Source organism: Telopea speciosissima, chromosome 6 (genome assembly GCF_018873765.1).
Source record: "Telopea speciosissima isolate NSW1024214 ecotype Mountain lineage chromosome 6, Tspe_v1, whole genome shotgun sequence".
NCBI lineage: Eukaryota > Viridiplantae > Streptophyta > Magnoliopsida > Proteales > Proteaceae > Telopea > Telopea speciosissima.
In genome coordinates this window covers 45649979-45710209 of record NC_057921.1, presented here as the reverse complement: position 1 = coordinate 45710209, position 60231 = coordinate 45649979, and the positions used below count along the sequence as shown (strand labels likewise).

The 60231-nt window shown below is 38.4% G+C and overlaps 2 protein-coding genes and 1 long non-coding RNA gene across 3 annotated transcripts; all 3 read left to right on the top strand.

Annotated features, from left to right (window-relative positions):
• Positions 1-20888: 20888 nt before the first annotated feature.
• LOC122664596 lies at positions 20889-23843 on the top strand. The gene is made up of 2 exons (XM_043860487.1): positions 20889-21053; positions 21174-23843. The coding sequence occupies exons 1-2, from the start codon at positions 21001-21003 to the stop codon at positions 23839-23841; spliced, it is 2721 nt and encodes a 906-aa protein (XP_043716422.1). The 5' UTR covers positions 20889-21000; the 3' UTR covers positions 23842-23843.
• A 1170-nt stretch (positions 23844-25013) lies between these two features.
• LOC122664598 lies at positions 25014-33783 on the top strand. Its single transcript, XR_006333359.1, has 4 exons — positions 25014-25090; positions 25577-25646; positions 32715-32800; positions 33731-33783. It is a non-coding gene; the product is annotated as an uncharacterized LOC122664598 (long non-coding RNA).
• Positions 33784-51307: 17524 nt separating this feature from the next.
• On the top strand, positions 51308-52575 carry LOC122665819 (protein argonaute 10-like). The gene is made up of 5 exons (XM_043861954.1): positions 51308-51504; positions 51739-51888; positions 51974-52107; positions 52230-52339; positions 52439-52575. Exons 1-5 carry the CDS (start codon positions 51308-51310, stop codon positions 52460-52462), a joined length of 615 nt encoding a protein of 204 aa, XP_043717889.1. The 3' UTR covers positions 52463-52575.
• The last annotated feature ends 7656 nt before the right edge of the window (positions 52576-60231 follow it).

Sequence of the window (60231 nt, the reverse complement as noted above, 5' to 3'; positions counted from 1 at the left end):
ACCGTGATCATGCATGCCGTGTATAAATTTTCATATTTGGATTCCATTAATGTAAGGAAATCAAGGAATAAAAGCCACACACCAGTGGGACGCCCACTGTCTATTGAGTAATTGCAGTGGCATTTGGTAATATATTCAAATTTCATGGGTATTTTCATTAATTCAAGAATGACAAGAGGTTTCATTAATTTTTAAGAAACCCATTACAAATATAAAACAGAAGAACAGGGGAAGCAAAAAAAAAATCGAACCGTTTTCGTCTTTGACAATAGCATTTCGTCTTCGGTCCTCAATCAGTGAGAATTCGGGTGCAGATGAAGCAATGGTTGAGGAACACTCTAAGCATATGAGACAGAGAGCCAATGTCAGTAGCAATAATCCATCAAATCCTAGAACACGTACCGATGAAGGAAGAGAAAGAGGAAACATTGTAAGAATCGAAACTCCTTTACTACTGTTTATCCACTGATTGACCCATTAAATTGATTACTTATTTAGTTGTGACATATATTCAAGAGTCAAACTGGCAATAAAAGGCAAAAGCTAAGGATAATGGAAATTCCGGGGAATGATAAGAAAGGAAATTGCTTTATCATGTATGAATTTTTATCACCTCCAATTCGCTGTCTCCTACAATTCCTTCCAATTTCTCACATAGGAGCAAAAATAATCACCCTACACCACCTTGGGTAGTGTGTTCGGGTAGTGGGTAAGGTGATCATTTTCGCTCCTATGTGAGGGATTGGAGGGAATTGGAGGTGATAACGATTCGGAATTGCATGGTCGGAGGGATTTTTTTTGTTTTTGGTGAAATGGTCATATGAAATGAGGGATTACATACACATTCTTTTTTTTTCTTAAATAACTGTGATACTTAAGGGAGCCTTTATTTATTTATTTATTTTTTGGGTAAATTACATGTCACCTTGGTTTTCAAACGAAACTCAAATCATCCCATGATTTTTTAAAATACTCATCCGTCCCACTCTATAGTAATGATGTTAGTCTGCTTTTAGTTATTGGTGTGAAAGGACTATTTTACCTATGTATTAACACATTAGATTTAAATTTACAATACTACCCTTCAAAGTCTATGCTTGGATGTCAAGGGTAATTTAGGGATTTAAATTTATTTAATTGGATAACATCATCACTTAATAGCATAAAACTAACGGTAGAGACTAATTTGTCATATTGAGCAAGGGTGATTTGAGTTTCGTTTGAAAACCAAGGGGTGACGTGTAATTTACCCTTCTATTTTTTTTAAGCTAGATTCAAGTTGTCTCTGGGATAAAGAATGATTTTTTATTTATTTTTGGCAAAAAGTTTTTCTAGAATGGCAAATCCAGAAGATATTTATCTCTGGATTGACACCTAATTTTGCCACATAGAATAGTGGCACTACGATTTCGATCGTTTGGATATCTAGTGCATGGTATTGATTGGTTATGTGTTATATTTTTGAGTCGAACTCAATCATATATTATCATAAATTTGTTAACTATCACATGTAATGCACATCCCTTAAATTATCGACAACCATTCGTTTCTAGTTTCTAAAAAGAAATGCTTATTCTTCTTGCAATCAGACATACTTACAAAATTTGTAATCATCATTTTATGCCCTGGTGATCTGGCGCAGACCAAATATAATGGGGCCTATTATGTAATGTGATCGTTTAGCATGACAAAAGAGGAATTTTCAATTATGATTCATAATAACATTTCTACCCTTATTTACATATGCAAAGAAGGGAGAATTTGTTATGGAGACAATCTATTCTTCTTACAATCAGGCGTAATTAAAAAATTTGTAGTCATCCTTTTATGCCTTCGTGATCTGGCATAGACCAATTATATAATGTGATTGTATAGTATGACAAAAGAGAGATTTTCAATTATGGTTCATTATTACATTTTTATCATTTCTTACATTTGCAAATAATGAAGAATTTGTTATGGTGACAATCTCATTGTAATCAATCGTGGTTAAGCAGAGCAACATAAAAAAAAATAATAATTTGTTTATTGGATTTTCAAATCTTATTTTAACACTTGGGCAAATTGATATTGACTGAAACTTGACATGTGAGTAGGGGAGTTTGGGTTAAATATGTTCAATAAGTTTTAGGCTTTTAGCTTTATGCCTTGTGGCAAATATTTGCACCGGGTTAGAGATACTATTTAGACCTGCTAGACTATAAATTTCATGTGAAACATTATAATTTGCACTTATTTTGATAATTACTAACCTTGACATGTGAGTAGGGAAGCTTGGGGTATACTTGTTCACAAAGTTTCAACTCTATGCCATGTGACAAATATTTGCATAAAGTAGATGAAACTATGCAGACCTGCTAAACAAAAAATCTCATGTCAAACATTCTAATTTGCACATGTTTTTTATAATTACTAGACTATGTTTATTGAGTAAAAAGACTTATTTCAAAATGAAATTGGTATTCTCTCAAACATCAAGAAGTTGCATAAAGGAAATCCCTAGAAAGTGGATGATTGTCGTTAAGCAAGCTTCATAAGTTGGAAAATCAATTACGGTTGGATGACAACTAGCATGAAGTTGAGAAGTCAACTTGAAAATCAAACTTACACTTAAGTAAAACCAAAGTGAAAATCGCCTCAAAGCATCAATGGCAAAAGGACGCCTACAAGAAGTGTTTTACCTTGGCATATTGACGACGTTTGGATGACAACTGGCATGAAGTTGAAAAGTTAACTTGAAGATCAAACTTCACTTAAGTAAAATCAAATTGAAAATTGTCTCAAAAAATCAATGGCAAAGGACACCTACAATAAGTGTTATACCTTGGCGTATTGAAGACTAGATTTAAATTCAAACTTATATAAATGATAAGAGAGTGTTGGGCATGCCACCACCACCAACTTTCGGTAAGCTAACATCACGTACCAATCACATGGTTGGACGCAAGAGAAAAATGAGATCTTTTCCAAAAGGGGAGGAGAAACCATAACACATGTTGGGCACCCTGCAACGTACACAACCTTTTTTCCTATTTTATAAATTTCTTAATTATTGTAATTTGATTCTCTTGAAAGCCCTTAAACCCATAGGAGTTAGTCAACTAAGTCCTAAAACTTGATTTAGTGGTTTAACCTTAGTTGGAAGACTTTGTGTATGATAAAAGAGAAATCTATGGAATTAAAATAATATATAAGAATAGGCTTATTGACCAACAAAAGTTGGAGTTCAAACCATCCCTAAAAAATCACAAGTTTTAACCTAAACATCAAGATTTCTTTTTAGGGACTCCAACTTTATATTTGATGGCCAGTTTGTTATTTCTTTTCTCCTGTTCGTGTTGTTATTGCCAAATTTGCTAATCCAGGTGCCTGGTCAGAAACGTTTCATCGAGTTCAGCAACTTTCATACCAGTGAGGTTTCGATATTGTTTCACTCCAATCTCTACTTTGCACTCATCTGCATCTTCTTGATTGCTAATGGAGTTCACGTTTACGGGAGATTCTGCGCATCAATTCGTCAAATAGGCAGGTGGGGTGTTATGGTCACATTCTGAATAGATATTTATGCCCATCTCATGATATTTAACGCTGACCGTGCTCATGCATGCCGTGTATAAATTTTCTATATTTGGATTCCATTAATGTAAGGAAATCAAGGAATGATAGCCGTGTACCAGTGCGACGCCCACTGTCTATTGAGTAATTACAGTGGCATTTGGTAATATATTCAAATTTCATGGGTATTTTCATTAATTCTAAAATGGAAAGAGGTTTCATTAATTTTTAAGAAATCCATTACAAATGCAAAATAGAAGAACATGAGAAGCAAAAAAAAAATCGAACCGTTTGCGACTTTGGCAATAGCATTTCGTCTTCGGTCCTCAATCAGTGAGAATTCGGTTGCAGATGAAGCAATGGTTGCGGAACACTCGCAGCATATGAGACAGAGAGCCAATGTTAGTAGCAATAATCCATCAAACCCTAGAACACTTACCGATGAAGGAAGAGAAAGAGGAGACATTGTAAGAATCGAAATTCCTTTACTACTGTTTATCCACTGATTGACCCATTAAATTGATTACTTATTTAGTTGTGCAAAAGTCAAATTGGCAATAAAAGGCAAAAGCTAAGGATAATGAAAATTTCGGGGAAAGATAAGAAAGGAAATAGCTGTATCATGTATGAATTTTTATCATCTCCAATTCGCTGCCCCCTCCAATTCCTTCCAATCCCTCACATAGGAGCAGAAATAACCACCCTACCCCACCTTGGGCAGTGTGTTCGAGCAGTGGGTAAGGTGATCATTTTCGCTCCTATGTGAGGAATTGAAGGGAATTGGAGCGGGCAGGAATTGGAGGTGATAACGATTCGGAGTTGCATGACCGGAGGGATTTTTTTTGTTTTTGGTGAAATGATCATATGGAATGATGGATTACATACACATTCCTTTTTTTTCTTAAATAACTTTCATACTTAAGGGAGCCTTTATTTAACGATAGGGACTAATTTGTTATATTGGGCAAAGGTGATTTGAGTTTCGTTTGAAAACCAAGGGTGACGTGTAATTTATCCTTCTGTTTTATTTAAACTAGACTCAAGTTGTCTCTGGGATAAAGAAGGATTTTTTATTTTTTTTTGGCAAAATTTTTTTTTAGAATGATGAATCCATAAGGTATTTGTCTCTGGATTGATATCTAATTTTGCCACATGGAAGAGTGGCACTATGATTTTGATTGTTCGGATATCTAGTGCATGGTATTGATTGGTTATGTGTTATATTTTCGAGTCGAACTCAATCATATACTATCATAAGTTTGTTAACTATCACATGTAATGCACATCCCTTAAATTGTCGACAATCATCTGTTTCTAGTTTCTAAAAATAAATGCTTATTCTTCTTGCAATCAGACGTAATTACAAAGTTTGTAATCATCCTTTTATGCCCTCGTGATCTGGCGTAGACCAAATATAATGGGGCCTATTATGTAATGTGGTCGTATAGTATGACAAAAGAGGAATTTTCAATTATGGTTCATAATAACATTTCTCCATTCCTTACATGTGCAAAGAAGGCAGAATTTGTTATGGGGACAATCTATTCTTCTTACAATCAGACGTAATTAAAAAGTTGTAGTCATCCTTTTATGTCCTCGTGATGTGGTATCAACCAAATATAACAGAGCTTATTATATAATGTGATTGTATAGTATGACAAGAGAGAAATTTTCCATTATGGTTCATTATTACATTTCTATCATTTCTTACATGTGCAGAGAATGGAGAATTTGTTATGGTGACAATCACATTGTAATCAATCGTGGTTAAGCAGAGCAACATAAAAAAAAAAATCATTTGTTTATTGGACTTTCAAATCTTATTTTAACACTTGGACAAATTGGTATTGACTGAAACTTGACATGTGAGTAGGGGAGCTTGGGTTATATAATTTCACAAAGTTTTAGGCTTTTAGCTTTATATCATGTGACAAATATTTGCACCGGGTTAGAGATATTATTTAGACCTGCTAGACTAGAAACTTTATGCGAAACATTATAATTTGCACTTGTTTTGATAATTAATAACATTAACATGTGAGTAGGGAAGCTTGGGGTATACTTGTTCACAAAGTTTCAACTCTATGCCATGTGCCAAATATTTGCATCAAGTAGATGAAACTATCCAGACCTGCTAAACTAAAAATCTCATGTCAAACATTATAATTTGCACATGTTTTTGATAATTACTAGCCTATGTTTATTGAGTAAAAACACTCATTTCAAAATGGAATTGGTATTCTCTCAAACATCAAGAAGTTGCATGAAAGAAATACTAAGAAAGTGGAAGATTGTTGTTAAGCAAGCTTCATAAGTTTAAAAATCAATCACGGTTGGATGACAACAAGCATGAAGTTGAGAAGTCAAATTGAAAATCAAACTTACACTTAAGTAAGACGAAAGTGAAAATCGTCTCAAAGCATCAATGGCAAAAGGACGCCTACAAGAAGTGTTCTACCTTGGCATATTGACGACGCTTGGATGACAATTGACAAAGTCAACTTGAAGATCAAACTTCACTTAAGTAAGATCAAATTGAAAATTATCTCAAAAAATCAATGGCAAAGGACACCTATAATAAGGGTTCTACCTTGACGTATTGAAGACTAGACGTAAATTCAAACTTATATAATTGATAAGAGAGTATTGGGCATGCCACCAACTTTTGGTAAGCTAGCATCACGTACCAATCACATGATTGGACGCAAGAGAAAAATGAGATCTTTTCCAAAGGGGGAGGAGAAACCATAACACATGTTGGGTACCCTGCAACATACCCAACCTTATTTCTCATTTTATAAATTTCGTAATTATTGTAATTTTATTCTCTTGATAGCCCTTAAAACCATAGGAGTTAATCAACTAAGTCCTAAAACTTGACTTAGTGGTTTAATCTTAATTGGAAGATTTTGTGTATGACCATAGGGAAACATAAGGACTTAAAATAAAATATAAGAGTAGGTTTATTGACCAACAAAAGTTGGAGGTCAAACCATCCCTAAAAAATCACAAGTTTTAGCCTAAACATCAAGATTTCTTTTTAGAGACTCCAAGTTTATATTTGATGGCCAGTTTGTTATTTTCTTTCTCCTGTTTGTGTTGTTATTGCCAAATTTGCTAATCTAGGTGCCTGGTCAGAAACGTTTCATCGAGTTCAGCAATTTCCATACCAGTGGGGTTTCGATATCGCTTCACTCCAATCTCTACTTTTATACTCATCTGTATCTTCTTGATTGCTATTGGAGTTCACGTTTATGGGAAATTCTGTGCATCAATTCATCAAATAGGGAGATAGGGTGTTATGGTCACATTCTGAATAGATATTTATGTCCATCTCATGATATTTAACGCTGACCGTGCTCATGCATGTCGTGTATAAATTTTTCATATTTGGATTCTATTAATGTAAGGAAATGAAAGCCGTGTACCAGTGGGACGTCCACTGTCTTTTGAGTAATTACAGTGGCATTTAGTAATTTATTCAAATATCATGGGTATTTTCATAAATTCAAAAATGGAAAGAGATTTCATTAATTTTTAAGAAACCCATTACAAATGTAAAACAGAAGAACAGGGGAAGCAAAAAAAAAAATCGAACCGTTTTAGTCTTTGGCAATAGCATTTCGACTTCGGTCCTCAATCAGTGAGAATTAGGTTGCGGAACACTCGAAACATATGAGACAGAGAGCCAAGGTCAGTAGCTATAATCCATCAAACCCTAGAACACTTACCGATGAAGGAAGAGAAAGAGGAAACATTGTAAGAATCGAAACCCCTTTACTACTGTTTATCCACTGATTGACCCATTAAATTGATTACTTATTTAGTTGCGATAGATATTCAAGAGTCAAACTGGCAATAAAAGGCAAAAGCTAAGGATAATGGAAATTTCGGAGAAAGATAAGAAAGAAAATAGGTGTATCATGTATGAATTTTTATCACCTCCAATTTGCTGTCCCCTACAATTCCCTCCAATCTCTCACATTGGAGCAAAAATAATCACCCTACCCCACCTTGGGTAGTGTGTTCGACCAATGGGTAAGGTGGTCATTTTTGCTCCTATGTGAGGGATTGGAGGGAATTGGAGGTGATAACGATTCAGAGTTGCATGGTCGGAGGGATTTTTTTTGTTTTTGATGAAATGGTCATATGGAATGAGGGATTACATACACATTCCTTTTTTTTCTTAAATAACTTTCATACTTAAGGGTGCCTTTATTTATTTATTTTTTGGGTAAATTACATGTCACCCTGATTTTCAAACGAAACTCAAATCATCCCCTGATTTTTTAAAATACTCATCCGTCCCACTCTATAGTAACGGTGTTAGTCTGCTTTTAGTTATTAGTGTGAAAGGATTATTTTACCTTTGTATTAAAACATTAGATTTAAATTTACAATACTACTCTTCAAAATCTATGTTTGGATGTCAAGAATAATTTAGGGATTTAAATTTATTTAACTGGATAACATCATCACTTAACAGCATAAAACTAACGGTAGAGACTAATTTGTCATATTGGGTAAGGGTGATTTGAGTTTCGTTTGAAAACCAAGGGGTGACGTGTAATTTACCCTTCTATTTTTTTTAGCTAGATTCAAGTTATCTCTGGGATAAAGAATGATTTTTTATTTTTTTTTGGCAAAACTTATTTCTAGAATGGCAAATCCAGAAGGTATTTGTCTCTGGATTGACACCTAATTTTGCCACATGAAAGGGTGGCACTACGATTTCGATGGTTTGGATATCTAGTGCATGGTATTGATTGGCTATGTGTTATATGTTTTAGTTGAACTCAATCATATACTATCGTAAGTTTGTTAACTATCATATGTAATGCACATTCCTTAAATTGTCGACAATCATCCGTTTCTAATTTCTAAAAAGAAATGCTTATTCTTCTTGCAATCAGACGTAATTACAAAGTTTGTAATCATCCTTTTATGCCCTCGTGATCTAGCATAGACCAAATATAATGGGGCTTATTATGTAATGTGATCGTATAGTATGACAAAAGAGGAATTTTCAATTATGGTTCATAATAACATTTCTACCCTTTCTTACATGTGCAAAGAAATGAGAATTTGTTATGGGGACAAAAACTATTCTTCTTACAATCAGACGTAATTAAAAAGTTTGCAGTCATCCTTTTATGCTCTTGTGATCTGACATAGACCAAATATAACATGGCCTATTATATAATGTGATTGTATAGTATGACAAAAGAGAAATTTTCAATTATGGTTCATTATTACATTTCTATCATTTCTTACATGTGCAAAGAATGGAGCATTTGCTATGGTGACAATCTCATTGTAATCAATCGTGGTTAAGCAGAGCAATATAAAAAAAAATCATTTATTTATTGGACTTTCAAATCTTATTTTAACATTTGGGCAAATTGGTATTGACTGAAACTTGACATGTGAGTAGGGGAGCTTGGGTTATATATGTTCACAAAGTTTTAGGCTTTTAGCTCTGTGCCATGTGGCAAATATGTGCACCGGGTTAGAAATACTATTAAGACCTGGTAGACTAAAAACTTCATGTGAAACATTATAATTTGCACTTGTTTTGATAATTACTAACCTTGACATGTGAGTAGGGAAGCTTGGGGTATACTTGTTCACAAATGTTCAACTCTATGGTAAATATTTGCATCAAGTAAATGAAACTACCCAGACCTGCTAAACCAAAAATCTCATGTCAAACATTATAATTTGCACATGTTTTTGATAATTACTAGCCTATGTTTGTTGAGTAAAAAGCCTTATTTCAAAATGGAATTGGTATTCTCTCAAGCATCAAGAGGTTGCATGAGAAAAATCCCAAGAAAGTGGAAGATTGTCATTAAGCAAGCTTCATAAGTTGAAAAATCAATCACGATTGGATGACAACTAGCACGAAGTTGAGAAGTCAACTTGAAAATCAAACTTACACTTACGTAAGACCAAAGTGAAAATCGCCTCAAAGCATCAATGGCAAAAGGACGCCTACAAGAAGTGTTCTACCTTGGCATATTGACGACGCTTTGATGACAATTGACATGAAGTTGAAAAGTCAACTTGAAGATCAAACTTCACTTAAGTAAGACCAAATTAGAAATTGTCTCAACAAATCAATGGCAAAGGACATCTACAATAAGTGTTCTACCTTGGCGTATTAAAGACTAGACTTAAATTCAAACTTATATAATTGATAAGAGTGTTGGGCATGCCACCAACTTTCGGTAAGCTAGCATCACGTACCAATCACATGGTTGGACGCAAGAGAAAAATGAGATCTTTTCCAAAGGGGGAGATGAATCCATAACACATTTTGGGCACCCTGCAACTTGTCCAACCTTTTTTTCCATTTTATAAATTTCGTAATTATTGTAATTTGATTCTGTTGATAGCCTTTAAACCCATAGGAGTTAGTCAACTAAGTCCTAAAACCTGACTTAGTGGTTTAACCTTACTTGGGAGACTTTGTGTGTCACCGTAGAGAAATGCATGGACTTAAAATAATATATAAGAGTACACTTATTGACCAACTAAAGTTGGAGGTAAAACCATCCCTAAAAAGTCACAAGTTTTAGCCTAAACATCAAGATTTCTTTTTAGGGACTCCAAGTTTATATTTGATAGCTAATTTGTTATTTCCTTTCTCCTATTCGTGTTGTTATTGCCAAATTTGCTAATCCAGGTGCCTGGTCAGAAACGTTTCATCGAGTTTAGCAACTTCTATACTAGTGGGGTTTCGATATTGCTTCACTCCAATCTCTACTTTGCACTCATCTGCATCTTCTTGATTGCTATTGGAGTTCACGTTTACAGGAGATTCTGCGCATCAATTCGTCAAATGGGGAGTTGGGGTGTTATGGTCACGTTCTGAATAGATATTTATGCTCATCTTATGATATTTAATGCTGACCGTGGTCATGCATGCTGTGTATAAAATTTTTTTACCGAAGTTAATTGCAATAGCAATGCAACAACTTTATTTTTAAATGGGGGTGATAATTTTTTATTTTTTTTTGGATTAAGAGCTTGTATAACAGAGGGGAGGGGGAATTAGGGGATGGGGATAGGCCCCAAAGTGGTTTGAACTCATGAAACTAAAAAGAGTAACATTAACAACTTATTCAAAACTTTGAACCGGCAACAAATAAACAAAGATTCTTCTCTACAAGTGCCCACCTGGCAGAACTTGTGGCTTTATGCATTTATCTGAGCCACATTGAAAGCCAGGGACCCATTGGATAGACTGGATACCCATCTAGTTGCTCATATGTCAATTTTGGTAAGCCATCTTCTCTAGCCATATTGTACACCATATATTGCACTCTTCACTCTTTATTTTTTGAGTTACATAGATAGATAGATAGATAGATACCTTCCAATGCTTTATTTTACTACTTGGCTTTAAACTCGACAAAAGTATTGAGGGTGAAACAAACCTGTTCACCGGATAAGTCCTTTCTTAACTTATGCAGGGCTAGGACAAAGGCCGATCAATGCTGAAATTAACCCCACTTTTTAAAGCCCAACTGAAGCTTAAAAAGTCTTAAAAGGGCCAGCTTGCGTGTACGTCTAACGAGTTTGAAGGTAAACTGAACCCAAAGCCAAATAATGAACTAAGTATATTTCTTGCATGGGAATGTCATAGTTTTATACAACTATAACTGTATCTACACACCGCCAACGTGCAATGAAATCTCCTCGCCTAACCAATGAGGGCACAAAAGGGGACACTACACAGTTTGTCAATATAGATCCACACGTTAAGAACGAAAAGGAGTGTCAAAAGGAGAGAGAGAGAGATGTACATCAATATGCACAACCTTTGATCATTTGTTTTCCAAAAAAATATGCAATAATATCATATATCATTCCATGACAATTAGACGGTCACTAGAGTAGGAGAGGAATGGAAGAATAACAGTAGTGGGGTTAGGAAAAAGCCAAACACTTTTGGCCAAGAAACAAACACTTCCTAGTTAAAAAAACACTAACAAATCTTCTAGAGAGAAAAACTACTATCGTTAACAACACTATAAGAATAAATGAAATGATCCTGTTGAAAGTCACAGAGGAGAAGCCTAATTATCTTCTACCAAAGTCACATTACGTTTGTAATACATGTCACCTTTCACGGGCCAACCTAAGCACAACATGAAAATAACAAACTAGCTATCAAATATAAACTTGGAGTCCCTAAAAAGAAATCTTGATGTATAGGCTAAAACTAGTGATTTTTTGGGGATGGTTTGACCTCCAACTTTTGTTGGTCAATAAGCCTACTCTTATATATTATTTTAAGTCCATATGTTTCTCTATGGTCATACACAAAGTCTCCCAACTAAGGTTAAACCATTAAGTCAAGTTTTAAGATTTAGTTAACTAACTCCTATGGGTTTAAGGGCTATCAAGAGAATCAAATTACAATAATTACGAAATTTATAAATTGAGAAAAAAGGCTGGGCACATTGCAGGGTGCCCAACATGTGTTATGGTTTATCCTCCCCCTTTGGAAAAGATCTCATTTTCCTCTTGCGTCCAACCATGTGATTGGTACGTGATGCTAGCTTACCGAAAGTTGGTGGCATGCCTAACACTCTTTTATCAATTATATAAGTTTGAATTTAAGTCTAGTAATTAATATGCCAAGGTAGAACACTTATTGTAGGTGTCCTTTGCCATTGATTTTTTGAGACAATTTTCAATTTGGTCTTACTTAAGTGAAGTTTGATCTTCAAGTTGACTTTTCAACTTCATGCTAGTTGTCATCCAAGCGTCGTCAATATGCCAAGATAGAACACTTCTTGGAGGCTTCCTTTTGCCATTGATGCTTTGAGGCGATTTTCACTTTGGTCTTACTTAAGTGTAAGTTTGATATTCAAGTTGACTTCTCAACTTCATTCTAGTTGTCATCCAACCGTGATTGATTTTTCAACTTATGAAGCTTGCTTAGTGACAATCTTCCACTTTCTTGGGATTTGCTTCATGCAACTTCTTGATGTTTGAGAGAATACTAATTTTATTTTGAAATAAGTCTTTTTACTCAATAAACATAGGCTAGTAATTATAAAAAACATGTGCAAATTATAATGTTTGACATGAGATTTTTAGTTTAACAGGTCTAAATAGTTTCATCTACTTGATGCAAATATTTGGCACATGGCATAGAGTTGAAACTTTGTGAACAAGTATACCCCAAGCTTCCCTACTCATATATCAAGGTTAATAATTATCAAAACAAGTGTAAATTATAATGTTTTACATGAAGTTTATAGTCTAGCAGGTCTAAATAGTATCTCTAACCCGGTGCAAATATTTGTTACATGGCATAGAGCTAAAAACCTAAAATTTTGTGAACATATATAACCCAAGTTCCCCTACTCACATGTCAAGTTTCAGTCAATACTAATTTGCCCAAGTGTTAAAATAAGATTTGGAAGTCCAATAAACAAATGATTTTTTTTTTTGATGTTGCTCTGCTTAACCACGATTGATTACAATGAGATTGTCACCATAACAAATTCTCCATTCTTTGCGCATGTAAGAAATGATAGAAATGTAATAATGAACCATAATTGAAAATTTCTCTTTTGTCATACTATTCAATCACAGTATATAATAGGCCCTGTTATATTTGGTCTATGCCAGATCACAAGAGCATAAAAGGATGACTGTAAACTTTTTAATTACGTCTGATTGTAAGAAGAATAGATTGTCCTCATAACAAATTCTCCCTTCTTTGCACATGTAAGACAGGTTAGAAATGTTATTATGAACCATAATTGAAAATTCCTCTTTTGACATATTATACAATTACATTACATAATAGGTCCCATTATATTTGGTCTACGCCAGATCACGAGGGCATAAAAGGATGATTACAAACTTTGGAATTACGTCTGATTGCAAGAAGAATAAACATTTTTTTTTAGAAACTAGAAACCGATGGTTTTCGACAATTTAAGGGATGTGCATTACATGTGATAGTTAACAAACTTACGATAGTATATGATTGAGTTCGATTCGAAAATATAACACATAACCAATCAATACCATGTACTAGATATCCAAACGATTGAAATCGTATTGCCACTCTTCCATGTGGCAAAATTAGGTGTCAATCCAGAGACAAATACCTTATGGATTTGCTGTAAGGGTATTTATGTAATATCCCTTTATATGTTCTAATATAATCCTACTTGTATTAATGCCCAGGCTGTGAGGGGCAATCTAGTAATTAGCCCATCTGACCTAAACCCTAGTTTTCCTATATATACTAGCTGGAGGCAGCAGTCTGGGTATTCCAAACTAGATACTCAGGGTGTAATGCTTTAAGCAACCTTGTGCTTAAACCCTAACCCTAACAATCTTAAAGCATTAAAATTTTCGTTTCTCTACGATCAAGATCGGCTTTGGATTTTTGGATTTTCGGATTCACGTTCGGCTTCGAAATTCACAAATCTGGTTTTGGAGATCGATTTTGCAATTCTAGTTTTATTGGCGTTTATCATTCACGGCAAGGTTTTCTCGGTGATCGACTTTGGTGTTTCTTCACTTGTCACGATTCTACAGTTTTCTTTTATATTGAGAGATCGACGCAGGTTTTTTCTTTGGAGATCGAGTTCTGCTTCGGACGTGGCAATTGCAGATTTTAATCAAGTTCTTCTTGATTATTTTAACCCAAAAGAAATAATCACGATCGAAACCTAAGAGGTTGCAGGTATTGCTACTGGCCGAAACCTTTTTGTTCGGAATCTTTAACCAAAGCTTCTTTGAGTGCTTTGATTTTTGAAAAAAAAAAAGGAAGTTGCCAGAGAAGTTTTCTATTAAACAATTGTTTGATTGTTTAATTTGAGAAGAAGACAAAAGCAAGTTGAAAAAGCTTTTATCAAACGATGGTTAGTTGAAAAGCTTTTGTACGTTAGCTTTTGATTTGACAGAAAGTTTTGAAAAAAAAAAAAAAAAAACAAAGGAGAAAGGGGGTTTTGTAGAATACGGATTTTGCAGAGTCCGTGATCTTTTCCTTCGTCATCTAAATTCAGGGTTCTCCATCTCAGGTGTGACTGTTCCTTGAGCATTTATTTTTTTTTTATTTGATCTTTTGTTTGGGCATATAAACAAATCACTTAATATGGAGAAACACGCTGTTCCAATTGAGATGATCAAATTGGAAAGTTTTAGTGGCTCTGAGTTCAGTTCTTGGAAAAGGAAGACTCAGTTTGGACTGAAGTACCTTAATATTTTCTACACTGTAGTAAATACTTTTTCTGATTGTACGGACCTAACTGAAGCCCAATGGATAAGTGATGAGGACTTTTGCAAAGACTACCTATTGAACTGCCTGTCAGATAGGCTGGCAGAGACCTATAGTAAATATGAGTCTGCAAAAGAGATTTGGGAAAATCTAGAAGCCCAATTCAAAAAGGAGGAGGACCTATCAAAAACTCACTTGGTTGACAAGTTTATGGACTTCAAGTTTCAAGAAGATAAGGAGATACTTCTACAAGTAACAGACTTTGAGAACTTGAGAACAAAATTGAACCAAGAAAACATCCCCGTTGTTGATGCATTCTTAGTGGGTGCAATTATCTTTAAGTTACCCTCTACCTGGCATTCCTTTAAAACTGAGATGCACAGAAAGAAAACACAAGTGGGGCTGGATGATCTCAAACGGTTCATTAGAATCGAAGATGAGAACAGAGCCAGGAATAACTTGGAGATGGTGAAACAACAACAGGCATCTGCCAATTTGGTTTCACAACCCAAGAAATATCCTAGGCAGTCCAAGCCACCTAAGAAAGAACCCCAACAGTTGGAGGCCAAAAAGCCTAATTTTAAAAAGAGGGGCAAGTGCCGCAACTGTGGAAAGTGGGGTCACTATGCATCTGAGTGTAGGGGTCCTAAGAAAGGGAACACTGACACACCACAGAAGGAAGTTCACATGCTGGTGGACAAGACTGAGCCTACTAACTTTGTTGCCATGATTGGCAAGGGTAAGGGATTGGCCAGTACATCTTCAGATTGGTGGTTAGACTCTGGAGCGACTTGTCATGTTTGCAATAGCAAGGACCCGCTCACCGATGTTGTTCAAGTAGCGTAGACACACCGTTGCAAATGGAGACGTCGTGGAAGTGGCTCAACAAGGGACAATAACCTGGTTCTCTCATCGGTAAAATATTAACTTTGAAAAATGTTAAAATCTTTCCTGGTTTTGAAAAGAATTTAATTTCCATTGGAATTTTGCTTGATGGGCATGTCTATTACTTTTAGTAGTGGTAGAGTAACATTGTCTGTTAACTCCTTTTATTTTGGATGTGCTTATAATTTGAATGGTATGTTTAGGTTGAGTTTAGCTAATGAGACAATAAACCAGGTTAACCATAATTTACTTGATCCCAAAATACTACATTGTAGGTTAGGACATGTGAACTATAGGAAAATGCTCAAACTAGCTAAAACTCATAATTTACCATTAGACACTTCAATTAGATTTAACAGATGTGAAGTGTGTGCTCAAACTAAAATAACTAGAAAACCGTTCAGACCGGTTTCTAGGAGCACTCAACTTCTTGAACTTATACATTCTGACATTTGTGACTTTAAAAGCTACACAACTAGAGGAGGTCGGAAGTATTTGATAACATTTATAGACGATTTTTCTAGATATTGTCATTTATACCTGTTAAAATCTAAAGATGAAGCTTTTGAAAATTTTAAAATTTTCAAGAATAGGGTTCAATGATAGGGGAGGAGAATACAAATTGACAGAGTTCAAGGAATTCTGTGCCTCTGCAGGCATAATCCTTGAAACTACTGCTCCTTACTCACCTCAATCAAATGGCATAGCTGAAAGAAAGAACAGGACATTAACAGAGATGTTAAACTCCATGTTATTGATAGTTGGTATGCCCTCTTGCTATTGGGGAGAAGCAGTGTTGACTGCAAATCACATTCTAAATAGACTACCACATTCAAAACTGACTTCTACACCTTATGAACTATGGCATAATCATCCCTGTAGATATGACACTCTTAAGGTTTGGGGCTGTGTAGCTTATGTTAGGATACAAGACCCTAGGAGACCTAAGGTGGGAACTAGAACAAACACTTGTGTATATCTTGGTTGTGCAGAAGACAGTGCTGCAGACCGGTTTTTGGATCTATCGACCAATGTAGTGATAGAATCTAGGGATGCTATATTCTTTGAGGATAAATTCCTTAGAGATAAAGGCCTGACCTTGCCTGGTTTAACTGAAGTGGTTACAGAATCACCTTTGGAATCTGAACCAATTGTTTCTGACACTACTCCCACAATGCTCCTTGAATCAGAATCTAGAAGAGTATCTACTAGAGATCGAGTACCCAAGAATTTTAGTGAGGATTTTGTGACCTACCATTTAGAGGCTGATCCATCAACCTATAAGGAAGCGATGAGATCTAGGGACTCCCTGTTATGGAAAGAAGCCATTGATGAGAGAAATGAGCTCTTTAATGCGAATGAGACCTGGCACCTTGTTGATCTGCCTAGAGGGGCCAAGACAATAGGGTGTAAGTGGGTATCAAGAAGAAACTTAATCCGGATGGGTCTATAGCCAGGTATAAAGCACGATTAGTAGCTAAGGGCTATAAACAGGTGAGAGGGATAGATTATTTTGACATCTACTCTCCGGTCTGCCATTTGGCAACAATAAGGATTCTTCTTGCCATAGCATCTATTGAGCACTATGTTGTGCATCAAATGGATGTAAAAACGGCTTTCCTTAATGGAGACCTAACAGAAGAAATCTCCATGAACCAACCTGAAGGGTTTGTCATGGAAGGTTCCAAAAAAGAGTTTGTAAATTAAACAAATCTCTCTATGGTCTTAAACAAGCACCTAAATTGTGGCATGAGAAGTTTGACAAGACAGTAAAGAGCTTTGGTTTTCAAACCAGCAACTCGGATAAGTGCCTTTATTTTTTGTCTGAGTCAAACAAGGTCGCGATTATTTGCTTGTATGTAGACGACATGTTGATTCTAGGTTCTGATCTCTCTGTAGTGAGTGACATTAAAGAAACCTTGTCCAAAGAATTCAACATGAAAGATCTTGGTGTGGTAGACACCATTCTTGGAATGAGAGTAAGCTTCAGTGAGCAAGGGATCACCCTTAATCAGACTCATTACATTGAGAAGCTACTTTCTAGTTGGAGATACAGTGATTGTAAACCGATTGAGACACCCTATGACTACAACAAACGGTTGAAACCTAACACAAGTGACACCGTGAATCAGTTAGATTATTCTAAACTGATTGGTAGTCTCATGTATGCAATGAGTTGCACTAGGCCAGACATAGCCTTTACGGTAGGCATGCTGAGTCGTTTCACTAGTAATCCTGGAAAAGAGCATTGGGATGCCCTATCGAGGCTGATGAGATACCTTAAGGGTACTCAAGGTTATGCTTTATGTTATAATGGACATCCTCCAACTTTGAAAGGATATTCTGATGCATCTTGGTGCTCAGATTTGGGAGACAGCAGATCCACTAGTGGTTATGTATTTACACTAGGAGGAGCAGTTGTAGCATGGAAATCCAAGAGATAGACTAGTATTGCTCTGTCATCTATGGAATCGAAACTTTATGCTCTAGCTTCTGCGGGAGATGAAGCAGAGTGGATAAAGGATCTGATTATGGATATTCCATTGAGGAGTTTTAGGTTAAACTCTATATCTATATTCTGTGATAATCAAGCAACAAAGACGATTGTGAATAACTCACTCTTTAATGGTAAGAGGAGACACATCAGGCTGAAACAGGCCATGCTGAATTATAGAACAGAACAAGGGATTATCACTTTGATTGATGTGAGATCGAAGGATAATACGGCAGATGCCCTTACAAAGGGATTGAACAAAGATCGAACATTCAAAACTACAGGGGAGATGGGGTTAAAGACCATTTAGTCAGGTCTTAACCTAACCCGATATTATTTTGAATTATTCGAATCTCATCTAGCCTTGGTAAGCATTCGGGACAGTTTACATGTTTCAGATAACTTAGTTAGGTTACTAAGTATGGGGGTTTGTGAAACCATTCCAAACTTGATGGGGTAGCAAATTTTCATGTGAAGTCTCCTTACTTTGTTATTCCACAAAGGAATATGAAAAATGTCTGATATGTTTCAATGATATTGTGCTAGTCTTTATGTCATTCCAAATTTGATGACATGTCTTTCATAGTATGGTGTACCATTCCAAATTTGATGATACAACATAAATCTATGATCGATATGACGAATACGATATTCCAAATGGAAACATGGTATGGTCCTTATGATAGAGACTATATAGGATCGAGTTCTTGTAAAGAAACTTGATGATGATGCTTATTGTTTTTTGATTTACCTTCAGCCATATATGAAATGTACTAAGTTCTTATTGTTGAACTAGATACTATTGTGCAAATGATTGAATTAATAATATCTTATGAAATTCATATTTGATAAATTACAGAGAATGACGAACATGGAGGAGAACGGTTGAATCTGGATCTCGATGAGGATGACTTACTTGATGAGTAAAGTCATATGGATTGCAAGGACTTTTTCTTTTGATTATTTCTTTTGGTTTAGCCACTTGCATGTGGAACTTCGGATTTATTGTTGGGTTTAGTTTTGATCTAAAACCCTAGTTTTATTTCTTGAAGTTTACTTATTTCTTATTTGATTTATTGGATTATTGATATTCAATTTATATTGATTCAATTACTGATTGAACAATGGTTCCTATACATGTGTAATGGATATATGTAGAACATAGGAGGAGATTGTAAGGGTATTTATGTAATATCCCTTTATATGTTCTAATATAATCCTACTTGTATTAATGCCCAGGCTGTGAGGGGCAATCTAGTAATTAGCCCATCTGACCTAAACCCTAGTTTTCCTATATATACTAGCTGGAGGCAGCAGTCTGGGTATTCCAAACTAGATGCTCAGGGTGTAATGCTTTAAGCAACCTTGTGCTTAAACCCTAACCCTAACATTTGCCATTCTAGAAATTTTTTTGCAAAAAAAAAATAAAAAATCCTTCTTTATCCCATAGACAACTTGAGTCTAGCTTAAAAAAAAACAGAAGGGTAAATTACACGTCACCCCTTGGTTTTCAAACGAAACTTAAATCACCTTTGCCCAATATGGCAAATTAGTCCCTACCGTTAGTTTTATGCTATTAAGTGATGATGTAATCCAGTTAAATAAATTTAAATCCCTAAATTACCGTTGACATCCAAACTTAGATTTTGAAGGGTAGTATTGTAAATTTAAATCTAATGTTTTAATACATAGGTAAAATAATCCTTTCACACCAATAACTAAAAGCAGGCTAACACCGTTACTATAGAGGGGGACGGATGAGTATTTTAAAAAATCAGGGGATGATTTGAGTTTTGTTTGAAAACCAGGGTTACACATAATTTACTCAAAAAAAAAAAAAAAAAAAAAAAGGCTTGTAACTCCGAATCGTTATCACCTCCAATTCCTATCCGCTCCAATTCCCTCCAATCCCTCACATAGGAGCGAAAATGACCACCTTACCCACTGCCCGAACACACTGCCCAAGGTGGGGTAGGGTGGTTATTTCTGCTCCTATGTAAGGAATTGGAGGGAATTGGAGGGGGCAGCGAATTGGAGGTGATAAAAATTCATACATGATACAGTTATTTCCTTTCCTATCTTTTCCCGAAATTTCCATTATCCTTAGCTTTTGCCTTTTATTGCCAGTTTGACTCTTGAATATCTATCTCAACTAAATAAGTAATCAATTTAATGGGTTAATAAGTGGATAAATAGTAGTAAAGCAGTTTCGATTCTTACAATGTTTTCTCTTTCTCTTCCTTCATCGGTACGTGTTCTAAGGTTTGATGGATTATTGCTACTGACCTTGGCTCTCTGTCTCATATGCTTCGAATGTTCCGCAACTATTGCTTTATCTTCAATCGAATTCTCACTGATTGAGGACCGAAAACAAAATGCTATTGCCAAAGATGAAAACGGTTTGATTTTTTTTTGGCTTCCCCTATTCTTTTCTTTTACATTTGTATTGGGTTTCTTAAAAATTAATGAAATCTCTTTCTATTTCTAAATTATTTAAAATACCCAAGAAATTTGAATATATTACCAAATGCCACTGTAATTACTCAATAGACAGTGGGCGTCCTACTGGTACACAGGCTTTCATTCCTTGATTTCCTTACATTAATGGTTCCTTGATTTCCTTACACGAATGGAATCCAAATAAGGAAAATAAAGCTCTCGAAATTATCGCTAGATTTTCCTATAAACCCAGAGGAGAACCAATGTCTCTTGAGTTCTATCGAATTTGATGAATACGGTTTGATGTATTACAAACAATAATTTTATTGTCTACTATTATTGAAGCTTGGAGGTTTCCACAGCTGGAGCCATGGCTAGTTCTTCTGCTGCTGTTGTTTCTTCTGGTGATTCAGACTCATGTAGGTCAGATACAAAAAACCCTTCTCCAGTTTCTGTTGAATCTTCCAGTATGGTAATCAGAAAGACTGAACATTCCAATAATCTTCCTGATATGTTTTCTCCATTAAGTTTGGATAATTGTAGAAAACAGAATTTGGGTGTTAGAATTACTGATGGCACCATATCTGCGACTGAAAACTCTGAGATAGATTCTTCTGGGTTTAGTAGGAATACTGAAAGTGAGTTGAAGTACATATCTGATAATAGTATTGAGATATCCTATACAGAATCCTCAGCTTTGCTTCCATCCTCAGCAAGGTTGCGAAGCTGTGATATTTTTATTGGATTCACAGGATGCAAACCAGCTTTGCTCAGATTTGTGAAGTGGCTCCGTGCAGAGGTAGAATTTCTGGGGGTATCTTGCTTTGCTGCTGATAGAAGCCACTGTAGGGATGCGGTGGAGCACAATATTGTTGAGACGGCAATGAATGCTGCGACTTTTGGAGTTGTTCTTGTTACAAAGAAGTCATTTTCAAACCCATATAGCATCTATGAGCTTAAGAGTTTCTTGGGCAAGAAGAATTTGGTTCCCATTTTTTTTGACTTGGGACCTGGGGACTGCTTGGTGAGTGATATTATTGAGAAACAGGGGGAGGTGTGGGAAAAACATGGCGGGGAGCTTTGGAAATTTTATGGTGGGGTAGAGAAGGAATGGAAAGAAGCTGTCAATGGGCTCTTGCATATGAATGGATTGGAAGCCCACTCCGGTAATTGGAGGGATTGTATCTTAGAGGCCATCCTTCTTATAGGGACTATGTTGGGGAGGAATAGTGTGATAGATAGGGTGAAAAGGTGGAAGGAGAGGGTTGAAAAAGAGGAGTTCCTATTCCCTCGAAATGAATTTTTTGTTGGGAGGAAGAAAGAGCTTCTTAAGCTTGAACTAATATTGTTTGGAGATGTGAAAGGTGATGGAGAAAGTGGCTGCTTTGAAATCAAAACAAGTCATCGAAGAAAGCATTCGGTAGAAGGTAGAAGTAGGAGTAAGGGCAACATAGAGCCAAGGGTAGAAAATCAGCAAGAGGAGAGAGGTAAGGGGAAAGAGCCTATGCTGCGGAAGGAGTTTGAAAAGGAGATTCAAATGGAACATTGTGAATGTCCAGAAACACTTTGTCAGATCCAAAAAGGAAAAGGTGTGGGAACGCAAACAAGTAGGAAGAAATATGCAAATTTAAAACATGGAAAGGGTGTTGCTTGTGTATCTGGTGAGCGGGGCATTGGCAAGACCGAGCTTTTGCTGGAATTTGCATATAGATTTGCTCAAAGATATAGGATGGTTTTGTGGGTGGGTGGGGAGGCCAGATATATTCGACAAAACTACTTGAATTTGTTCCGTCTTTTTGAAGTAGATGTAAGCATTGATAAACAGCTTTGTCTTGAGAGAAATAGACCTAGGAGCTTTGAGGAGCTGGAGGATGAAGCCATTCGTAGGGTGAGGAAAGAACTCATGCGGGACATTCCCTTTCTGATTTTGATTGATAACTTGGAGGATGAGAAAGACTGGTGGGATGCAAAGAATGTAATGGAGCTTCTCCCATGTTTTGGTAGAGAAAGTCATGTTATTATATCCACTTGTCTTCCTATGATATTGAACCTTAAGCCTTTGAGGCTCTCTTACTTATCAGGCATGGAGGCAGTGTCCTTGATGAAGGGAAGTTTGAAAAGTTTCTCGATGGCAGATATTGATGCTCTTCGAGACATTGGAGAAAAATTGGGTAGACATACCTTTGGCCTTGCTCTAGTAGGGGGAATCCTTTCAGAACTTCGAATTGATCCCCATGGACTCCTTGATGCAATTAATAAAATGCCTTTCAAAGATTTTACATGTACTAGTGGAGAAGATCAATTGTCGAGGTGCTATCCCTTTCTCATGCGGCTTTTAGATGTCTGTTTCTTACTTTTTGACCGTGTTGATAAGGTAGCTTTGAGAATGGCATTAGCAAGTGGTTGGTTTGCTCCTTTACCAGTCCCAGTATCACTATTGACTTTAGCATCCTCTGAAGTCTTGAAGGAGCAACCTGGGTCCAATCTTCGAGAGAAGTGCTTGAATTTCTTAAATTTTAAATTCATAATGTCGAAGTCTAAGAGGTCGGTGATGGAATCATCGAATATGTTGGTGAGAACCGGGTTTGCAAGAAGTACCACCAAGCGTGGGTTAATTTTCTTTCACGAGATTATCAAGTTCTATGCTTGCAAGAGAGATGGTAGTGGTACTGCTCATGCTATGTTTTCTGCAGTTAACTCAATGAGCTTTCATAGTGAATATACTGAACATATATGGGCTGCAAGCTTCATATTATTCAAATTTGGGACAGATCCAGCCATTATCAAGCCCAAGGTACCTGAGTTGGTCTCCTTCATAGGGCAGTTAGCTCTTCCTCTAGCTAAATACATATTCAACAATTACTCACGGTGCAATGCAGCTTTGGAGCTCTTACGCAAATGTATCGAGGCTTTGGAAGCTGTTGAGGAATCTGTAATTTCACAATTGGATAAAGAGCAGGAGAAATCTTCTTGTTGGGGAAGCACATGCCCATATCTCTATCGAGAAATATCTCTCTTGAAAGCAACCTTGCTTGAAACAAGGGCTGAGCTAATGCTTAAAGGTGGGGAATATGAAATTGCAGAACAGCTAAGTCAGGCAGCTACAAACATACGAGAGGCGTTTAATGGCTCAAGTGATCAGAAGTCAAGATCTTCTTGTGATTCCATAGATCACCTCTTAAGGCCGCAATCAAATGCCCCATACAAATGATCCATCTATCAAATGTCAGAATGGCCAGCTCATCCTTCTATCTGGCCGGAATAGCCACAATGCCCAACTATTCTAGCTCAGTTGGTGCTTGTAAACTGTTTCATATTTATATTTGGGACAATTGGTTTCGAACTTTATTCCAATTTGGTTCAATGTTACATTAATAAGTAAATTGCAATTATCCTTCTTGCAATGATCTCATATGTTGGTTATCTGTCTTTTTTAGTATTAGATCCTGATAAAAGTTGAACATTGAATGCTGTTTCCTGGTTTTAACTTTGTTTTGGCATTGCAATTTGTTACTGCGGGTTGTCATGCAGATATGTCTGTTTGGTGTTATGAATGATCTTCTAGGATGAGGTTCCTGTGGGTTCATCTTGATTCAGGACATCTGACTGGGAATCTTTCATATCTTCAGATCCAGCCCTTGGATCTTGCTGGAACTTGCAGCAAGGTTTATTTATACCTGCAACGAGGAGAACTCAACCAGGCTTATAGCCTGATCTGACTAACTGATTTTATTCTATCTGTTTTCTGCCAATTCTGGAATTTTATGCCTCTGTTTCTATTCTGTTGTTAGTGCTAGTTTATAAATTAAATTCGAACCACATTAAAGATGGACATAGAAAGCTTCATTTATGAAGCAGGCATATACATAAATTATCTATGGATGATCATAGATCTGCCACATGGCAAATCAGGTGGGGCAGAATTTTTGTGGATGTAAACCCCAAGGTCCCCTGCCCAGATGTCAAGTTTCAGCACAAATGGAATCGGCTTGTGGCAAAATAAAGTATTGAAAAAGCCAGAAGTAGCAACAGAGTGCATTCCAGTGCTTGGACTAAAAAGAGAGTGTCTGCCAATACATGGAAGGGTATATGGTTAAATTAGACTTGAAAGTTGACACATTGCTAATCACCCAATCTCGACCATAGTTGTCATGGTGTTTAGGTGACCCAAGGCATTGGAGTGAGCATGGAAGCAAGGTGACACTAACAAGGTGCCCACCTAGGTGATGCCTTGACCACTATGATCTAGAACATTCCCTATATATCCGATTATCAGAATTGCCTGTCCATGGATTCCTTATGGGTGTGCCCGTGCGTAAACCTTTTGGCAACTAATATTTATTTGTTTTGGTTTGTGTGATTCTGACTTTAGTTGCAATGTGGTCATTACAGGAACAGATTCCTGTTACACAACTTGTTAGAGAAACTGCAGCTGTTATGCAGGAGTTCACTTAATCTGGGTAATAATTTCCTTCTACCACTCATTTCCTTTGTTGCAAATGTTTCTTGGAAAAAAGAAAGGATGTCGTTAGGTTAGTGGGCCTTGAGTCAGTCAAGGGTCTCATCATCTTTTGATGTGGAACTATTACCTGGCTACTGCAAGTTTGGACTTTTATCAAAGCTATTGTTTTTTTTTTTTCTGAAAAAAAAAAAAAGAGAATGTAAAAACAAAAACTTTCATCCTTGAGGTGATTTTCTGTTAAATTTTGGTTAGTATCGAAGACGATAAGTTGATGTTCTCTAGAAACAAATACAACTTTTAATACATAAAAAATCTAATCAAGTACTCAAAAGATCAGGTGCCTGAGGGACTTCACCGAGAAGTTAGCTTGGAATTGTAGCTGTTAGTCTGAGTTGTGAGCTTTTTAAGCGTGGTTTGAACCAGAGTCACAGCTGTAGGGAGATCATATTATTGTTAGTATCATTTCATTTTTTCCTATTGGCAGTGGTGTAAGGCCTTTCGGAGTTTCACTGCTCGTTGCTGGTTTTGATGCCGATGGTCCACAATTATAGCAGGTATATAAAATTCTGCTTTTCATTTTCCATTTGTCACTTTTCTTATCTCATTTCTTCTTTTTATTGTTATTCTTCATTTCTCTTACTTTCTTTTTGTTCAAAACTAGAATTCCAGAATTGAGAATAGGTTGAATGATCTGATCGATCACCCCAGCCCTTTATTTGTAATAAAATCTAGTTACATAAGAGATACAAATCCCCCCAATCCTATTCCTACTAGGAATTCCCACTAGAACTAGGAACCCACTAGAACTAGGAATCCCCAATAGGAATCGTATAAGGGGGAAAACACAAAAATAAAAACACAAAATAGAATGCCCAAAAAGTCCAGAATACCTTGGTTACATTCTTCAACACTCCCCCTCAAGTTGGAGCAAAGATGTCGATCATGCCCAACTTGACTAAATTAGGATGAAACAACTTTCCAGGCAGTCCCTTGGTGAAGACATCAGCAAGTTGATCCGAAGAAGTCACAAAGGGAATACAAATCTGCCCACCTTCTAATTTCTCCTTGATAAAATGCCTATCCACCTCAACATGCTTGGTACGATCATGCTGTACCGGGTTGTGCGCTATACTGATTGCAGCCTTGTTATCACAGTACAACATCATAGGAAGGCGAATGGGAATACCCAGGTCTTGTAGCAGTCCTTTAAGCCAAAGTAACTCACAAATTCCCTGTGCCATAGCTCGAAATTCAGTTTCGGCACTAGAACGAGCAACTACATTTTTTTTCTTGCTACGCTAGGTGACAAGATTTCCACCTACAAAGGAACAGTATCCAGAAATAGACTTCCGATCTGCAGAACCAGCCCAACCAGCATCAGTGTATCCTTCTATCCGTAGGTGACCATGTGAAGACAAAAGAATGCCTTTTCTAGGAGCCGACTTCAAATAGCGTAGAATACGAAGAACAGCCTCCATATGAGAAGTGTAGGGATCATGCATAAATTGACTCACAGCACTCACAGCAACAGCTATGTCTGGACGAGTGTGTGAAAGGTAAATCAACTTCCCTACAAGTCTTTGGTACCGGCCTTTATCAACAGGCTCACCATCATTTTCCTTGAGCCAAACAATAGGATCCATAGGAGTATCCGCAGGGTGGCAGCCAAGCAAACCTGTTTCGGCCAACAAGTCTAGGACATACTTTCTTTGGGAGAGAATTATGCCTTTTGAAGATCTGGCCACTTCAATCCCAAGAAAGTATGGTAATTTACCTAGATCTTTAATCTCAAATTTCTGGCCAAGGAAGGTCTTCAACTGTCTGATCTCATCACTATCATTGCCAGTAACCACTATATCATCAACGTAGACTATAAGAACAGTGAGTTTTTCACCAACCCTCTTGATAAAGAGTGTGTGATCAGCATTACTCTGCTTATAGCCCACAAAAATCATGGCCTTGTGGAATCGACCAAACCAAGCCCGGGGTGACTGTTTCAGCCCATACAATGCATGCTTCAGCCTGCACACTTTTCCTTTATTTCTGTCACAAGAAAACCCTGGTGGAATGTCCATGTATACCTCCTCTTCCAGTGCCCCATTTAGGAAGGCATTTTTAACATCTAGCTGTTGCAAATCCCAACCAAGGTTGACTGCACATGACAACAATACCTGAACTGTATTCAGCTTTGCAACAGGTGCAAAGGTCTCCTGGTAGTTAATGCCGTATGTCTGAGTAAAACCCTTGGCCACGAGTCGTGCCTTATATCTATCCACGGTGCCATCCACCTTCTGTTTCACTACAAACAGCCATTTACATCCAACGGTTTTCTTCCCAGGTGGAAGAACCACAAGCTCCCATGTGTTATTTTTCTTCAAAGCTTCCATTTCTTCCATCATGGTTGCCTTCTACTTTCCATCTGATAGAGCTTCCTGCCAAGTATTAGGAACACGAACAGAAGAAAGGGAAGAAATAAAAGCACGAAATGATGGGGAAAGGGAGTCATAAGAAACAACATGAGATATAGGATGCTGAGTGCAAGTCCTGACTCCTTTGCGAAGGGCAATAGGTAACTCAGGAGAAGAAATATTACCGGGTGGAGAGGCAGGTCCTGGATCCAGGTTTGGCAATTGGATGGGTACTGGAGCAACGGTTGATTGAACCTGCTTATGTTTCCTTCCATAGGTCTTCATATTGCTAGCATCAATCCTCTTCTGAAATTCACTAATAGTCCTCTAGACAGGAGTTTGGGCTGGAGTGGGCTGCTCCCCCTGTACAGGAACCTCTCCCCCTGACTCAGGGGGAGGACTAGAAGTAGGCTGAACAATCTCTCTCCCTGACTCAAGGGGAGGACTAGAAGTGGGTTGAACAGACTCAAGATAAACAGGCTGGAGTGGAGGTGGAGAGTCTACAGTCATCACATCTTCACTTACACTCTCCCCCTGAAGATGTGGGGACACATAATAGGAGATACTCTCATGAAACACGACATCCATGTTGACAAAAGTCCGGCGGGATGGGGGGTGATAGCACTTATACCCCTTCTGTGTAGCTGAGTATCCTAAGAAAATGCACCTAAGACTACGTGGATCAAGTTTGCCTGGGGACCTGATATCCCTGGCATAGCAGACGCAGCCAAACACTTTGGGTGGAACAACAAATGAGGAAGAGTCAAGTAATTGCTCAACAGGGGGTCTAGAGTTAAGGACCCTACTGGGCAGCCTATTAATCAAATAGGTTGCAGTGAGGACAGTATCCCCCCAATAAACAGAAGGGACGTTCCGGGCAAACAAGAGTGCACGAGCGACCTCCAAGAGGTGGCGGTTCTTCCTCTCAGCCACACCATTTTGAGCTGGAGTATCAACACAGCTGGTTTGATGGAGGATCCCATGGGCAGCCAGGTATTTTTGGAATTGACCTTCCATATACTCGCGCCCATTATCACTCCGTAAAATTTGAATAGTGGTCTGAAATTGAGTTTTAACCATCTGGTGAAAGTGTTGAAAACATGAGGAAACCTCACTCTTATTGTGCATAAGATAGACTCAAGTAACCCTAGAATAGCAGTCAATAAAAGTAACATACCATCGATGCCCCGAAAGTGAAATTTTCCTACTAGGACCCCACACATCAGAATGAACAATATGAAATAAAGAAGCTGATCTTTTATTGGAAATGGGATAAGTTGAACGTGTCTGTTTGGCCAAGACACAAGGATCACAAAAGAAGTCTTCTTTATGACAAGAATTACTTAATGCTGGAAATAAAGTAGATAAAGTACCTAAAGGTGGATGTCCTAGTCTAGAGTGCCATATGTGTAATTCAGAAGAGAAAGATGCTGGGGAACAAAGCCGAGAAGGTAAAACCCGTGTTGATGCAGGGTCTCCATCAAGCAGGTACAATTCGCCATGCACTTTACCCGATCCAATCGTCTTCCCCGAGTCCAGTTCTTGAAAAACACAATGAGTAGGAAAGAAAGTCACTTTACAGTTTAAGGATTTGGTGATACTGCTAATGGAGAGAAGAGTAGTGGTGAACTTGGGTATATGTAGCACCGAAGATAAAGTCAGAGAAGGGGAACAGCCAATGGATCCTTTCCCTGATATGGAGGAGAGGGACCCATCAGCAGTTTTCACTTTGTCCTTACCAGAAGCAGGAAAATATGTGTTAAAAAGGCTGGAGGAACCTGTCATGTGATCAGTAGCTCCAGAATCTATAATCCAAGGAGTGGAAACTACTGATGCACAATGGCCACCAAAGGAAATACTTGTACGGGCAAAGCAGGAACCTGAATTGGCAGCAGATGTAGTGGGGGCAGCAGATGTGTTCAACTGACGACGGAGAGCTTGAAGTTCGTCCTGGGAGAAACCGATGTCAATAGTGGGAGCTGAAGTTACACTTTCAGTGTGATTGGCCTTGTTTTTAGATTTAGCACGACCACGTTTGCTCTCAAAATCAGCAGGCTTCCCATGAAGTTTCCAACACTGAGCCTTAGTGTGATATGGTTTGTGGCAATGATCACACTTCACAGGCTCTTTAGTAGTAGCAGTAGCAACAACATTATCAGCAGAAGTGTCAGTAGTAGTCTGTAAAGCTGATCTGGCGACCTTAGGAGTAATCATCATAGCAGCCCTCCTTGTCTTTTCACTGTGTACATATGAAAAGGTTTCCTCCAAAGTGGGGAAAGGAACTCGACCAAGAACCTGTACCCGAATAGGGTCATAATCATCATTAAGTCCAGCAAGAAAATCATATACCCGAAACTGATCCACAAAGGTATGGTAGGCAATAATATCTGCAGCAGTGGTAGGCTGGAATCGAGCATAGTGATCCAGTTGCTGCCATAGGCACTTGAGGGCAGCATAGTACTTAGTGACTGTCATCTCCTTTTGAGTAGTGTTTTGGAAAGTCTTCCTGATCTCATAAACCTTAGCACCATTCCTTGAACGACCATAAGTACCCTTGACAGCAGTCCATATCTGAGTGGCAGTGTCAAGGAGAAGGTACTGACTAGAGAGGTCAGTGGTCATGGAATTCAGAACAAAAGACATCACCATTGCATCATTGGCAGCCCATTTAGTGCGGGCAGCCCCTTCTTCAGTGGGTTGCTTGGTGGTACCAGTAAGGTGGCCAGTGAGTTCCCTGCCAGCAACAGTCAGGGATAATGATCTGGCCCAAATCAGATAATTGGTACCATCAAGTTTGATGGCAGCAGCATAGGGCAGGAAATCATTCCTGGTCTGATCTCCTCCAGAAGCAGCTGAGGTAACCTCTGAGTCACCCATAAGATATAAGGCAGCAATGCAGATTGCAAAAAAAAAAAACTGATTTTCCAAAAACTGCAGAAATCGATCTTGAATTGGGCAGAATTCTGATCTTCAAAAAACAGCAGTACTTTGGTGTGGAAACAGTGTCGATTGCAGTAATTGAATCAGGGAATAATCCCTCAAAAAAACTTCCCAAACAGCAGCCTATAATAGCCAAATCGATAAGGTGTCAGGGTTTTAAAAAACCCTGACAGTTGAGATCGATAAGAGAGGAAGTAGGCTGCAGCTTTGAGGTCTTCAACCAATTTGAATGCAGATATGATAGTTGCTGTCGATAGGCCTGCAATGATGCTCCAACAGAAAAACAATCGATCTCCCACTGTTATGAGATCAATTTCCACAAGAGTTGAAGCAGTCCCAAATCGCAGAGATGAACAATGGCAGCAGCTATCGATCTGATTTAGGGTTTTAAAATTGAGGTGGGATAGAGGGCAGCACTCGAACCATTCTTGGATCACCTCATAGGTGCTGCCTGCCCTAGAAGGGTTTAGGGGACCAAAGAAAGAGAAAGAAGAGAGAGAGAAAAGATCGAAGAAGGGAGAAGAAGAGGGAATCGATGGAAGGGGGGAAGGTTTTTTTTTTTTTTTTTTGAAAATCGAGAAAGGTTCAAAACCCTAGCTTTGATACCATGTTCAAAACTAGAATTCCAGAATTGAGAATAGCTTGAATGATCTGATCGATCACCCCAGCCCTTTATTTATAATAAAATCTAGTTACATAAGAGATACCAATCCCCCCAATCCTATTCCTACTAGGAATTCCCACTAGAACTAGGAATCCCCAATAGGAATCGTATAAGGGGGAAAACACAGAAATAAAAACACAAAATAGAATGCCCAAAAAGTCCAGAATACCCCCACGGGATTCTGGTTACATTCTTCAACACTTTTCCCTTTGTGAGGACCTCAGTTTTCCCTACTTTGTTTGGAAAGGATCCATGTAGCCGACCCCATTTAGTTGGGATAAGGCTGAGTTGTTGTTGTTGTAATATGTAAAATTCTGCTTTTCAGGCACTCACTCTTTTGTCTTGAGTAACTTTTGTGCACAATAAATTGATTATTATTATTTATTAAGCCCATGTGTTTTAAAATGCTGGACTATAGGAAATGTGAGATTATTTGTCTTAGGATATGATGGTGGAACTTGAAAACAAAAATTTTATTAGACATTTACTGATAAATTAGTAACACAGGGCAGGTGAGACTTTGATGGAGACACTAATATGATGTGGAACAAGATGTCTACTTATAAAAATGTAGCTAAATAAGTTCTAGGAGTGTCTAAAGGATTGCGATATTCATCTAGGGAAACCTGGTGGTGGGATGATGAAGTTCAAGCAGCCATCAAGGCTAAGAAATCTAGCTTTAGAACTTGGCAAAGCTTAAAGATGATGAGGATTTAAAAAAATATAAATTTGCTAGAAATGAGCTGGATCTAAACTGGCTAAAATGAGGGGAAGGATGAGTAGAGATTTCAACCATGTTAGATGCATTAAAGTGATAATGTATTATTAAGTGATGAGGATATTAAATAGAGAAATAAACCATGGAACAAGAACTCGCACCGAGATCTCAGTTTTTTGAATCCCTGCTTTGAAATATTGCCTAATCGTATTTTGTATGCTGATGCTTATTATGTTCTATCGGGCTAATTGATATTGAGAGAATGCTGTTGCTGGCCATTTCTTCCTCCCCCCCCCCCCCCCTTTCATTGGGGATGAGTCTTATCTGAGGCTATAGAGTTTAACTAGTGTAGTATTCAAGGTTAAAGCAATTTTTTCTGTAGCTGATTTTTAGGAGTCATTTTTTTTGAGATTCTTTTTACATTTTTTAAGCACGTTAGACTGGCAGAATTATGTAAATTCTGGCCATTGGGAATTTTGGTTTCTGAGTGTTTTCAGTCTGGGGGTTATTCTTGCAATGGGATTTATTTACCTATTTGATTTGTTGGACTAACAGGAGTTAATTTATTTTGAATCCACAGTGTGAATAGTAGTCCATTGGGCTGTAACTTGGTTACCTGTTATAGTTGAAGGTCTATATACATGTCTATATATATATATATATATATATATACATATATACGTCTGTAAACAAGCTATTTTATATAATCGAATTTATAATTGCCTAGAATGTTTGCAAGTTATAATAATTCGACATGTTTGAGTACTGTGAACATCATGTTTTGGGGATTGATATATTCTTTGCATAACCATAATTTGCTAATGTCTGTCTAGGTGGTATTTATTGTGCTAACCTGGACTTACAAGTGCGTATGTTTTACATTTTCCTTCAGGTGGACCCATCAGGGTCATACTTCTCTTGGAAAGCTTCTGCGATGGGGAAGAATGTCTCTAATGCAAAGTCATTTCTTGAGAAGAGGTAAATAATGATGCAAAGTTTCCAAATACCCTTGGATATGTTTTCTCATCTCCCTGGAGTGGAGGGATTTGGAATTTTCCATGTAAGAGGACCGGACCTTGTACGATCGCAGGGAAGAGATTTATTTAAATTCCTGCTTTGATATATTTAGGGTTCATCACTTCATCGACAGGGTTATTAAGGCACAAGATTAGGCACGAGGTGTGCCTGCTACTGCTTAGTAAGGCATGCTCCTTTCTGCACCTTTGTGTAGCTCCTTTTGCCATCTTTGTGGCTGGGTTGATATTTCAAGTGAACACTGCATAAGCTTTATTCTTTCAACCAATGCAATTTATAGTGGCTTGCTCTGGTTGAGCAATAGGGCTTCATCTATAATTTTGCATGTTGATTAAGCCATGGAGCTGCTACCTCTGAATATTCTAGGTTTTGAGCTTCTGACCATAATTCCTTGTTGTGACATTTTCTTATGTTGTTTTATTAATGGAAATTATTTATCTGCTCAGGGCAAGATCTGAAGCAAGATATTTTACTGATGTGTGCTTTTTTAGCTTGCATGGAGTTTTTTGTATTGGTGGAGTGCATTAGGCTCTGTCTGTTTGTGTAAAAGGAAAATTTTCAAGTAACATCCTAACATTTTATATTGATTTTACCTGCAATTTTGTTTTTACATGGTTTATACCTGGAAACAAAAAGGAGCATTAATGGAAAATTAGTAGCTTAGAGGTGGCAGGTTTTCTAGAGTGGGCAAATGGGCATCCTGCATTAGGACAGGTCTGACTGCAAATTTTCTCTAACTTTATTTGGACTTCAAATTTATTGTGTTCCCCCCCCCCCTCCCTTTCGCCCTCTGCCTTCCTTTCCCCCTCAAGTTTTTATTCTGGACTCGAGTTTTCTGTAAGAACCAAGTTGATTATTCCCTTTGTATTACAGGTACACTGATGATATGGAGCTTGATGATGCAGTGCATACAGCGATTTTGACACTAAAAGAGGGGTATCTAACTCTGATTTCCTGCTTTAAACGTTTCTTGAATGAACACTCCCAGTCAGTCTTGGAATGTGATAGCAGGAAGAGGCTGTCCCATGTGCTTGTATCGCTGAGCTAAAAAACAAAAAAAGTACTTGTATGAAACATATGTCAAACAGTTGGGGATCATGGTTCCACCTGATAGATCTAAAAGTTTGTTGAAATGGATGATCCAGAACTTCCGAATATAATTTACATTAATTTGTATTTTTTTGGGGAAAAATTTCCAGTGCATTGTTGAAACTTCTAGATTTGGCTGGCTTTTATTATCATGCAATTTGACCGATGCAAAATGATGGGTAGATACCAATGTTTGAATAACCAACTAGAGGCTGACCTTGTGTTGAGCGTAGTTAAATGGGTTTGAACAATAGGTCTTCTAATGACGTTTCACGTATTGTTAAATCTTAATAATGCAGGACCATGATCACCATCATTAGATGTGGTTTGATGATCTTTCATTTTGGGCCTGTTTTGATAGTATGTGGTTGTGGGCTTTTGCTTTTAAGTGTTTTTATTTCTAATGGACTCAATTAAGGGGGTACACAAAATTAGTGTTTTCATTAGGTAGTTAATATTAGTAGTGGGGCCCATTAGCTATTAGTTAGTTATCTTATTAGATAGCTGTCAATCATATGTGGGGCCAAATTCTGGTTGTTAGGAGTTTTATCTCTTATTTCTTAGAGTTTACTCTATCCAGGACTGTCCTTGTCGCCTTACGGTTTATGGGAGTTTCCTACTTTGGTTTGTCTTTTAGTTTCTTGACTGTTAAGGTGTTGTTCTTAATAATTGAGTGAGTCTAGGATTCTACCAAAGGTAGCCAACGACTTAGGAGGTTCCCTTTTCTATTTGTATTAGTTTTCATTATTGATCAGTCACTTTGGGACAGCCACCTCGGCCAATTGATGGGGAGGTTTAGGTGTCCTTTTTTATTACTTTTGTTTTCAGAACTATAAAGCAATGTAAGTCTTGGTGCCTTACGATTTAATGAGTGAAATTTAGATAATTTAGTTCAGAGCTTGCAGTGATCTCTCTCTTCCTACTCTCTATTTTCTGTTGTCGCAGTATCTTGGAGATCAAGCTCCTGTGCCTGATCAATATTTAGGATATAGACACAATTGATCTGGTGTGCCTCTGTATTGCAAGTTGCAACCATGTTATTTGTAGTATTTATGGTCGTGGCTGTGTGTATTCATTTTCCCTTGTTATTCTGAAATTTGAATCAAGGGAGAGATGCAGTACTTGTTCAACCTGGAGGAGTGCTGCAGATTCAAGGTTTTTCTGATCTGCTGATATCGATTACACTAGTAGGCTTTCTTCTTATGGATTCTGTGTCTTGGTGGTTCTCTTTTGAGGAGGCTATATATTTGGATTGTAAGCTGATGTAGCCCATTTTCCACATCAGCCCATTTACCTTAACAGATGAAACGGCTACAATGTGTAGCCGCTGAGTTGTAAATGTTACAGCTATTGGGTTTAACACCCATAACCCTTGGGAGTGGGAGACTAGTAACCACCCCTTCTTTTCTGGGTGATGACACATTTTAAATCAGATTTTTTGAATTTTCCAATCTGTTTCTTCTACATATCAGTTCTGTTTATTATACATATCACCTAGATTTTAAATCAGATTGAAATTGGCTACTGAATGGACTGGTAAAGCACACAAAGATCAGCAGAGTGGAGCTATAAAACAGGGTTTTGTATGTAAGCTGAGATAACCAGAAATCCGACCTGATGAACTCATATGTGAACTGGAATATAAACAACAGAAAAGAAGAAAAAAAAAAGTAGAAGTTGTAGGAATCCACCCACATATTTCCCTTGGAATCAGTGTGAACCGTTGGAATAGCTGTTGAGGGTAATTTGGGCATCGCAATATAAATTGTATATTGGGGGGATCCAGCTCCTCTACGGTGCGGGGGTGTGCCAGAAGATGTCTGGTGCACCCCAGAGCTCGACACGTGGCCAAGGTGCTGTTCGGAGGGCGAGGATGGATGCACACCATCGAGGTGGAAATCCTTCTCTCCACCGCATGTGCATCCAGCTTGGTGGTGCGCATCCATCCTTGCTCTCCGAACAACACCTCGGCCACGTTTCAAGCTCTGGGGGTGCGCCGGACATCTTCCAGCGCACCCCGTGCGGTAGAGGAGCTCGATCCATATTGGGGGGGGGGGATAATGTTACAAGGGGATAATTGTATTTTACTGTTTTAACAAATTTCTTTTTTTGGTAGTAACTGTTTTAACAAAGTTAATAGCATATAGGGGAGAGCAAGTCGATGGCTGATATCAGTCTCTTCTCTCCTCACTTTTTCTCCATTTCTCTTCTTCCTTATCTATAACCTCAGTTTGAACTTGGTACCAGAGCATACTGTACCTGGATTACAGAGCAGTTTGCCTGGTTGGAGTTGCAGGTTTTTCTCTCTCAACAATCAGTGGTTTTTAGGGCATGGAAATGAGATATTTCAGGTCTCCCTAAGGTCCTCTAATTGTGGTATAAATATCATTTTCAAAGATGACCTGGTGTGAGTGCAGCAGCTCCAACATGGTGGAACGTTTTATCGCTTGTTTCTGGTTGCTGAATCTGGTTTCACCCAAACCATAGTTTTTTAGGGCTGAAGATTGGTACCTTCCAGGATATACTAGGATGCTCTTCTTGTGGCTTTAACATAAAATTTTAAGGTCATCTATACTGTTAGTAGTAACTCAACAAGTGGAATCTGTTCTACTGTTTGCCAGGACTATTTTAGCAATGCATGGCTCCTCCAATCTACGGGCTGTGGTCAGTGAATCCTAGGTGGTAAGAATCGATATGTTAGCTTACACTCTGATTTTCTTTTGAAATGTTGTTGTTATTGACTATTTTGTGATATTTTTGTGAGATTTCTGTATTTTCCTAGCTTCTGAGAGAAGACAGTTTTACCGGGAAAGAACAATCTTGGTTGTGTATGGAGTAAGGACTCCCCTCTAGATTTTGGTATCCAATAAGACCAAGTTTCCAATTAACACTCTTAATGTCGGGTATCAGCGGGTCATTGGACTTCATGTCAGAGAACGGCAACAATACTATTCCAAATATGTTTACAATTGACACCATGTCTCTACAGTATCCATAGTCAAGTTGGATCAACATCAACTACCATAGTTGTCATGGTGTCTAGGTGACTCAAGGTGTTGGAGGGGGCCTGGATGCAAGGCGACACCAACAAGGCAACCAAGGTGTCTGGATGCCTAGGTGTTGCCTAGGAAAACTAGGATACATCAAAGGGGCCCTGTGATGTATCCTAAGAAGTTGGCAAGCCTAGTGAAACTGAATGATAGAGCAATGTGTTATAATTTTATTATATTATTGGCATTGTTTACAACTTGTACTTGGTAACCTTTGACGACACAGTAGCTGGCTACGGGGGGGAACCTCCCCCCCCCCCCCCCCCCGGGGATCGGTAAGAGCGTACCAAGCTGTCGTCCTCCTCACTATAGTCCACCTCAAACTCCCCTAGTGCTCTTCAGCTTGTTGGAGAGGATGGATAACACTTGATGATAAGTCCAAATTACATGTGGTACAATCACTTGAACATAATGAAGTTGACCATCACTTTATCAAGGAAAAACTTCAATATGGATGCCTATGCACACCTTTTATGAGAACATGAGAACAACTGGTGGATGTCTTGACCAAAAGATTTACTCCCACAAAATTTCATAATGTGTTAGACAAGCTGGGCATGTGTGATATATATGTTCTAGCTTGAGGGAGAGTGTCAGATTAGCTAAAGACCGTAATTTGGGCATAGATATGTAAATTGTATATGGGGGCTATAATCGTACTTAAAAGGATATAATTGAATTTTTACTATTTTAACAAAGTTAATAGCATATAGGGGTGAGAGAGTCGATGACTGCTAAGGCTATCACTCTCTTCTCCATTTCTCTCTCCGTTTCTCTTCTTCCCTGTCTATTCTCAGTTTGAATTTGAAAACACACACACACACACACACATACAGAAAACCTTTGGCTAGATAAAATAGAATGTAATAGTATCTACCATGCTAGACTTCTAACCAGATTATGACAAAAATTAAACTAATAATTAGTAACTAACTGAACTGTGAACAGACTAGGATTCGAAAGAAGATAATAGAAACTAAACCAAGAAACAAGAAACTTCCAAAAGAAGCCACAACTGTGCCAAGAAGGGGAAAATTGAACCTCAAGGCTAGGGTTTTAACCCTTCTTATTTCTTCCTTGGCTGCTGCAGCACTTCCATAGCACCCCTGTAAGCTGGGAGATTACTCTCCAACCATATTGACCAAAGCACAGTAGGGAGGATTAAAAGACTGCTTTCTGGCATTTGCAGTTCACTAATTTAACCCTACACTTTGAAATGAGATCACCAGCCCTTGTAATATTTTGAATATCAGATCTTGCGTGATCCAGAATAAATTGCATACTCATTGAGAATAAGTATAGTGGAGTGATATAGATGCACACAGCTCTAATGCATAAAAAGAATGTAGTAGGAATAGTCATAATTTTAGATAGTAGATGATCAATGTTTGATGTTCTTATCTAAGTGTGTCATGAAACTGCACTATTCACTCATTTATTCTGCTTTGGCATGTGCATTGTGGCAGAGGTGAATGCATCCCTTTCCCTTCAATGCCTTGAACCTGAACCTGGAAACAAGTCACTGAAGTTCACAACTTTGTGGGCCTTTGTGTCTGAATTGCTCTGTTCAAGCAAAAAAGGCAGTGCCCCTTTTTGTTTAACAATTGTACCTTGAGGGGCTTGCTCTAGCTGAGTGAATAAGGCAGGCTCTATGAATTTGGTAATTGCAGGTTAGGTATATGGTGTTTAGGATTTGTAATTTTGGATACTTGTCATGAGCTAAAGAATACAAGCTTTGTTATCTTTTGCATTGGTTAATGTGTAGTTGCTGGTTAATTACTTGTTATTTTGTACTTTGGTTGCCTCTAATTGTTTTAATATTACATACCCTTTTTTTTTTTTTAAATTGCACCTAGCTTCAACTAAGCATGTGCCTTGCCCCTCCACCACCCACCCCAAGCCCCAACTCAAGGTGGCCTGGTCGCTTCCCATGCACCTTAGTAACTCTGAACACATCTGAGTTGTGCTCCAAACTCTGCGATCATGTCCACCTGTACGTTTGCACTCCGTCCCCTACAAAATGTGGAGTAATTCAACCATTACGCAAGCCCAGATTACGTAGCTGAGGAGGTTTTACCAAAAAATAAGCTAAAAGCTAAGGAGATTTGGAGGATTTAGCCAAGTAAAGTTTTGGAATGATTATAAAAGCTAAGGAAGGAGATCTTGCCTCCTACCAAATTAATTTTTACGAAACTTTTATTTCAATAACTAGTATATTTTCCTTTTTTTTTTTTTTTTTTTTTTTTTTTTTTTTGGGGGGGGGGGGGAGGGGAAGGAGGTAGATATGCAACATCAAAAGAATTCGCCCAACCTCCCTTGGACAGCAAAATTCAGCCAAGGCAGTATTGGAACAGGAGTTGGCTTGAAACTTCAAGGCGCATTACATAGTCGCTCTCCTTAAGACAAAATTCGTCCCTACTTCCATATGCAAATAGGTTGCAGACAAATTGTCTCCCAGGATACAATGAAGCCTCAAACCGTGTTGATTATCTTGGCTGCGTATTGCACAAACGAAGCCAAGAACGATTCCAGAAAGCGTTTTCAGAAATAGGAAAGCTAGTGGCAGAGAAATCTGTTTCCTGCAGCAAAACAGATTCCCTGCAAGATCACCTTTGAGAATGAGGAGAAGAAGAGAACGTTTTTAGGATATGTTCAAATTTGAAATACCTCTAGATATTAATAAGCCGCTTGGCACCTATTCCCAACAGATGGATTCTTCCATCTTTGAATCTAATCCGTTAGATCGTAACTGTACGATCTAAACCATCCAAACATATAACAGTCATAACTGTTGATTAATTTTGAATTTGGTCCGTTAGATCGTAACTGTACGATCTAAACCATCCAAAAATATAACAGTCATAATTGTTGATCAACTGTATACATTGATCTTATTGTAGAAAACCTAGGACCTGTAACCAGTAACTTGAGAGAAGAGAAAAAAGAGAGAATGAGAGAATGAGAGAATAATAACTTGTTGTCTTTATTGATAGGAAAGCCCCTCTATTTATAATAGAGGGGAAATTACAAATAGAAAGGGGAACTCCTAATCAGATTAGGAATTCCTAATCATGATAGGATTCCAAGTTACAATAGGAAAAGAACTAGAACTAACAACTCAAACTGAAACTAAGACTAACAACTCACAGTAGAATTAGGAATTGACATAATTAGAAACTAGGACTCCAACTAGGACTAGGAAAATAGAAGATACACATATCAACCAAATCACTGTTCACGTGAACAGTGTCACGTGAACAGTACTTCTCAACACTCCCCCTCAAGCTGGATTATACAAATAAGTAAAGAAAGAAGATCCAGCTTGAACTAAAGAAAAAAGAACTCCTAATAATGCTAACACTCCCCCTCAAGTTGGTGCATACAAGGTACTAATGCCCAACTTGAACAAAATGAAAAAAACTAAGTTGTAGTAGAATCCAGCTTGACATATGAATGCAGCTCCCAAATAAACCTTCAAAAACTTGAAAAAATAGATCTTCAAAACTTGGACAGACATGATCAGCAAACCGGGACTGGAATGTCTTCCAAAAATGGCAGCTTTCAACGATCTTCAATAGCTATCCAGTGATGAATCTCAGATTGTCATAGTGACTTAGAATCTTGAAGTGAAATAACTAGAGCAGCAAGTAGCGAAAACAAACTGAATCAGGCAGAGGAAAAAAACTGTATCAACCCAATCGAAAGTCCTCAAATAGGCAACAACCAAATATCTTCAATATTTCAATACTTCAATCTCCCCCTTACGGCAGACTCAACCCAATAACAAAGTAGATACCCATTGGCAATGGTGAAAACTCTGATCGTCTATGCTTTACACCAAGTGTTCCTGCAAGTTCTGCTTCTACAATGTCTGCAGGTGTATTGTACATAATCCCCCCCTCACGTGGACATAACAGAGATAGTGTAAAAGATAGGGCAAAAACATAATATTCCAGAATTTTCTAAAAGTGCTATGGGTAATTAAAAAGGAAGGAATGGCAAAATTATAATTTACCAGAAGTTTCCAAAGGTGTTATGGGTAAATGCCAAAGGTATGTTTTGGGATATGAAGGGAATTAGAATTATTGAAAGGGAATGGTGTTGAAAAAAAAAAGATGGCATGACTGTAATTTGGTGGAAATCCACTTTTAAATACAATCCAAGCCTAAGGGCAAACTGGTAATAAACCAGAATTGTCAAGGGGCTCTTGGGTAGATAATTTAGATGAAATCTACTTACAAATACCACCCAAGGCAAAAGGGTAATGTTGGAATGAGCAGTAAAATAAGGACAAAGGTAGATAAGAAAAGATGATAAGGGCATAAAAGGGAACTTAAAGAATAAAATAAAACGCTAGGAATAAAGTAGAGTAACCAAAAAGGAAACCAACTCATAAAAGGAAACCCACTTTGAGATATTGGATGTCTTCCTCACGCAACCAGCCAAAAACAATTTAACGTTGTCTTCAACAGTTCAACCTCACGATGGGAGAAAGAACCAACCACAAGAGGAAAATGAGCCACAGAGGAAAACGAGAACCATTAGCCAACTGATTCTTCGATCAGAAACAGCAGCAGCTCATGGAGAAAATTAATGTAATCTCCAAAAACTCAAATCAGAAAGCAGGGAAAAGAGGAGGCGGAACAAAAGCTGCAACTTCAACCTCACAGTAAAACCAGAAAAGATATGATTCCAGCAAAGGAAGATTTCCACGCAACTCCAAATAGAAGGTCGAAGATTAAACAGAAAACCTGCAACTCCAACATGGCGGTAGGGGAACAGCAGCGATAAATTTTTGACTCCATGGAAGAACAGCTTCAATCAAACTAGCAGCAACAAAATACCAGCAAAGAATCGATACCACCAGAAATCAATAGCCAACATCAGAGAACAAGAGCCCATCCAACAACTAAGCCAAGCAACACTCAGCAAGACGAAACCAGAAAATCAGAGATCTTCCTCACGATAAGCAAAGAGAAACTGAGCAAAAATAGGGCAGGTCTTGAACTCCAACCCCTCGATCATCGTTAAAAAAGGGATTGCACCTTCAACGAAAGCAGGTTCTTCAGAAGCATCTACAGCCCGGAACCAGGTTCTTCATTAATCGATCAACAAATCAGTATTTAATCTGCAACTCATTTGAAGAGCAGAAATCAGATTCGAAATCTGATGTAGAGTTTTCAGAATCGAATAAATGAATTGAGTACATGAAACCCTAGTTCTTCTTTTTCTATGAACTAGGGTTTTCTTCTTCAAACCAGAAATTAAAATCGACTCTCAAAACAGCAATCTTGGAGAGAATTAGTCACTGGTTGCCTAGCTCTGATACCATGTAGAAAACCTAGGACCTGTAACCAGTAACTTGAGAGAAGAGAAAAAAGAGAGAATGAGAGAATAATAACTTGTTGTCTTTATTGATAGGAAAGCCCCTCTATTTATAATAGATGGAAAATTACAAATAGAAAGGGGAAATCCTAATCAGATTAGGAATTCCTAATCATGATAGGATTCCAAGTTACAATAGGAAAAGAACTAGAACTAACAACTCAAACTGAAACTAAGACTAACAACTCACAGTAGAATTAGGACTTGACGTAATTAGAAACTAGGACTCCAACTAGGACTAGGAAAATAGAAGATACACATATCAACCAAATCACTGTTAACGTGAATAGTACTTCTCAACACTTATCCGGATTCAAATCGGACCAGTCGATCAAAAAGAACGGTCCAAATCAAATCTTGCTCGAAGCGTGCAAAGTGCTAAGTACGTGTGCCACTAACACCTCTACAACAAACTGTCCATGCCGTGCGTGCGCGTGTGCGTGTGCGCCATAGTTATCAAGGCGTAGCCTAAGCGACGCCATGGCGTCCAGGCGGAAATCTGGGGGTATGGCGATGGGGCGCCTTATGGTATGTAAGAAAGGCGACCGCCTTGGTCACCAAGGCATCTCCTAGGCGACCAAGGCGACGCCTTAGGACGCCTTGTGAGCAATGCAGTCGCTTTTTGGTGTTTTTTTTTTTATATTTTTGTTTTTTAACTTTTTTTATATACTTTAAGTTATTCTAATTGAAAATATGTCATTGGTTGTACATTTTTGGTTCCATGATGTGAGAAGCATGGAATCATATGTTATACTTTAAAAAAAAAAACCAAAACCTAAATACCATTGCCAAACTCGATTCACCTAATCACCTTCGCGGGACATACCAAAATCAAAAAGATAAAAACGAAAGAGAAAAGAAGCAGTGCAGCGGCAACTTGCAATGACTCTGACAGACCTCAGCTCAGACCTCAGTCCTTCAAGGCTTCGACTCCTTCTCACTCCTCCTTCTCAGTCCCCATCCTCCACCGGCGTCCAGTGAGGCGGCGACTTGCAACGACTCTGTCAGAGCTCAGACCTCAGTCCTTCGACTCCTTCTCAAGTTCTCAGTCCTCCCTCTCAGTCTCCATCCTCCACCGGCGTCCGGCGAGGCTAATTGTAAGTATCGTGTTTTTTTTTCCCTTTTTCCTTCTAAAATCTAAACCTCTTTCCCCTTTTTAAGTTCTAACTTCTAACCTCTCCTCTCCACCGACACCCCCATCTCGAGCATCCACCCCCACCGGAGAGAGAAGCAACCTCCACCCCCACCGGTGACATCTCCAGCCTTGTAAATATTATGCTTTTTTTTTTCCTTCTTTTTTCCTTCTAAACCTAAACCCCTTCTAACCTCTCCACTCTCCATCGACATCTCCAGCCTTGTATGTTCTTTTGTTTGTTTCTAAAGAGGACCGTGGACTGTGGAGTAACAAACAGTTCCTTTAACTTCATTCAATCTTGTCTTTCTTTCTTTTCCTCCTTTTTTTCACAGAATTGAATGATTTCTTTATTGGACTAAAATGAAGTGATCACATGACCAGAACTTGTAAATATTTCATATTTATGAATGGTTTTGAACTTTTGATTGGGCCGCTCTCTTGGCTGCATTTGGATGGACTTAGGAGAGAGGTCTTTTCGTTTCTTTTTATCTTTCCCTCTTTTCCGTGGAGGTCTTTAAGGTGTTTGTAGATATGCCCTACCCTTAGCCGACATGTCATGATTATGCTATTTTGCAATTCCTTGATTATGTACTTCATTTCTTTCATATTTATTTAGGATACAAGTAGAATTATATAAAAATTAATATGCTATTTATGCCTAATAAAATGGTTATATAAAAAAAAGACACTAGAACGCCTTGTTCGCCAAGGCGACGCCTTGAGGCAGCCCTATTGCCAAGGCGCTTAGGAAGGCCCTCAAACGCCATGGTTGCCTTGCCGCCTTGATAACTATGGTGTGCGCTCGGACGAAAGTCCTCACACATACACTGTAGCATCCATCTTATTTATTAACTTAAACAATAGATAGAGTTTTATTAAATATACCCAAGTATTCACCTTTACATTTCCGATGTGGGACTATTCCCAACATCATTATGTTGAAAAACTCCAACAGGCAGCACATGGTATGATTTTTGGTCTCTTCTTCTATATTTTATTTCCAATATTTTGTAGGGTTTTGTGTGCCATGAAATCCTCTACCGATTAGGTTTACTTGGCTTAGTTTATTGCATTTTTTTCTTGCCATCTTTGTTTTATTTCAGCCATAAGATCTTTAGGAGTAGAGCCGTTATCCTTACCCGCAAGATCTCCTGGTGTTTACTGCAGACTTGGTGGTCAATTACTCGTTACCTTGATCCTATTCAATGAAGAATCACCCATTGTTACAGGGAAGCAAACGTGGCAGCAGATGCTTTAGCAAATCATGCGGCCAAAGGAAAAACTTCAAACATTTGGCAAGCTACTCCTAACTTCATTGCTCAAGCTGTCTCATGGGAAGTGCTTGGCCGCCCTTATTACAGATTTACATAATTTTCTCTTTTGACGCTTTGGGATTTTCCTTGTATGTGATTAGTTTCCCTGGGTTTGGCCTTTTGCTGATGGTATTACCGAAGGTAAAAGGTTGGACTTCAGAGAAAGTTTTTTGGTAGCATTCCAGTCTTTTTTGTAACATCATTTTATTTAAATTAATACATACTTTGCTGACCTTTAGCCAAAAAAAGTGTCTTGAGATGTAAGGTTTTATTTTCTATAAATATGTATCAAATTTCATTTGGTTAGGCAGATTTGAAAGAAAGAGAATTGACTCAGTAGAGTTTGAACCTAGAACAGTTCACCCCCTTGAAACATTGAAGAGTTTGGATAAGGCAATGGTCAGCTCTAGAGGCTGGATAAGGATTTGGTTACGTACAAGGAAGGTGTTAACCACCCAGTCTTGCCCGACTGATGGTTGATCTTTCTAGACAATGAAACATTCTACCGAAGAGGGATTTGCATGAGGTCAAAATGTTGGGACCACTTTTGAGAAGTCCAAGACAAGGAAATCTGAGTTGGGGGCCGAAGTTGGCTGTCGAAACACGCGTTTGTTTATTTTATCTTTTATTAGTAACAAAGTTAATTTTTGAAATTCTCTTGGGAGTTTATTTAATGTTCTAGATGGGTTTGGCCTATTGCTACATGGTTACGGAAATTTCGACAGCATAACCGTGTATTATTGGCAAAATATAAATGAGATATATACCTGCTCATATACACATAAATAATCATATTTCTAAAAGGATCAGATAAAAGTGAAAGCGACGAACGACCGACATCATAGGTGGGAATAGCCTGGGTTGACCAGTCAGATCTTTAGAACGTACAATATGCAATATGCAACCAACGCATCTTTACTATATATATATATATATACTATTATATAAGTGCATGAACTCATGCTTCATGGCTACTTTTTCACTTGACTATTTTATCCTTTATTCTTGATTTAAATACATATTTTTTTTACTAATCTTTGTCTTTTATTAGGTATTTTCATAATTTATCGGTACCCTTTTATTTATTTTCATTTTTATTTTATATCAAATAGTATTTTCCCTACTTCACACCGTCGACCCTCTCACCCCCTCTCTCTTCCTTGGTCTTTCGATTACGTTCTCTCCATCGACCAATGCCCCAAATCTCGATTCCTCCTCTTCTCCCAAACCAAGCTCGAACCCTAAATCCCTTTTGTAAATGTTTGTAACCGAAGAAACCTGTGGATTTTATCCCTTCCGGCAACGGATGCAGGCTTGCAGTGGCGAGTCTCCACTCTCCATCTAAGGGTATTGGATTGCAGCATGTCTTTTCCCTTCTCAGTGGATTGCAACGAAATATCTCTCCGACTCTTCAGTGGATTACAGCGGCCCCTCCTCTCTGTAAGTATCTCTCCCTCCTTCCCTCTTTCAACATAACTCAGTTATGTTCTTCAATGAGCTTTTATTGACAGGGGGAATGCCCTAGCAATCAAAATTACTAAGCGTAGTAAGCCATCTCCTTCACCCCTTTTTTCTGGTTTACCTTAGTCCCCTCTTTTTGGTTTTTTGGTTTCTCCCCCTCTCCCTGGGTAAACCCAGTGGGATTTTCATACTATTGCATAGGGTATTGCCGGTAATGTGGTTTCATCCAAGTGGGCGATCCAGGGGTTGTGGGTAAGTTTCTGATCCCCTCGTCAACTCTCTCACTCTCTCTCTGTCAATATTGGGTTTCAACCCCTTCTCTTTTCATAGTCATGGTAGATCTTTGAATTTTCAGCCTTTTTTTTTGATGATGTAAATGAGGGATGATGTTTGACAACTATGGCACATTGGAACTCTCTTTTCATATACATATTTTAGTTTGACATTATGTGTTCTAAGTCCTTTTTGATTGTTGTTGGGGAGACGTAATTTCTATAAATTTTGTCTTACTCGATTAGTATGGAATTATTTGCCTATTTTCTGTATTGTGGTTGATTAGCGTATAAGGTCTGAATTTTGGTGATGTTTTGTTCTTGCCAATTTTCAAGAGGGACTGAGACAAGGGGTTTCTACTGGGCGCTCAGTGAATTACTGTGCCTCTCTCTCTCTCAACTTCTTCTGATGATCTGATCTTTCTCTCTTTTTCTGGAGAGTTCATTTACATATCACTGTACATAATCAATATGACCAATCGCTGCTAATTGGTAGCCAAAATTAAGAAAAAGAAGGAATAAATAAAAGGGGGGAGCTCGGCGACTCAAACACCGCCTTCTTCCACCGCTCCCTCAAAGCCCGCTCCAACTCCAACTCCATCCTCTCTCTTACCTCCTCTGATGGATCTCTCCTCTCCTTTGTTGATGCCATCAAAGCTGAGGCCGTGAACCATTTCACCGATATCTTTTGCCCTCCCTCCCACACCCTCTCCCCCCTCCCCGATGATCTTATCAACAAATTCCTCCCCCCCCATCTCCTCAACTCCCTTAGCTCCATCCCCTCTGACTCCGAAATCTCCTCCGCTGTTCGCTCCCACAAGGCTAACAAAGCTCCAGGCCCTGATGGGTTCAGCATGGGATTCTTTTCCACTTGCTGGGACATCATTGGCGTTGAGCTTATCAGTGCCATTAAGAGCTTCTTCTTCAACCCTCACCAGATTCATTACATCAACCACACCTTCCTCTGTCTCATCCCCAAATTCCCTAGAGCTTCGTCCATTTCTGACTTCAGACCCATCTCCCTTTGTAACCTTCTCTACAAATTCATCGCTAAAATCCTTGCCAACCGGCTCAGCCTTGTCATCGACTCCCTTGTCAGCCCCAACCAGTCTGCCTTCATTGCTGGGAGAAGCATCTCGGATAATATCATCCTTTGCCAGGAAATTGTCCGCGGCTTCGACCGCAAGTCCCACTCTCCGACTGCCCTTTTGAAAATCGACATCCACAAGGCTTTTGACTCCATCCATTGGAACTTCATCTCCCAAGTCCTCCTCAAAATGTCCTTCCCCCCCATCTTTGTCAACTGGATCCACTCTTGCATCTCCTCCCCCCGTTTCTCGGTCCTCTTGAATGGCAGTCCTGCTGGGTTCTTCCCCTCCTCTGTTGGTATCCGGCAGGGTTGCCCCCTCTCCCCCTTTCTCTTTTGCCTGTCCCTCGAGGTTCTCTCCCGCAGTATCCAATCCAAAATTGATCTCCACCTCATCTCCCCTATCCCTAAATGTAAGCCCACATACCTGACTCACCTTGCCTTTGCTGATGATCTTATGATCTTCTCCAAAGCCGACTCTCTCTCCATTGAGTCCATCATGTCTTCCCTCCACCTTTTCCAAGGCCTTTCAGGGCTTCACATCAACCTGGCTAAGTCCAAAATCTTCCTTGCCGGAGTTCCTGACACCACCAAAGCTACCCTTTCCTCCCTCACAGGTTGTACCATCGGCACCCTCCCAGTCCGCTACCTTGGCCTTCCCCTTATCCCTGCCAGACTGTCTGCCCACCACTGCTCCCCCATCTTAGACCTTCTTCGCAAGAGGTTGCAGCTTTGGAAAGCCAAACTCTTATCCTACGCTGGTCGTCTCGAGCTGATCAGATCGGTGCTTCAGTCTTGCTATATTTATTGGAGTGGTCTTCCAAAGGCTACCATCAAGGCAGTGGAATCTATTATTTGTGCCTTCCTTTGGAAAGGTGTTGACTCTGCCAGGTTCCTCCACCCTATGAGCTAGGCTTCCCTTTGTGTCCTCAAATCTGAAGGAGGCCTCGGGCTCAGGAGGATAAAAGATATCAACATTGCTGGTTCCATCAAGCTCATATGGAAGATCCTCACCAACAAATCCTCCATCTGGACTTCTTGGGTGTATTCTGGACCCCTGCGCAGTGACTCTATTTGGTCCGTTAGCCCTCGGGCTGATTCTACTTGGGTTTGGCGCAGAATTCTTCAGGTGAGGCAGCTAGCCAGAGATGCCATTTCGAGCAGGATTGATGATGGTTCGACTACTTTGCTTTGGCTTGACAAGTGGCACCCTTCTGGTGTTCTCTCTTCCATTGTCAGCCCTAGAGATATTTACTCCTCCGGATTGGACAGATCTGCCTCTGTTGCCGCTATCGTCTCCAGTGGCTCGTGGTCCCCTCCCCCCCTTGCCGACCTCTGGAGCTCCCTTCCCCCCATCCCCCTTGGGCATAGAGGCAGAGGCGACACCATCTTATGGCTTCCTTCCCCTTCGGGCAGATTCAGCTCTCACTCCGCTTGGGATTTGGTTAGCCATAGAGGGACCCCTTGTGCTTGGTACAGAGTTGTTTGGTTTCGTGGCCATATTCCTCGGCATAGTCTCACTGCTTGGCGCGCCCTTGCAAGCTGTCTTCCTACCCAAGCCTTTCTTCTTCATCGGCATATTCAGGTCCCCTCCAGCTGCTGTCTCTGTTGGAACGGGACTGAAGACGTCGATCACCTATTTTTCACTTGCCCTTTTGCCTCCTCCATATGGACCCGAGTTCTTCGCCATTGCTGGCCTGGTCGGCGCACTCCTCTTCCTCTCAGCAGGGAATGGATTTGGATCGACATGACCTTCGGAGGGAAGTCAATTTGCGACTCGGCTGGCAAGATCACCTTCTGCGCCACTATCTCCCACATTTGGATGGAACGAAACCTCAGAAGATGGACATCCAACTCCCGCTCTTTAGACATGATTTGGAAGGCCATCTTTTTTGATGTTTCATCTAAAGTTAGATCCCTCCCCCTCAAGGATGTTAAGGATTCCCTAAGGAACAGGCTCATTGTTGTCTCTTGGGGCCTCCCTTCTTCCATTTTGCGCCCTAACTAGTCCCTAGTTTCGGCTTTTTTGCCCTTGGGCTTGTATATTCCTTCTTTTTTCTTCGTAATATATTTTTATTCATCCAAAAAAATAAAATAAAAGTGGGGAGGGTGTTAGATCTTTTGTATTTGGCCAATACGAAGCTTGGGTCGTGCTTAGAAATTTTGGAGATTTCAATAATAGAATTGTTGGATATGAAGTTGTTGTTACATGTCGAAATTGACAAATCGTTGCAACAGTATCTTGCTTCCGAGGGAGAGAGAGGTCTTACACTCCTACAAGCAATCTTTATAAACAGTGTCTGAGATTGATTCTGCACTTATTTTAGTTTGTATTATCCATAAACAGAAACCCAGTTCTCTCTGTTTCTGAAAACCCTCCCCCGGAATCGATCCAAAATAGGTGGAAATCTGCGTGTGGAGGTTTTGTTGGGGGGGAGGGGGGGGGGAGGCTCCGGTTTTTATTTTTCATTCTGTTAGACCAGGGGAAGACTGAAATATACGTAGGAGCAGTATGTGAAGATGAGTATGTTTATATGGATGAGTGGTAAAATTAAAGTAGGGAAAATAACAGGATTCAACACTTTTGAGTACCTCCTCTATGTTTCAGTTAACAAAAACACACAATTTTAGGTTTTGGTCTACAAAACTAACCAAAACAGTGATTATCCTTCAACAATGCACATTGTTTGAGCCCCTGACTTCATCCACCCTACCTTTTCTGATCACCATGTTCACCTTCCCTGCAACCTCCCAAACCCCACCCCTGTGAGCAACCCCAACCCTGGTACCCTCTCTGCTCCAATTTTCCTACCCCTGCAACCCCATCCAACCAACCCTCCCAATTACTCGCAGCCCTATCCTTCCTTGAAATCCCGCCTGAAACCCTTCAGCCCCCAGTCTTGCAATCGCCTCATGGGTCCTCCAAACGATTTTCCCTTTTCCAGATTACTCAAAATCCATCTTGCAAATCGTTACCAGCCGCAGCAAATCTTATGCGCAAGGGAGTGTTGGGCGGTGTTTTAGGATGCAAATCGTTCCCAGAATTACTTGACAGCCTCTCCAAACCCAATTCTCTTTCTACTGATTTTGTTTTTTTTTTGTTTCTTTTCTTGAGATTTCTTGTTGAATTTGATTCTAAATTCTGGATATATAGAGACAACACTTGGTTGAACGTTAGAACTTAAAAAGAAGGGGGTGGGGGATTCTATCTTGTGCTAGCTGTTTAGTTATTTGCCGGATAAAGTGTGAAAGCCTCTGGTTTTTGGTCTCTCCCCTCTTTGATTTCCATCTGTTTTTGGTGTGAAGAGAGGCATTGGTTTCTGCAGTTAGTATTTTTTCTTGAATCGCAGGGCTGAGATTTCATTGTAAGTTTGGGTTGATCGTTTTATGGGACTTTTCTTTGATTTGCCTTCTGGGTTTTTTTTTTTCCTTTCAACTGTAACTTTTTGACTCATGAAGTTATGGGTATCGAGTATCTTTTGTCTTGTTCTTTGGTAGTGGGTTTTGGGTTTTGCAAAGGAATGGTAATGCTTATAATTAGAATAATGGCTGGGATTTGCATTACTATTTTTTCCCTCTTTGAATAAAGAATATGATGTACTGCTGTCATAGTTTCCATACATGTTACTTGTTCAACAATTGACATAATCTTGCTGACATGTCTCTCTTTTTTCTGTATTTTGGGATTTTCAGTACAGATTTCGTTCAGCCAGTAAGAGAAAGGGAAAGTGTTGTATTTGGTGAGGGTCATTTCGTTGGCACAAGGTTTTCTTCTGCATTCAGTTTTAGCCACCATGCCCATGGGACAGATACAGAGCTCCGAGCAGCACATTGTGATCAAAACCCAAATACAGAGTACCATGAATCCAGTGAAGAAAGCTCCCAAAACTGCACAGAATGGAAAAGGCCCACCTCGTGAGGAAACCCCGAGTACCAATCTAATCCACGACACTTCACCTCCTTCGAGGAACAGAGGTAAGAGGAGAGGAAGAGGAGGTCGAAAATCCTATCAGGGTGGTTTGTTTTTTTGGCTTTCTTTTCTTTGCATCATGATGTAATTACTTCTTCTGTCCTTAAACAATTTTTCAGAAGGGAAAGAGAATATAAGGTGGTGATCAAGTTTGTTGCTCAAGCAGACTGGCACCACTTGGGCCAGTTTCTTGCTGGTAAGCGAGCGGATGCTCCACAGGAAGCTCTTCAGATTCTTGACATTGTAATGAGAGAACTCTCCTCTAAAAGGTATGATTTCATTGAATTGTGTGTCTGGTTTTACCAATCTATGGTAGCTCATTCTTATTTGTCCAACAATTTCTGTAATTTAAAGGTATTGTCCTGTTGGGAGATCTTTCTTTTCTCCTGACATAAGAACACCACAGTGGCTTGGAAAAGGTGTGGAGTCATGGTGTGGATTTTATCGGAGTATAAGGCCTACCCAGATGGTCCTGACCCTGAATATTGGTGAGTAGATCCCAATTAAATAATTTTACTGTTGATAGGAGAAAAAGATAAAGTAGTGTTCTCTTTAAATTACACTTCATTATTTGTCGTGATTTTGTTTTTCTTTTTTTCCCATTATATAGATATGTCTTCAGCCGCATTTATTGAGCCTCTCCCTGTAATTGAGTTTGTCGCTAAGCTTCTTGGCAAGGATGTATTGTCCAGGACATTGTCTGATTCAGATCGTGTCAAGGTATTATTTGTTTCTTCTGGTGTTGGAGGCCAATTATTACTTTTTTCCTTTCCCTTTGGGAATTCATTTTTGGAGTTTTGTCTCTAAAATGTGTACCAGATTAAAAAGCCCTTAGAGGAGTGAAAGTGGATGTCACTCATAGAGGAAATGTGCGGAGGAAATATCGTGTTTCAGGATTAACATCACAACCTACAAGAGAACTTGTGTAAGATGCTTTCTCTCATGATCAAATTGTGGTTTTGTAATTGACCTCACCTTTCAAGATTTTTTGATATATCCATTTCTTGACCGAAGAAATTCTTTTGACCCAAATTGTGGTTTCGTAATTACCTATTTGTTAGTAATTGACCCATTTTCTTTGTAAAGCATGGAATGAATCTATAGTTTTTGGTTTCTGTCACTCTTTCCAATGAATACAACTTCAGATCTAGATATCCATATCTTAGTGTAATTGATTTTACTTATCTCTATTTCTAGCTGAATATTCACACACTTAGAGAATCTGCCAAGTCCTCTTCCTCCTGCATATCAGTATCTTTTCCACAAGGGCACAAGGATCCAGAAATTAGTCCGTGAACGCTTACCTAACTTCTTCCCTCTTGGGGATGTCAATAACAGAGGACACAAGCAGTCTGATGCGGCAGTCATTGATTACATGTAACTGATCTGATATTTTACTTCTAATGTTGTCCGATGTTTGACAACATTTTCATATTTTTTTTTCTAACATTGTATACTGTTATCTCCTCAGGAGTCAATTTGGTCAGAGAGTCTGTCCACAGCCTGATAGAGCAGGAAACAAGGCTCTTGTAGGAAGCTCAAAAAGAGGTAAAAAGAAGATCAAAAGTTCTAATGCTAAAGAGGTCTCACAACCTTCTGAGGATTGGGTTAACCCCAATAGCCCCCAATAGCAGTGCATGCATGCCAAAAATGCTGGCAAAAGACGAGTTCATGCGGAAGGCCACTCTATTGGTCAGTGGTATACAGGCCAGGATGGGAAAAGGGTAACTAGAAATGCTATATTTTCTTTTATGTATGTAGTTCTAACACTTTATATATCAACGTGATACCACACCTCTAAACTATCATACCTGTGAAGGAAGTGAAGAATCTTTGTATTATAATTTAGGACTTATGGAAAATGAATAGGATTTATTTTAGTCATTAAATATTTTGATCTGATGATGTTTAATGATGTTCTCTACTCTCTCATATAAGATGGAATGATATGTCTGATTCTTAACACCATTCTGCTTCAGGTCCTGTTGTGAACCCTTATTAAAGTTAGGGACACTCTGGGTTATAGGCTTATAGCTATCCATTGTGGTCTTCAGGCTTGATAACTATCTCATTGAGCAGTCTTTTTATTTTTATTTTATGAGTCCTTTTGATTGCCATTCTGTTTTGGTATCTGCAGGTACACATGATCTCTTCTCTAAGTTCTTTAGTAGAGAGCTAATAGGCCAGTAATATTGTTAACACCATCTATGTTAGGCACCAAAAACCAACAATATTTTTTTCTCTTGATGTACATGTTGGCCAGTCTCGTATTTTCTTATCTGTGCTTGTACTTTGAAAACTACATAACTTTTTCTTTCTCAGACAATGAATTTTACATCATAGATAGTGCATGTTAACCACCACAGAAAAGGGTGGTTGGCCATTTGTCGATTGTTAATCTGGACTCCGTAAGCTTTAGCTTCTTTTGTGACACCAATTTCACACAGACAATACAAATCTACAAAACAATCCATTAGGCATGTATTGGTTCACGACATATTTTCTTTGGACTGCCACATCAACATGCACTCATATGGATGCCCTGCTACATCCTGTGTAATCACTAGATCCAAATTCACAAATCCAATCCAGCTCTTTCTCTCTGCCTTTATTTTTTTTATTTTTGGTTGGGAGAGGAAAGGGGGAATGCAGCTTCTGATGCTTGATTTACCAGTTACATAATACTTTTATTCGAACCAAGTATGACCCAAACTGACTGGGTTTAGTAGCGTTTGCTGATGAGGGGCTTGACTTGACATGACCCCAGTCATGCTACCTTTACAGAGGTTTTTTAGATCTGATTGTTAGAGGATCCAATCATCTAATTCTCAATTTCTCATGTCTTTTTATTTTCACATTATCTTGTGGGTTTTCTAGGTCAATTCTTGGTTGAGGGTTATCTTTCTTAATTATATTGTTTGTCTAACCTCCTCAACCATCCATATTCTGATATGATCATTTCCTTCCCATACTTCTATCATAACCGTTTGGAAAATAATCATTGATATGATGGTGTGCCCATACAGAACAAATGCAGTACCTCAGAGTATTCAGTCCTTGGCTGTGAATAACTGAAGTTATTTTTCTCAATGCAATAAACAACTTGCATTGAAGCATCAAAACAATCTGGAAATTGATGTGTCTTCCGAAGACCCATCAATTTGTTCATTGTTCTTTACTTCTTTTGCAGCTCTGTAAATGAACCATTAAGCACTCTGATGTTTGCTCAGCATGCCAAACTTATTCAAAACAATGTATATGTATGATAATCATATTCCTCTATGCTGTGATGGAAAATCATATTCCCGACATATAGGTAGCAATTTGCCAATTAGTTAAATACAAATTAACCAATTTAATTCATGAGAAACTTCTCGAGTCAAATTCACCCTCTATAGCTCGCATTCATCTCTCACCTCCTCCATCCATCTTTTATGTCCCTTTCGTTCTTTCTCTCCATCTCACACACAAAATATCAATTCCAGCCCTTGATGAAACACTTGGTTAGTTGATTTGGGCCTCTGTCTAATTATGGCAGTATCTTCTCTGTTATTTTCCTTACTAGATTAGTATGCAGCCTTATAGTAACGCTGGCTCTGAATGTGAGAGTGCCATTTGGCAGTAAACACTTTCCATTATATTATGGGGCACTGTTTCTAAATTTTACTGCAATTTAGAGTTAGAGAAATGGCCAACATAGGTCTCCATTGCTCATGTTTATAGGCTCATTAGACCTCTTCATGCTTCCAAATTCAACTACAATTGAGAGTTAAAAACTACTGACTCTAATTTTAAGGAGCTCTGGTTTTATGGATAGAATACATCTCAATGTGGATTTTTTACTTATTATTGTCTTCTCCAGGTTGTTAATTGTTTGAATCCAACAGTTGTTAAAGAAGTCAATTATGCCAAATTATGATCTGATTAGATTAATCACATAAATTGTTCCTAGATTCATTAAAGCTTTATTTTCCATTGAAAACAATGTGAAGAATGATATGACGGCTAATTAGTGCAAACTTTGTTTATTTTCCCTTTAATTATTCCTTCCGAAGTTGCTCTTAGCGTATCATTATGGGGACACTCAGTCACAAGAAGTAAACCTACCGGAGCATTAATTTGGCAAACATTGTTTCTGTTATAAGATCACTCCCTTGCATATATCTCTCACTCCCCCCCAGCCCTCTCTGATGCCCCTTTCCATTCTTTCTCTCTCTACCGTAAACACCCCCATGTATTCTTGTCCACATGTGCATTTGTAGTCATCACACAGGCGTTGCCGACAATTCTAGATTTGTGTGTTTGGATTTCTTTAGTATAGCCTATGTCTGATCCCATGGGACGTTGAAGGGAAGATTGGGCTGAATAAATGCTCTTTTATTTCATGAGATGACAATATACTGGATTTTGATCGAACAGATCAAGTGGGCCGTTTGTGTTCCTTTTGTTCTCTATTATCAACAATTTTAGAGTTTTCATTTACGGTTTTGGTTTTGTTATGACGTTAGGTGATGCACATAGCAGAGCAAGGAAAGTTGGGTTTCTGTTCGGATCCTCCCTTTGAGACTTTTTGAAGGAGATTAGAGGTGGGTTGCTTCAGTCTATATTTGGGTTTTTCAGCTTTGGTGTTGGGATTACCATAGGACTTGTAATTGGCTATTTTCTCTTCAGCTACTTCCAACCAACTTATGTGAAGGTCGATTTGTCTCCTTTTTCTTACTTCTACTTGTATGTATCCTTGTTCTGAATGAGAATGGCATTGTTTGTCTTTACAGGTTGTGAGTGTAATTATCTCTCCAACAAAAGAGTTGTCATCACCCATATACCATGTTGCACAACATTTTATTTTAACATACATTACCAAATGTTGTTAAGGTACAACTATATGACATATTAGAACTCATGGATATCTTGGTTTTTTCGAAATCTTGAGATATTTATAGATCTCAATCTCTTATACATCCTTGGACAGTTGGACATCCTCATGTACAGAGAGGGATCTAGGATGTTGCTCAAGAAAGCAAACCAGTAGTTCATTACAGTTTTGCATTATATTTTTGTAGGCATTTATATACTTTTGATTTTTATTTGGACAACCATTGATTGGTAATGTTCTCTATTGAAAAATTAAGACATGGGAAAAGTACAACATTAAAATTACTTTCAAGTTCTTCAAAGTAGGAGATTTTCTGCATCAATGAAAGAAAAAGGGGTAAATGTTTTAATTGAATTAAAGATATTGTCACATATCTCCTTTACACATCTCTCCCCTCCCCTGTCACTCTATCACGTCTCTCTCGTTCTCTCTCTCTCTTTTCATTCTTTCTTCCTCCTAAACTCTCTCATTCTTTATGTGATCTCCTCACCACTCTCTCTCTCTTCTTCCCCAATTAAGGTTGCTTCTCTCCCCTGTAACACTGATTCTTATCATCATCATCATCATCATCATCAAACTTTTAAATACTCCACCATACAAGCAAAACAAAGAAAATATACAAAATTGCCTCGCTCATGTCTTTGAAAGTACAAGGAAATGTCCGTTGAATTTTCATCACTCAACTCAGGTATGGTTCTCTTTTTCACTAGACAGACCACTGGTTTTAGCTTGTCTCTCTTTGATGCACTCTTGATATGATCTTAAATTGGCTACTTAAATACATGAATTTCTCCATTGTAAAGAAGACCGATGGCATTGTCTACATATTATTAATTTCAGTCCTAATTTGTCTTTAAAAGTACATTCTCAATATCATTGATTTTTCTATTCAGTTGCACTTTAATCATGTTATTGATTAAGTCCCATTTCCATATTGTGCAATTTCAACCTAATACTTGAAGCTAATTTATGATACGTGAGAGCATAAGGAGGGCTCTATTTCAAATTCACCGTGAGTCTAATTGTTTGATTTATCTAAGTGAATAGCATGGTAGTTTTGCACCATTGGGGTTGCAGAAGATTGAAAATTTTCTCCTTTTTTTGTCAAGTTTTTGAAGAGCAAGGATTCCAGTGATGGCTCTGAAGAGGAAATGTTGGATATGTTGAATGTCTTGGAGGAGCATGTCAAAGCCCATGTATGTGTTCACGGTTTCCTGCTTATATACCTTGATTTGGGAAATTTGATATACTTTTATCTAGACATTGTAGGGGTATAAAGTTACTGGTTTTGATTAAAATCAGGGCACCTGAACTATACCATCTGGAGGTTGCTCTTGGTCATTTCAAAGTTTGGAGTGTCCCTGTACATGAAGGTATGCAGAATGTTTGCTCTCTTTTTCTAGAAGAAATTATTTGATTATTTACTTCTTACATCTTGATTCCTTATCACTCATGTATTTTGCAGAGTTGAAGCTAATAATATAGTTTAGGATTCAGGTTCTAATGGTAAATCATAAGAAACTTATTTCTTGCTGCTTTCTTGGGTTGGTTATTTGCAAATGGTAGAATATCCTTGTTAAATAGTTGAGCAAATGGAAAGTTCATGCAAAAGAGCAATCTTGGTGTACTTTGTTATCCTTCATAAAATGGTAGAAATCCAAATTGCCATTTGGGTCAGTTAAAACTTAATTTTGAAATTCTGGACATTAAAAGAGAAAAAGGATAAAAAGATCAAATATGTTACCAGATTCTAACTGCTAAGGGTGTAGTTCAGATACAGGGACCAAAACTCCCCCTTCCCATCACTCCCCTCAAGGGCGTCCCCACTCTCTCTCTTCCTTTGTCTCACACAGATCACACTGCCCTTGATTGCTCCTATCAGAAATTTATGGGGAAACCAGTAATGAAGGATTAGCACTAAAGAATCTGCACTTCTTTTTATTTATTTTCAATAGGTAAGCACTAAGCACCAAGGAGGGTTGAACTCATGACCTTTTTCTTGTGAGATGTGGTCCTTGCCAATTGAGATACCCCCTTGGGGGTTTTTTATTTATTCCCCTAAGAGTTCTCATGGATTGGACTGTAGCTATAAATCCCGTATTTATGATTTTTTTTCTTAAGATTTCAGCAATTGAAATGAAAATGAATGTTTCCTTTTGTCTGATCTGGTTGGGAATCCAGATTGGGAATGATGCAAAGGACTTGCAAGGGCTGTCGTGATTCATTCTAGCAGCTATGATTGGTTGCAGATAACAAGAGATGAATTGTAAACGTGTCTGCAGATGAAATGTTGATTTTTTGTATTCTTCAGTATTAGATTTGTTTTTTATTATATTAATAGAGATCTGATTTCAATGCCAATGGGCTGCTATAGCTTCCTACTTTCCTCAAAGAACAAACAACAACAATGTATTTGGAAATGATTCAGCTTGTAGTGAAGGTACCCAATTGCGGCTAATAATGACATTGTATAGCCTGATGATTTTGAGTTATTCGATTTGTAGTCCCAAAACCTATGTCTCTCAACTGGTGCTTGTGGATGATACAATCAATTTCTCACCAGAGATCCACTTCCAAGATTATAGCAAGCCAATTCTTGGAAGTGAAGCCCATCTTGCTTTGCTTGAGAAATGGTTGTCTGCTGAAGTTGCTACTCTAGGGCATGTGAAAACCTGATTGAGGCTTCACTAGGGTACATTGGCGAGTTGTTCTTCTGCTTCTTCTTTTTGTGGAGCTCTAACTTGGAATTCTCTCTTTGGTTTCTTTTATTTTGTTCATTTGTCTAGGCCTTGAGCAGATTGATCAAATAGTGTTGTGGCATATTAGGAAGAGGCCACTCCCATCAAAGAAAGAGAAGTGTAAATTATAGTAGCATCATTATGTCACATCTATAACTTAAGAATACAATCTATCTTTGTCTCTGCTCTTCATTCTAATAGATGCAAAAGGGAGCTTGGGAGTATTTGCACTTATTTTATGAAAGAATTCTATGCCTTTGTAAAAATTGAATGTAGTGACAGTGAGGTCCTATTTTAATAATTTGGACAGTATATCTCTTGTGAATATTGACAAAAATTATGTTAGAAATTGCACAATAGATCTAATATTTCAACAAGTGTATAGTTATGTGGTTCTACATAGAGAACAATTGAGATTCGATTAAATTTCTTTCAGATTTTTTTTCTTCAGAAAAACATGATTATACATATGAAGTTGATTTTGTCCAATACTCCCAAGTATCAATTTGTATGTGGAACAACACTCAAAAGCACATTCCAATGAGTCTCATCACTCCAAAACGGTAGTAGATCCAGTAGGTAAAATTAACGTGTTATATATTTAACGGATTTAGTATCTATTAATGTACACATATTGAGGCATTTTTAATGTATGTTTCGCTAGAGTGATTACAAAAACTATGTCAGAGAAAAGCGCCAAGCTACCCTTGAAGCACAGCTTCATGAGATGTTTTAAATCATTAAATTTATCATTGAAAATAGAGTTCTCATTCCCTCTACCAAATCATGAATATATCTTATTTTCTTTGGTGACCACAATTCCAAAGTTGGCCCATGCACTTTCCCCCCCCCCCCCCCCCCCTTTTTAATGCTTTAATTTGTTTTCAATTATTCTATCTTTCTCTATTATTTATTTACGCATTGTAATGTGTAATTGTATATTCCATAATTAAGTTTTTCTTGTTTGACATTATTTGAACCTCTTTCCTTTTATATTT

What these genes read in the sequence shown, in the direction of transcription:
- LOC122664596 (XM_043860487.1), top strand. Translation starts at nt 21,001, where the DNA reads ATGGCTAGTTCTTCTGCTGCTGTTGTTTCTTCTGGTGATTCAGACTCA. An exon ending in GGTGATTCAGACTCATGTAG is followed by an intron (nt 21,054 to 21,173) that starts GTCAGATACAAA and finishes GGATAATTGTAG; the next exon opens with AAAACAGAATTTGGGTGTTA.
- LOC122665819 (XM_043861954.1), top strand. Translation starts at nt 51,308, where the DNA reads ATGTCTCTCTTTTTTCTGTATTTTGGGATTTTCAGTACAGATTTCGTT. An exon ending in GATCAAAACCCAAATACAGA is followed by an intron (nt 51,505 to 51,738) that starts GTACCATGAATC and finishes ACAATTTTTCAG; the next exon opens with AAGGGAAAGAGAATATAAGG. An exon ending in GGTCCTGACCCTGAATATTG is followed by an intron (nt 52,108 to 52,229) that starts GTGAGTAGATCC and finishes CCCATTATATAG; the next exon opens with ATATGTCTTCAGCCGCATTT.